General features: G+C 38.5%; 3 protein-coding genes, 1 long non-coding RNA gene and 1 pseudogene across 4 annotated transcripts; 2 read left to right on the top strand and 3 right to left on the bottom strand.

The window, feature by feature from the left end:
• Positions 1 to 4,682: 4,682 nt before the first annotated feature.
• LOC120878496 lies at positions 4,683 to 11,350 on the bottom strand. Its single transcript, XR_005724559.1, has 3 exons — positions 11,145 to 11,350; positions 6,956 to 6,959; positions 4,683 to 4,695 (listed from the first exon to the last, which is right to left on the bottom strand). It is a non-coding gene; the product is annotated as an uncharacterized LOC120878496 (long non-coding RNA).
• Positions 11,351 to 11,381: 31 nt separating this feature from the next.
• LOC120878495 (histone H3.3A-like) lies at positions 11,382 to 11,895 on the bottom strand. Its single transcript, XM_040261084.1, has one exon. It carries the CDS (start codon positions 11,832 to 11,834, stop codon positions 11,424 to 11,426), a length of 411 nt encoding a protein of 136 aa, XP_040117018.1. The 5' UTR covers positions 11,835 to 11,895; the 3' UTR covers positions 11,382 to 11,423.
• Positions 11,896 to 15,154: 3,259 nt separating this feature from the next.
• On the top strand, positions 15,155 to 60,289 carry TMEM67 (transmembrane protein 67). The gene is made up of 28 exons (XM_040261082.1): positions 15,155 to 15,412; positions 17,095 to 17,183; positions 19,037 to 19,130; positions 19,843 to 19,942; positions 20,811 to 20,880; positions 20,978 to 21,052; positions 25,506 to 25,568; positions 27,098 to 27,252; positions 27,382 to 27,490; positions 28,250 to 28,336; positions 28,641 to 28,706; positions 30,531 to 30,687; positions 31,640 to 31,763; positions 33,204 to 33,309; positions 36,012 to 36,068; positions 37,647 to 37,745; positions 39,638 to 39,736; positions 39,969 to 40,055; positions 41,274 to 41,373; positions 41,467 to 41,606; positions 43,188 to 43,328; positions 47,065 to 47,145; positions 47,631 to 47,747; positions 54,069 to 54,185; positions 54,290 to 54,394; positions 54,981 to 55,083; positions 58,020 to 58,162; positions 59,104 to 60,289. Exons 1-28 carry the CDS (start codon positions 15,187 to 15,189, stop codon positions 59,182 to 59,184), a joined length of 2,991 nt encoding a protein of 996 aa, XP_040117016.1. The 5' UTR covers positions 15,155 to 15,186; the 3' UTR covers positions 59,185 to 60,289.
• LOC120878494 lies at positions 45,318 to 45,619 on the bottom strand (annotated as a pseudogene).
• Positions 47,904 to 49,205, top strand: LOC120878493 (COP9 signalosome complex subunit 5-like). The gene has a single exon (XM_040261083.1). The coding sequence runs from the start codon at positions 48,034 to 48,036 to the stop codon at positions 49,036 to 49,038; it is 1,005 nt and encodes a 334-aa protein (XP_040117017.1). The 5' UTR covers positions 47,904 to 48,033; the 3' UTR covers positions 49,039 to 49,205.
• Positions 60,290 to 71,868: the final 11,579 nt, after the last annotated feature.

The following is a 71,868-nucleotide window of genomic DNA, read 5'->3' as shown; positions in this document are numbered from 1 at the left end:
GACCCTCTTGCAAATCCTGACTTCCATGCAATTCAAGCGACATTCATTGAGCATGCACTGTGTGTCAGGAATCTTGCCATGGTTCCTGAAAGACAAAGCTGAATAAATCATAGTCCTCTTTTCTCAGGAAGCTCTTACTGTAGCAGGAGAGGGAAGCCCACACGGGCAGCCTGTCACCACATACAGGAGGACATGGAGAGCATAGGACTATCAAGGCCATGGCTCTTGGATGACGCAGATCCAAGTTAAAATCCCAGCTCTGCCGCTTCAAAACTGTGGACAAATTCCTTATTCTTCAGCTTCTCCATTTGTAGAGGAAGCTAATAGTACTGACCATGCAGGGCCATTATGAAATAATGAATGAAATAATCCCTGTACAGCACTTAGAACAGTCCTGCTGCTGCTGCTGCTAAGTCGCATCAGTCGTGTCCGACTCTGTGCGACTCCATAGACAGCGGCCCACTAGGCTCCCCGTCCCTGGGATTCTCCAGGCAAGAACACTGGAGTGGGTTGCCATTTCCTTCTCCAATGCATGAAAGTGAAAAGTCAAAGTGAAGTCATTCAGTCGTGTCCAACTCTTCGGGACCCCATGGACTGCAGCCCACCAGGCTCCCCCATCCATGGGATTTTCCAGGCAAGAGTACTGGAGTGGGGTGCAGTTGCCTTCTCTGAGAACAGTCTCTAACACACAGTAAACTCTAGTACAGTTGTCCCTCAGTATCCTCAGGGGATTAGTTCCAGGCCCTAACACAGTGATAGTCAAGTCCCTTATATGAAGTGGCATAGTATTTGTGTATAACCTATGCACATCTTTCTGTATACTTTAAATCATCTGTTCAGTTCAGACATTCAGTTGTGTCTCTTTGCGACCCCATGGACTGCAGCATGCCAAGCCTCCCTGTCCATCACCAACTCCCGGAGTTCACTCAAACTCATGTCCATTGAGTCAGTGATGCCATCCAACCATCTCATCCTCTGTTGTCCCCTTCTCCTCCTGCCTTCAATCTTTCCCAGCATCAGGGTCTTTTCCAATGAGTCAGCTCTTCGAGTTAGGTGGCCAAAGTATTGGAGTTTCAGCTTCAGCATCAGTCCTTCCAATGAATATTCAGGATGGATTTCCTTTAGGATTGAGTGGTTGGATCTCTTTGCAGCCCAAGGGACTCTTAAGAGTGTTCTCCAGCTCCACAGTTCAAAAGCATCCATTCTTTGACACTCAGCTTTTTTTATAGTCCAACTCTCACATCCATGTGACTACTGGAAAAACCATAGCTTTGAGTAGACAGACCTTTGTTGGCAAAGTAATGTCTCTGCTTTTTAATATGCTGTCTAGGTTTGTAATAGGTTTTCTTCCAAGGAGCAAGCGTCTTTTAATTTCATGGCTGCAGTCACCATCTGCAGTGATTTTGGAGCCCCCAAAAATAAAGTTTCTCACTGTTTCCATTGTTTGCCCATCTATTTGCCATGAAGTGATGGGACCAAATGCCATGACCTTAGTTTTCTGAATGTTGAGTTTTAAGCCAACTTTTTCACTCTCCTCTTTCACTTTCACCAAGAGGCTATTTAGTTCTTCTTCACTTTCTGCCATAAGGGTGGTATCATCTGCATATCTGAGGTTACTGATATTTCTTCAAAATACTTAATACAGTATAAATGCTATGTAAATAGTTGCCATGCATATGTATTCAGTAGCTCAGTCATGTCCCACTCTTTGCGACTCCATGTAGCCTGCTAGGCTCCTCTGTCCCTGGGATTCTCCAGGCAAGAATATTGGAGTTGCCATTTCCTCCTCCAGGGGATCTTCCCAACTCAGGCATCAAGCCTGAGTCTCCTGTACCTCCTGCCTTGCTGGCAGATTCTTTACCACTGAACCACCAGGGAAGCTAAATAGTTGCCAATATGTGGCAAATTAAAGTTTTGCTTTTGGGAACTTTCTGGAATTTCCCCCCAATTATTTTCAGTCTGCAGTTGGTTGAATCAATGGATGTGAAACCCATGGATACAAACGGCCAACTCTATAACTTACATATCAAGAAGGTAGGCTCAGAAATCAGAATACCACAGTTCAAAGCCTAAATCCAACACTTGCTAACTGTATCATTTAAGTTGCTAAACCTCTCTAGTTTCTTCACCCATCAAAGGAAGACAGCAATAAAAATGGGTAGAGTAGCTGTCTAAATAAAAGCACCAAGAAAAGCATATAACATGAAGACTTACATGTTGCTCTGGTGGCCTGCATGCTCCTTCCCAGTTTGTCCCCTGCTGTGGTTCTCAGAAGCACATCTACACAACCTCCAGGGATAACTGGAGCACTGTTTAAACACTACTAATTCAGGGAAGGAACTGGCTCAGTTGTGTGTGACTGAAGTCAGATCCGAAAGACTTAACAGAATCAATGGATGATGTGTGGTCTATCAGAATTGAGGAGAAGCCCTGCATTCTAACTTGGATAAGATCTTGCCTGATATAAATGAGAGTCTTGTCTCCACTGTAGAAATATGGAGGTGACTGAGTTCTGAATAGTCCATAGATGCTACAGCTTAACTCTAAAAGGAGTCATGCAGAAAGGGTGCTGGATAAAATCTCTGGGTTTTACTGATGAAGCTTCAACCCTGAATCTCACTGTAGAACCTTTTTCTAGTAAATAGGCAAAACCATGTGTGAAATAAGATGTCTCCTTCTCCTTAGGCTTCCTTCCCCTAGATTCCATCCAGACCTAAAAATGTGAAACAAAAGGAAGAAGCAAGAGGAAGATCTAAGAGTCTATACTGAAATTCCAGAAAGAGGACATAAGGAAAAAACCAAAAAATAAAAGAGAGAGAGAATCCAGAAGAACTTTCACTGGAAAAGGCAGTCTCATGGAGCCCCCACTCAGCTGCATAAAATGAATCTTGGGTCTGGAACTCTTCCTTATCAACTGCTAAAGAGCCCATACAGAATATGTCTGGTTTATTACCTGTGTGGGAAAATCTTTCCTTGTTTTAATCTCAATGAGTACTCTCGTCTCTGCTTAAACCACATGTGTCACATGGTATCTGGCCAATCCTAACTGTTACGATGTCCTCTGAAGTGAGGGAACAGGGTTCCTTTCACTGTAGCATGAATGGGTGCAGTGCCTGGCTAACTGCCCTGTGTTGACACCTGGGAAAGACCCGATAGCCATGGGGTACAGATGCCCGCTATTAAAGCCGATCTCATTCTGCCTCTTCTCTGTGTAACTAAAATGCTGTCCCATCTAGGGCTTGACTGCATTGTATCTTTTTTTGGAAACTCCAGTCAATACTGAGATGCAATGGGCTGAAGTGTTTGGAGATTTCCCCTAGGATCCACCACCAGGACACGGTGCTCTGCTTGACACCATGCCATGTGGACACCAAAAATTCTATCCCTAAGGACTGTGACCAGAGGCCTGATGGTCTAGGTCTAACCCACGTAGGTCCTCTGGCCCCTTCCCTGGGATGAAAGGAGAGGAGAGAGCAATGAGCTCCCCTTAGAGTTTGGAAGGTGACAATAAACTAGAGACTGAGGAAAACAAGTGAGTTTTGATCTATTCTTTTTCAGTTCAACAAACGTGCTTTAAATGTTTATAATGTATGACATGCAATTCCATGAGACATGCATGCATGCATGCTAAGTCTCTTCAGTCGTGTCCGACCCTGTGCGACCCTATGGACAGCAGCCCACCAGGCTTCTCTGTCCACAGGATTCTCTAGGCAAGAATACTGGAGTGGGTTGCCATTTCCTTCTCCAATTCCATGAGACGATGGTGAACAAAAATGGACATGGGCATTGCTCTCGTGAAGCCTGTAAGTCCAGGAGAAGAGAGACAAACTAATGAAAGAATTATTCAGCTAAATGTAAATTTACAACAGGGGTAAGAGTTACGAAAGGGAACTACATGTTCTTCTAAGAGCATTTCATAAGAAGGCCTGGCCTGGTGGTGGAAGGCAGGAAGAGAGGCAGTAGATGAGCTGGAAGAAAACGATGAGTTAATATGGTAAAAGGAACTCTCTGGGAAGGGGAGAGGAGGAGGGGTGATGCAGGCAGAGAAGTGCCCAGGCTCAGTGGCCACAGAGAACTGAAAAAGACCAGTGTGCACGGTGCCCAGGACAATGAGAGGCTGCAGGAAGAAGTCAGGCCCTGCTAGGGGTTGTGGTTCACGGTAAAGACTTTGAGCTTCCCACTGGAAAACCAGTGAACTATTTTCAGTAGAGAGGTAACACGTTAGACTTGCATTTCAAAAGACGACTCCAGCTGAGTTCCGGAGAATGGATTAGACGGTGGCAAGAGTATGTACATGTAGAGAGAGGTTAACAGGTTATTTTGACTTCCAGTTTAAGGTGACAGTTTGAACTGTATTTACTTTCACTCCTTTCAGAAGTCCTAATAAAACGTCAAAAAAGGAAGTTTTACAGGATTTCTGACAAGAATGAAGAAGATAGGGTAGGAGACAGCAGCAATAAAACTTTGCAAGCCAGAAGCAGATGGATAGATTATCATTTCTTTTGTGAATCCAAGAGGATTCTGAATTGACAGTGGAGAAAGCTAAGATATGACCTGATATTCAGCAAATAAGTTCTCAGAGGCTTAAGAGGCTTCAATATCTTCTGCTGGGGAAGGAGGTGAAAATAGCTGATTGAACATAGTTTATAATGCACTGAAGACACACTCTTAACGCTCTTTCCTAAAGAAACCTGTCTCTCCCAGACTATAGCCAAAGATTGAAGGTTTCTTCTCTGGAGAGAGTACAACTAGGGGTCAATGAGTATAGATGAGATCAGGGGCTCGATATAGAAAAGAGGATATCATGTAAATGATGAAATTGAATGATGAAACACTCTATTTCCCCACTAAACCTGGCAGCCAGACATAAATCCTTCAGGAAGAAGATTATTTCTGGGGAATTCGATCAGCACACAGTGGGGAAACTACCAAGTGTAGGGGAAGAGTAAAGATGTTTTCAGACATGCAAGTTCTCTAAAATTTACATGTTATGCACCCTCTCAGGAAGATGCTGAAGTATGTACTTTGCCCAAACAAGAAAGTGAACCAAAAAAGAGAAGATATATATAATCCACTAAATTTGAGATCTCTCTTTTCCTCTTCCAGCCTAATAGATTGCATATTCTCTTTAGTCTTGGTTTACTCCCTTGAGGAGGAATGAAATAACACAGTGGTTAAGAACATGGGATGCCTGAGGCACTAAAAGCAAAAATAAACTAGTGAGACTAGATAAAACTAAAAAGTCTTCTGCACAACAAAAGGAACCATCAATAAAATAAAAGGAAAAGGCAATCTCCCAAATGGGAGAAAATATTTGCAAATCATATATCTAATAATCTTGCTCCTCAGAAGAAAAGCTATGACAAACCTAGACAGCATATTAAAAAGCAGAGACATTACTTTGCCAACAAAGGTCTGTCTAGTCAAAGCTATGGTTTTTCCAGTAGTCATGTATGGATGTGAGTTGGACTATAAAGTAGGCTGAGGGCTGAAGAACTGATGCTTTTGAGCTGTGGTGTTGACACCTGGGAGTCTTGAGTCTTAAGAGTCCCTTGGACAGCAAGGAGATCAAACCAGTCAATCCTAAAAGAAATTAGTCCTGACTATTCATTGGAAGGACTGATGCTGAAGTAGAAGCTCCAATACTTTGGCCATCTGAAGCAAAGAACTGACTCATTAGAAAAGACCTTGATGCTGGGAAAGATTGAAGGCAGGAGGAGAAGGGGATGACAGAGGATAAGATGGTTGGATGGCATCACTGACTCAATGGGCATGAGTTTGAGCAAGCTCCAGGAGATGGTCAAGGACAGGGAAGCCTGGCATGCTGCAGTCTGTGGGGTCTCAGAGGTGGACACGACTGAGCAACTAAATCTAATAAGAGTATATAAAATATGTAAACCACTCATACAATTCAATAGGAAAACCCCCCAAATAATCTGATTTAAAAATGAGTATAAGATCTGAATAGACATTTTCCCAAAGAAGACATACAGGTGGCCAACAGGCACATGAAATGGAACTCAGCGTCACTAATTATTCAGGAAATCAAAATCACAATCACAATGGGATAACATCTAGTATCTGTGAGAATGGTTACTATCACAAAGACAAGAAGGAAGCCTTAGCCAGCATATAGAGAAAAGAGAACCCTTGTGCACTGTTGGTGGAAATGTAAATTGGCGAGCCATTATGGAAAACAGCATGGAGGTTCCTAAAAAATTAAAAATAGAAGTGTTATATGATCCAGCAATTCTACTTCTGGGTACTTACCTGAAGAAAATGAAAATACTAGTTCAAAAAAATGTATGCACCTCTGTGTTCATTGTAGAATTTACAATAGCTAAGATACAAAAAATCACCTAAGCATTCATCAATAGATGAATGGATAAAGAAATTGGGAGATAGATATATATTTATTTACTCATAATGGAATATCACTCAGCCATCAAAAAGACTGAAATCTTGCCATCTGCAATAACATGAATGGATCTTGAAGGCATTATACTAAATGATAAGTCTGACAGAGAACACCATATAATTGTATGATTTCACTTATGTGTGGAATCTTAAAAAAAAACAGAGATCATAGATACAAAGAACAAATAGGTGGTTGCCAGAGGCAGGAGGTGAGTAAAAAGGGTGGAAGGCTTCAAAAGGTACAAACTTTCAGTTATAAAATAAGTCATGGGGATATAATATACAGCATTTTGTGTGTGTGTGTTAGTCACTCAGTTGTGTCCAACTCTTTGTGACCCCATGGACTGCAGCCCACCAAGCTCCTCTGTCCATGGGAGTCTCCATGTAAGAACACTGGTTGCCATTCCCTTCTCCAATAGCATTGTGAGTAGAATTAATAATACTGTATTGCATATTTGAAAGTTGCTAAAGAGACTAGATCTGAAAAGTTCTCATCACAAGAGAAAAATTGTACCTTTGTGTGGTGACAGATGTTAACTAAACTTATTATGGTGATCATTTTGTAATATATATAAATATTGAATCTTATGTTGTACACCTGAAACTAATCTAAAGGCTACGTGTCAGTTATATCTCAATAAAAACAAATAAATAAAATATAAATTATTTTCCTAAAAAAAAGAAAAAGAATATAGATGCCTGGATATTGCCTTGCTCTGTTCCTAATTTGTAAATTGGGGATAACAAGACCTACTTCAAAGGGCTACTAATAAAGATCCAAACCACTGGAGGAGAATGTGGCACATAGAAAAGGTACTAAATATACTTAAAGGAGAATCATAGTCCCGAGGAAGAATTGAGGACTTTTTAATGAAGCAAAAGATAATTAAAGAAGCAGAGAAGACACTTATTCAAATAAAAAAATGATAAATATTATGGTATGGTGGCTGAGGTGAAGTCACTCAGTCGTGTCTGACTCTTTGTGACCCCATGGACTGTAGCCCACCAGGCTCCTCCGTCATGGGATTCAACCCACTGGAGTGGGTTGCCATTTCCTTCTCCAGGGGATCTTCCTGACACAGGGATCAAACCTGGGTCTCTTGCATTGCAGGCAGAGGCTTTACGTCTGAGCCACCAGGGAAGCCTGGTATGGTACATGACTCAAATGTGAATAGCAGTTAAGTAGTAACAGTAGTGTAAAAAGTGATTATTACTCCAGCTGAAAATGTAAAATAAATAATATATATTAAAAAGGTGGAGAGGTTCAGAAAACGTGATAAAAAGCAAATCTTCATCTTTCATAGCAGGCAGATAATGGAGAATGCCTACGGCTGAAAAATTAAGTTTAAAATAGGCAGCTGCAGTAATTTAGAAGAGGGGAAGGTTGCACTTAGGGTGACAGTGATGACAGAGACTAAGAAAAGTAAGATTTCAAAGGATATTTGGACAATAAATTCAAGAGATATTTAGAAGATAAAAACCAAGAAGTCTTGCCAGTACACCAATATGGTTAAGTTGAAGGAAAGTAAAGCATCAAAAGCTTCCCCTAGATTTTTGGCCTTTTTTATAGTTTGATGATTGCCGTCAACTGGGATGGAGTACACTTAGAAGAGGGAACATTTGGGGACTGGGAAAAGGGGTGGAGATCACGAGCTGTTTTTGGACATCTGGGTTTAAAAATGCTTCATTCCACCCAAATGGAGTTTTTCAAGAAAACAGTGGAAATACTGATTCAGAGCTCAGAAAAGTTATTTGTCCTGAATTTACAAACATATGTTAGTCATCTGCAAAAAGTAGTCATTGAAATCTTGGACATAACTTTCCCCAGGAGGGGAAAATCAAAGAATGAAAGGAGTCAAAAGTCTACCACTGAGACCCTTAGGGATTCCATATCTAATGGCTTGGTAATGGAGTCAGAGAGCAGGAATAACCAGAAAGTTTGTTCTAGGAATAACATGGAGGAAAACCAGAAGAGTGTTTATCATGGAAGTCAAGTTCTGTTTAGAACATACTGAATGCGAAGCAGCAGTTGTTTATATCTGGTTGTTTATAAGTAAGAGTCTGGAGATTGGGAAAGAGTACAGGACTCGCCACACAAGGTGCCTCAACTGAAGAATCTTGACCTAATTCCTCTTTGGACCACAACCTCCACTTTTGCACTTTGAATTTGGCCTTCACATTCTTTACAATATTTTAAGTCATTAATCCTCTCATGGGCTCACTTGCCTTTTCCTTTTATTTATTAATGCCCAGGAAAGCACATCCAGGGATTCAGGAGCACAAGTAAAGAGTCAGGGTTAAAAGCATGGGCTCTGGTGTCAATTGCCAGGGTTAGAATCATGATGTGAGTGTGACCCTAGAAAATCACAGATGTTTCTATGCCTTGGTTTTCTCACCTGTAAAGTAAAGGTGATGATAATGGTTCCAATTTAGTGTTAAATGAGATATTGCAGTGCCTGGCACATTGAAAGCAAGCGATTAATATCAATTATTTCAATTATTACCCATGGTCCTAACTCCCACCAACATACTAGAAAATTCCTGTAAATTGAATTTCTACTTTAATTTTTTTTTTAATTTGGTGAAAAGCCTTTATCTGTCCCAAGTATTTTCAATGTTCCTTTAATGTCACCATCCACCCAGCCACCTAAATCAGGAAACCTGCGAATGATCCTTGTTCCTGTTTCTTTACTTCCTCCATCCAAGCCTAAAATTCTCACAATAATTCCTCCTAAAACAGCTCTTTCATTTATCTTCTCCTGCTTCTCCCTTCTTCCCCTGCCCTTAGATGCTAGATTTCTGCTTTAACCTTCCAAGGCTTCTCTATCTCTAGAGGTTTCCATATGCTTTTTCTCTAGGATATTTTCTAAAATGCAAATCTGATCATCAGTAGAAGACAAATAACAAGCATTTAAGAACCTTCATTTTTATTTCTTCCTGCCTTTCTAGCTTCTTCTCCTGCCCCTGACCACACCCCCCCACACCTCAGGCACGCTGACATACGTGTCATTTGCCTGTGTGCCTGCTCACTGGGGCCTCTGGTTCTGCTCTCATGGAGCCGTGAACTGTACTGTCCTTTGTATCTTCACTGATCTCCCTCCTTCCCAGTAAGGCAGGGGTAATAACATCTGCCAGTTGCACAGTCTCAAAGACAGCATTTGTCTCAAAGTAATTGTTTCTGTGTCTGCTTCTCAATAAGACTGTGAAGCCACTGAGCAAAAGCACCAGGGATAGCTCTTGTCCCCAACAAGTGTCTACTCTTGTATGTGTACGCTCAGTCACTTAGGTGGGTCCGGACTCTATGTGATCCTGTGGACTGTAGCCCGCCAGGCCCTTCTGTCCATAGAATTTTTCCAGGCAAGTACACTGGAGTTAGTAACTATTTCCTCCTCCAGGAGATCTTCCTGACCCAGGGATCCAAGAAGTGCTCAACACATGTTTGGAAAATTCTCCACCAAAGATGAGCTGTCTTCTGACTTCTCACCTCAGGCTCTCTTCCCTTGCGATTCTGCCTCTCTTAACTCTGTTTAGGGATTCAAATACACAATAGACTTTGGGATACTCAAAATGACTTCCATTCCTGGTTCCAAACTCTTCATCAAGCCTGAGACTATCACATTCATTTTTGTTATATCTCTCTACCTGAGTAGGCAACTTGCTCAACATAATCAAACTACACTCATCTTCTCCATAAACTATTCATTTTGATCCTAGAACCTTCCTAACCCTACCCTCTACCTGCTTCCACTCCGACATGATTCAGCTTTGTAGGTAAGATCTAGAGTTGCTGCCAACTTTCAACTCCAGATGACTTCCCTTCCAATTATCCACTCTATCTTTTCAAAGAATTTCTTACTTTTACCTATGTTCTTTACTTAGAAAACTGATCTTACTCAACTTCTCTAATCCTTAGTCCTAGATTTCTGGATGGCTTCACTCACCTTTCTCTTTTCTTCTAGTCTGAGAAAGAATGACTCTCTTCCGATTAAGCGGTCCTTCTCCCAGTCTTGGTGGCTCAGATGGTAAAGCGTCTGCCCGCAATGCGGGAGGTCCAGGTTCGATCCCTGGGTTGGGAAGATCCCCTGGAGAAGGAAATGGCAACCCACTCCAGTACTCTTGCTTAGAAAATTCCATGGATGGAGGGCTACAGTCCATGGGGTCGCAAAGAGTCGGACACGACTGAATGACTTCACTATCACTTTCTCCCACTCTTACATCCAAGTCTTTGACCCCTTCCCAGAAGCTCAAGAGAGAGTCAATTATTCCTTCTTTATTTTGAATCTCTCTTCTACTACTTTCCTTTCCTCTCCACTTATAGACATATTCTTCTTATCCTAAGCAAAAATTAAAATTGTTTTAGCTCAGTCCCTTCTTTTGCTTTCCTTTCATTGTCAAAATAATCTACATCTCTTTGTTACTCTTTCTTAGTACTGCTCTGTGACTTACTTTTACCCTTATCGCTGTAATAGAGCTGCGCTGTAAAAGATAACTAATGATCCCCTAATTGCCAAATCCAAAGACTTTTTCTCCATTCTCAGCCCCTTGCCTTTCTGTAGCATTTATATTGTTAGGACATAGCATTGTGATTAAGCAGCCCTGAGAGTTATTTTATTTTATTTTAATTGCAGTCAATAAGAAATTTACTTGTTTTAAAAAAATCCAAATGCTGGCACTGTCCAGAAAAATTTAACAGATATATAATTGTTATAAAGTTGAACTACTGAAACTTGTTCACTGAAACATTTTGACTTTCATTAATGCTTTATGTCCCTGCATTTATATTAAAAATTCACACACAAATGAAAATTTAAAAAGTGCCAATACCTGATTTCTGTCCCCTATTTTCCACTTGCAATCATATACTTAGGTACATTTTGACCCCATGGAAAAAAATATCTAACTTTCAGAACTACCAATAACAGGAAGAAGAGAATTTTTTACTACCAATAACAGGAAGAAGATAATTTTTTTTTAAAGAATGAAATGTTTCCCAGCATAGTGGATTCTTAAGCACATTCTCCACGTATGCGGCGTGCTAGCTGGATGTCTTTTGGCATAATTGTTACACGTTTGGCGTGGATAGCACACAGGTTGGTGTCTTCAAAAAGGCCAACCAGATAGGCCTCACTTACCTCCTGCAAAGCACCAATAGCTGCACTCTGGAAGCGCAGATCTGTTTTGAAGTCCTGAGCAATTTCCCGCACCAGACGCTGGAAGGGAAGTTTGCGAATCAGAAGTTCAGTGGACTTCTGATAACGTCTGATTTCACGGAGTGCCACAGTACCAGGCCTGTAACGATGAGGTTTCTTTACCCCTCCAGTAGAGGGCGCACTCTTGCGAGCGGCTTTTGTAGCGAGTTGCTTCCTCGGCGCTTTACCACCGGTCGATTTGCGGGCAGTCTGCTTTGTACGATCCATGGTATAGAGACCTCCTTACTTATCCCCTTCTCCTTCGGCTGGAGCTCGGCGAGCTAGAGGCAGCGCTGGCATTGGAGAGCGATGGTGGCGCGGCGGCAGCTGCGAACACCAGCCCTGAGAGTTAAACTGCCATAATTTAAAGTTACCTCTGTAGATTGAAATATCTGTATTTTGGTAAGTTTGAAAAATCTCCTTGTTGCTCCATTACTCTTCTATAAAAAGAGATGAGAATAACGGTATAGGTTTCATAAGGTTGTTGAGTGGATGATAATTTTGGTAAGGCATGTAGCAGTGCCTGTCTCATTATAGATGTTCAATAAGCATTCACAACTGTGTTAGAACACACCCTTTCACTTTTGGGGGGTAAAGTTCTTCCTAAGATTATTTAAACCATGTTCTTCTTCTCATCCACTTCTATGTATAACTCTTTAACTTCTTAGCTGGGTGATATTGGGCATGTCTTTAAGTCTGATAAATGGAGATTATTACTTATTCATAAAAGATTGAAATGATGCATGTAAGAAGTTTAACTTTAGCATAACATCTGGCATTCAGAAAACACTGGCTTTCCTGACTAAAGAGACAGAAAAAAGTCTCTGATTCAGTAACTTTCCTTCTTGTCTTAAATCTGAATGTTGATTTCTGGTGTAAGGCAATCACATGGCAAGTAGGAGAGAAAAACCAAGAGAACTGCAGAGATGAGCATCTGATATGGTTGAATAAACATCAGCAGCCCCTATGTCAGAATTTTCATGTTTGCTTTTGTTAAGCCATTGTGAACTGGCTTAAACTATGTGGTTTTCTGTTACTTGCAGTGAAAATATTCCTAATGATACAGTCCCAATTTATGCTTCACAGTTTTAGCTAACAGTCTTTCTGTTATCCTTCTAGGCAGTTTATAAAGATGAACCCAGAGTATCCACAGTTATTTCAAATTTAACTGCATCTATTTTGAATACTTATGCTACAAATAAACTCTCTATTTGGCTCTTTGGGAAAGATGTTTTTTAGGTGAAATGCCCAAAGGTCTTAGACATCCATAGTTCCCCTGCCTGTAGTGTAAAATGGCAGTATCATCTTGTTAATTAAAGACAACAGGTTTGCCTACATATACAATATGCCAGATTTTTTCTCTAACTATTCCACAAAGAATCCACTTAGTAGATTGAAAAGATAACATGTTTTGGAGTTGGACAGATGGAGATAAAGTTTGGTTTCACCACTTCCTAAAATGTAACTTTTTTGATCTTCAGTTTCTTTGATTATAAAGTATCCAAAAAAGGGGGGATAATATTCCTGCAAAAGGCTATTATGAAGAGTTAAGGTTAATGCTGCCAAGGGCCTAGCATAGTGCACAGTGTGGAACACAAATAACCTGCTCTTTTACTGCTTCAATTATATAGTAGACAGTGAGTAAATATCACCACCCTGAAGCCTCTCACAGAGCATTAAAAAAGACGAGTTAAAATTCACCCATAAGAAGCTTTTGTAAATTAATCTCAACTATTCTGACCATACCCTTTCTGAGCGCCTATTAACATTTGTACAGTCATATGTTTTTCAACAATTATTTCAGATAAGTAACTTCTACTTCAAATTATAGACTCTAACAACATGGTAATTACTCAAAAACAGTTTTTATAATGCCTATTTAAGAAAGAGTTTTCAGAACATACACCTCTTTCTGTCATAGATATTTGCGACAGAATGAATGTTAGTCTTTTGCAGATGGTCAAATGACAAACACTAAGCCTAAATATGATTAATAAATTTGTCTAAATTTCTTAGACATATTTTCCCACAGGTACTGAGAATATTGTGTGTGTGTGTGTGTTCTCCTTAATAGTAATAAGTCGTCATTTTCATTACATAGTTTGTGGTTTTTTGGAGAAGCTGAAAGTCATTTCAAGGGATATTGATGAATAAGGTGGTTTCAAAATATGCCAGTTTTATTGGGGAGGAAGGACAAAATAAAACAATAAAACAAACAGAATACAACAAAAGCAGAAATGAAATTTAAATATTAAGAAACAGCTTTTCTTTTATGACCCAGAAACTGGCTTTGAAGATAATTCTAAAATGTTTTCGGCCCAACAGCCTCTAAGAGTGCCCATTTTGAAAGACAACAATCACGTATGTGTATATTTGACTTAAAAAATAGATTCCTTCTTTATTTACAACTGGACTAAAGATCTCATTTTATGAACATGATTTCTATGCTCAAAACAAAGAACATAGAAAGACACAAAAAAGGTCTGTCAGGAAAGATCTTTTTTCAGTGAAGTGAAAGTCACTCAGTCGTGTCCCACTCTGCAATCCCATGGAGTGTAGCCCACCAGGCTCCTCCGGGATTTTCCGGGCAAGAGTACTGGAGCGGGTTTCACTTCCTTCTATAGGGGATCTTCCTGATCCAGGGATTGAACCCTGGTCTCCTGCATTGCACGCAGATTCTTTACCATCTAAGCCACCAGGGAAGCCCTCTTTGTCAGTGCTTGAGCCAGTCGTCCAACATTACATATTTCAAATCTGTGTTTTTTTCCCCTACTTTTTGGACAAGTGTATCTTGACAAATACATTATTGGGTGTGTCCTTTAACATGAAAATGACCATAAGTTTTGTTGTAAATATCATTTAACGACTTAATGAAACAATACTTTTAATTTGTGTGATAAAATCAGATATTTTCTTGGCTGCGGTTACCTATTTCGCGACTTCTGAAATTGATTTCACGTCCCGCAAGCGGGTCGCTTCATAGAGTCTGAAGTCTGGTCATGCCTGCCAGGCTACAGGGTTAGCTTGCCTCTAATTGATGCTTTTGAATTGAGGCGTTGGAGAAGACTCTTGAGAGTCCCTTGGACAGCAAGGAGATCCAACCAGTCCATCCTAAAGGAAATCAATCCTGAATATTCAATGGAACGGCTGATGCTGAAGCAGAAGCTCCAATACTTTGGCCACCTGATGTGAAGAACTGACTCATTGGAAAAGACCCTGATGCTAGGAATGATTGAAGGCGGGAGAAGGAGACGACAGAGGATGAGATGGTTGGATGGCATCACTGACTCAATGGACATGAATTTGGGTAAACTCCGGGAGTTGGTGATGGACAGGGAGGCCTGGCGTTGCAGTCCATGGGGTCACAAAGAGTCGGACACGACTGAGCGACAGAACTGAACGGAACCGAACCCATCCTTTCCCAGATCGCCTAATTCCCGCGGCTTTTGGTAACCTAGCAACCAGGCGAAGCAGGCCGACATTTCCGGAACACCGGGGCGCCGCGATCCAATCAGCTCTGCAGAGTCGCCGCTGAGGCTGACGGGCCGCGGGAGACGGCCTGGCCGCCGGCGTCTGCACCATGGCGACGGGAGGCCGCGGGCCTTTGGTGGCGATGGCCTCTGGGTCCACCCTGTCGGCTGCGAGTGTGACTCTGTTCCTCTTGCTGGTCCTCCCTCGCGTCTCACAAGCTCAGACCTTCTTTTTCCCTTTCCGGCAGCCGGAGACGTGCGGCCACAACCAGTACTTCGATATCTCGGCGCTCTCCTGTGTGGCGTGTGGCGCCAATCAGAGGCAGGATGCCCGAGGTGAGACGGCTTGGGACGGGCCCTGGCCAAAGGAGCAGCCCCGCCTTGATGCTGTGCCCAGATCCTGGCCCCACCTTGATGCTGTGCCCAGATCCCGGCGTCGCTGAAACATCTTTTTTTTTTTTCCCCTGCGGAAAGAATGTTTCAGAAAGGTTAACTGCCAGCGCCTGAGAGGAGGGTCTCCTTGAAGGATTGAGGCTTAAACACACAACGAAAGAGGTTGGGGAAACCTTGAGTCAGCTACTCGCTAGGCCTCGTAATGAATTTCTTGGCTCCAGTCCCCTCCTCCTCATCAGCGGGCCTTTAGGGAGGCCCCTGGAAAGCTGACTACATAAGAAAGCGAAAAAGAGAAGTAATCTTTGGGGTCGCAAGAGAGTCGGACACGACTGAGCTACTGAACAACCACCAGGACAGTCTGAGAGGTGCTAAGAGCAGGTGACAGGACCTGTTTGGGAAGGAATGCAAATTAGCGCTCGTAAACTTTGGTAGTTTGTTTTTTTTTAATCTCAAATCTAGAAATGTAGAGCTGGAAGGGACCTTAACCATTTATGGTCCAGCCTTCTCAATTTATGGATTAAAAAATGGAAGTCCAGATGAGGTCGTCAAGTCTTCTTTGTCCTGTAAATTGGAGACAAGAAGAACTGTATCTCTTTGCCCTCTGCCTCGACCTTTCTATTTCCACTATACGAAATGTCCATAATAGTATAGATTTCCTTAGTACTTAGCCCTTTCATTGTTGAATATTACTAATTCCCTCCAAAGTCTCTTTATATTAAACTTTTTTTTTTTCTTGAGATGTTCATCATTGGTCCTAGTTGTCCTTTGAAACTGCTCAGGATAAGACGTTCCCCATATTCTAAAATCTAGGATGTTTTTAATCTCAGTTTGGTCACCCACGGTATTAACTTTCTGCCATCTTGAAATTTTATTTGTCTTTAAGTCATTGTGTAGGACAAGTCAGGCTTCTCAGGTGAGGAAGTAAGAAGAAAGCATTTCCCAGACTCATTCTATAAAATGTAAGGTTCATAGTCATGCACCCTGTTAGCATAAGCATTCTACTACATGGATTCCTATTAAGTATCCACTTAATGCCTTCTTAGAGAATACTGGCCTTACCTAGCCAGGAAGTTGAATAGTGATTATCTTATAAAGTTTACTTTAATCTTTCCAAACAGAGGAAAACAGTGATTTATCTTGATAACTTTCCTAATAAGATTTTGTTTTGACAAAATTTGAATTCAGTGAGTATATGTGTATGGTTGGGTAAAATAGACATGTAAAATCTCCCATATCAGTTAGTCAGTAGTTTGGTTATTAGTTTAGTATTTATAATTTAATAATTTATTTATGCTTGCACTTAAAATTATAGCAAACACAATACCTAGTGTATGCCAGACACATTGTAAGATGTAAATATAACACTTTTTATATGCTAATAATGACTAATTTAGTACTTATATTAACCCCACAAGGTACGTACTGTTCCTAATTGGAAGCCAAGGCACAGAACAGTTCCTTGCTCAGGGTCACAAAACTAAGCAGCAGAATCAAGGTCAGAACCCAGGCAGTACTGGCTCCACTGTCTTGCTCTTAGCTCCTGCTTCTCAAGATCTTAAGAGTTATTAAAATTTTCCTATCTTGGAATTTTATTTATCAAGGTCAAATTTGGCTCTTCTTTTTAGGAACTTCATGTGTGTGTTCACCAGGATTTCAGATGATTTCTAATAACGGAGGACCTGATATTACTTGTAAAAAGTGCCCAGAACACATGGTATGGAGTATTTATTTTTTTAAAAAATCTTACTGTAAAAAATAGCAAATATCATTATTTTTTAAACTGTAATTTAATGCTGTACTCTAATATTTTCCCACAGACTTTAAAATTATTAAGCCAGCTTTGTTTTTACTAGAGTAAATTTTGGGAGATTAGTGAAATTTTACATACTTGGAGAAAAATAAAAAGGTATTTTTACAATCTGAAATTTAAAAAGCCATGATATTTTGTTTATTTCTATTTCATAGAGAAACTACTTTATAAAGGAAAATAGATGAATGAATGATATATAGAGTGAGTTCAGTGTCTTAGACTTACTATGTCAACAGTTTTACATAATGATTCATGTTCATAATACCTGAGTGATAAGTTCATCAAATGCCAATTTCATCACTAAATAGATTAAATAATACCTGATGCTGTTTTATTAATCATTTCATTATATCATAATTTTTGGAAAGTTAATGTATTAATAGTTACTATATATGATGATTCTTGATTAACAGAAATGTATCTTCCAATCATTTTGAATAATAAAGAGTCTTAGTGTGGCAATTCTAACTTTCATAGTAATATTTCTTCTCATTTTTTTTTTTCAAAATACAGTATTACCTCTTCTCATTATTGTATTTAAAAAAAATTTAATCTGGGAATTTAATATTTACCATTTGTCCTGGTTTATGACTAGTACTTACAGGTTTGATGATCATTTTCATACTTGAAGTTTTTGGAAATATTGACCCTAGCTGAATTATGATGAGCAAAAGCTACTAATATGAAATGGTGCCAAAGCAGACTAATTTTTCAGTGATGTTACTAAGCTTGTGGGGCTTCCCTGATGGCTCAAGTGGTAAAGAACTCACCTACAATACAGGAGACACTGGAGATGCAGGTTCTGTCCCTGGGTTGGGAGGATCCCCTGGAGTAAGAAATGGAAACCCTCTCCAATATTCTTGCCTGGAAAATCCCATGGATGGAGGAGCCTGGTGGACTACAGTCCACTGAGTCACAAAGAATCAGATATGACGAAGCATATGACACACACACAACTAAGCTATCATAATTTTTAAATAGTCCTATATGTATAAATGTATTAACAAATACAGGGGCATTTTTTGATAAATCCATTCTTTTCAACCAAAACTTAGCATAATTTGTGTCATTGTTTTGTTATTACCATTGTTTTCTATTTATTTTGTTTATATCCATGTTTGTAATAAAATTACTGTATTTTTTTACCCCAGGTTTTTTTCTAAATCATGTAAGTCCAGTTTTGGATGATGTCATATTTTATCAGAAATCTTTACTAGTACAAACTATTAGTGGATTAAAAAAGATCTCATAATTTAAACAACTTTAAGTATATTTATTTACCATAAGATTCATCCATTTTGGATCATAACTTAATTGCTAAAAGCTAATTATTTGAATTTTTAAAAATTAGAATAATTATTTTAGAACAGGTAAGGCTAAACTATTAATTACCTATTGGTATATTCAATACTGTTGAATTTTGTTGCATTTTATCTTGGTAAATTGAAAAACTGGATGACAATATTAATCATGGTAATAAAAGCTCATTTGAATTGAAAATCACAACGAAGAACTATTGCCTTTAGTTCTTAGTAGTTAATAGTAGTCAGTACATAGTTATAATGTATAGCTTAATGTTTGAATATAAACACAAATTGTCTTTCCAGGAAATTTTTATGTAGCTCATATGTGTATAATTTATTTACATATTGCCTACAAATTATACCCTATTGTGACTTGTTAAACTCACATGATCAGTTAAGAAGGAGAACATTAATTAAGAAAGGGGAAATAATTTTTTTTTTTTTTTAATTTAGAAAGGTGTTACTGAAGATGGCTGGAACTGTATTTCTTGCCCTGGTGGTTTAACTGCAGAAGGAAAATGCCACTGTCCCACTGGCCATATTTTAGGTGAGAAGTAGATTCTAGAATGTGTCCTTCTAGACTCTTTTTTTTTCTGTTTCTAATGTGTACATTGTAACCACAGGAAATATAAGTGGTATTTTTTATGTAGCATTTCATAGGCAAAGAATGCTCTCTAGCATACTCTTTTCAGTTAATGGTATGATTAAGATCTTACCATTTAGATCTACCTCATTCTTTTTAATCCACTCCATGGTATTTTATAACTTTGTGCTATTTTAAATATTTAGATTGTTTTCTAATTAGTAATGTTTTGATGAATATTCTTATGTACATAGTCAAGTGTCTCTGTAGGTTAGGTATCTAAAAATGAAGTTTTAATATTATAGAGTGTGTGAATTTATAATACATACCACCAAAAGCCCTCTTAAGTTGAGAAATTTACCAGAAGTCTGTGAAAATACTTGTTTCCCAAAACCCAGTGTAACAGGAGTATGCAGGTAAGAGGAAAGAAAATTTTTTAAGGAAAATATATTAATTTATGATGATGATGATTTGGAAATTTCTGTATTATAATTTTTTTTAATGTGGGAATGGGGAAGGCTTCACTTTTCAATACTTTATGTAAGGTGTTGACATACGTTTTGTTCTAACAAGTTGTTTTGAGAATTATTGGAATAATTACAAGTGGGTTTTACTAAGTGTATAGAAGCTTATATATTGACTATAAATTACATCTTATTGTTTCTGAATTGTTTAGTGGAAAGAAATGTTAATGGAACATTGTTGTCTCAAGCAACTTGTGAGCTCTGTGATGAAAGTGAAAACTCTTTTACAGTAGCAAATGCTTTAGGAAACAGGTAAGCAGTATGCTGGGTGCTGTCTTCATTAATATCTTATTTACATAGAATTTGTGTCTTTCGTATCATATTCCTTAGGCTAGAAGTAGGCATTAACAGGTAAAGAAGCTGAGGTCTGAGAATGAGACAGAATAGGATTTAAATGGGCTTCCTAGGTGGCTCAGCTGTTTGAGAATCTGCCTGCATTGTGGGAGACCTGGCTTCAGTCCCTGGGTTGGGAAGATCCCCTGGAAAAGGGAAAGACCACCCACTCCAGTATTCTGGCCTGGAGAATTCTGTGGAATATATAGTCCATGGGGTCGCAAAGAAGATTTAAATCTTGTTTCTGTCTCTTGCTGGTTGTTTGACCTTTGTTTGTTAAGCCAATGTTCTTGTCTTCAGAAACGGGACATACCATCCACTTCATAGGCTGTTACCACAGCTCAGAAACATCCTTTACATACCTAAAGTTTTTAGCTAAGTACTATAGAGTAAGTGCTCAGTAAAAGGTAGCTATTTTTAGCTATTTTTGTTTTATTATTGATGTTATGTAATTTGTACATATCTGAAATATATAGTATATAATAATAACTTTTATTTGCAATCTGCTTAGTATTTTCTAGGTAATTTGCAATCTACTTAGTATTTTCTAGGTAATTTGCAATCTACTTAGTATTTTCTAGGTACTGTATTTATATATATTATTGATTTTATTTACACCTTGCCTTATAATACAGAGTAGTGTATACTTTTGATATGTTTACTTTATTGCAAGTAATTGCTTAGTTGAATGAATCTATTCTAATCTATTAAGTTAGAAAGACAAGCCTTCAGTTAAATTAGAGCTAGTTCATTAACGTTTTAAAAATAATTTTTGTTGTATTGACAGGTGTGTCCGATGTGAACCAACATTCATTAATACCAGCAGGTCCTGTGCATGTTCAGAACCTAACATTTTAGTAAGGCTAATTACATTGATAATATATATATTTTAAAATTGAATTGCTGATATTCTTACATAAACTGTTTTTTTTTTTTTCTTATTTATTTATGAAGACAGGGGGATTGTGTTTCAGCAACACAGGGAATTTTCCTCTACGTATGATTTCAACTGCACGTTATGGAGAGCTTGTGAGTATGCTTCAGTTTTTTTGTTCTAGTGTTAAGGATATTTGTGCTTTTCTTCCTTTGGTAATTAATTTGGGGCTAAAATGAGCTTCAGTCCATTGTTGCCCAAATTGTCATAGGTTTGGCCATTAGAAGCCCTTTGAGTTTGTTCCTGTGTCTTTTGGACATAACTGTATTTTTCTTGGAACATTTCATATCTGGCACAACAAGATTTCCAGGCTCATCTTATACTTTTCCTGCTTCGATCCTAGAAACAGCTATTTCTCTAAGAAGCTCTTAAGGGTAATATTTAGAAACAAAGATTACCATGCTTAGTATGCCCTCATTAGCAGACATAGCTAGAAAATATATACACACATTATATATAAACATGTGTGTGAGTGTTTGCTCAGTTGTGTCTGACTCTTTGAGACCCCATGGACTTAAGCCCACCAGGTTCCTCTGTTCATGGAATTTTCCAAGCAAACATACTGGTTTGGGTTGCCATTTCTTACTCCAGGGGATCTTCCTGACCTAGGAATTGAACCCGCTGCTCTTGTATCTGCCACATTGGCAGGTGGATTCTTTACCACTGTACCACCTGGGAAGGCCATGCGTATACATACTCAGATCTATAAATGTTTCTGTGTTTATCTTATTGTTTTATGTATTTTCTAAGAGAAACATCTAGTCCTCTGTAGTAATATATCAGACAGTCAATAAAGAATTTCCAAATATTTGAGTCAGTGTCTTCACATTCCCCTTCCCCAAAGACAGTGAGCTTACATCTTGGCTTGTTTTCCCAACTTTAATTTTGAAAAAACTTTATTGCAGAAAAGTTAAAATGTTTTGCCAAATTTGCTTTCTCTGTGTGTGTGTAAACATGCATACACACACATACATTCATATTTTTTTTCTGAACCACTTGAAAATAGGTTGTAGCTGTGTAACATTTTACTTCTAAATATTTTGTAGCTCCTAAGGAAAACAGCATTTTTCTGGTATCACACCTAAAAAGATTAATATAATTATTTGATATACTATTCATATCCAAATTTGTCTACTTGTTTCAATAGTCTTTTATCCCTGCCCTCTTTTTTGGCAAAGGGACCCAGGATCAGCGAAAGATCCCACATTGAAATTAAATCTCTTCAGTCTCCTTTAATTTAGAACAGAGATCTTTATCCTGTTTTGCTTTTTGGATTTTTTTTTCTTTTTTTTTTCTTTTATGGTCATTGACTCTTGCAGAGTCAAGGCCAGCTTTCTTGTAGAGCATCCCAGAGTCTGCATTTTTCTCATTTTTTTCTTATGATTAGAACCTGTGAAACATCTTTTTGGAAAAATATGACATGGGTGCTGTGTATAGCCCATTGTATTATAACATGGAGCACATAATGTCAGGATATCCAGTTATTGATGATGCTAAATTTGACTGGCTGGGCATGGTGCTGGTTGCCTTTCCTCCCCCTTGTAAAGGTACTGTGACTAATAAGTTAGTCTGAGATTTTACTGTGAGACTATATACATATCCTTTTTAGCAGTCATTGATTAATCTTATCTGAATCAGTTATTAAATTGGTTATATCAAAATGGTTTCACAATTTTATTGTTCCTTTTTATATTTTTAAGTTAGCAATCCTCTATAGAGTGCTTTCTTTTCTCTCTGTGCTTTTTTTTTCTCTTTAGCTTTACTGCAAACCCCTGGTATCACTAGTATGTTATGAACTGTCCCTGTTATTCTTCTTTTCAAAGCTCAGTTCAGTTCAGTTCAGTTGCTCAGTCGTGTCCGACTCTTTGCAACCCCATGGACTGCAGCACACCAGGCTTCCCTGTCCATCACCAACTCCAGGAGCTTGTTCAAACTCATGTCCATTGAGTCAGTGATGCCATCCAACCATCTCATCCTCTGTTGTCCCCTTCTCCTGCCTTCAGTCTTTCTCAGCATCAGGGTCTTTTCCAATGAGTCAGTTCTTTGCATCAGGTGGCCAAAGTATTGGAGCTTGCACTTCAGCATAGGCCCTTCCAATGAATATTTAGGACTGATTTCCTTTAGGATTGATTGGTTTGATGTCCTTGTGGTCCAAGGAACTATCAAGAGTCTTCTCCAATACCACAGCTCAAAAGCATCAATTTTTTGGCACTCAGCTTTCCTTATAGTCCAACTCTCACATCCATACATGATTACTGGAAAAACCATAGCTTTGAGTAGATGGTCCTTTGTTGGCAAAGTAATGTGCTGTATAGGTTGGTCATAACATTTCTTCCAAGGAGCAAGTGTCTTTTAATTTCATGGCTGCAGTCACCATCTGCAGTGATTTTGGAGCCCAAAAATTAAAGTCTGTCACTTTATTTTTATTTCCGTTTATTTCCAACAGTTCCATTGTTTCCCCAACTATTTGCCATGAAGAGATGGGACCAGATACCATGATCTTCGTTTTTTGAATGTTGAGTTTTAAGCCAGCTTCTCCACTGTCTTTGACTTTCATCAAGAGGCTCTTTAGTTCTTCGCTTTATTCCATAAGGGTGGTGTCATCTATGTATTTGAGGTTATTGATATTTCTCCTGGCAATCTTGATTCCAGCTTGTGCTTCATCCAGCCAGCGTTTCTCATGATGTACTATGCATATAAGTTAAATAAGCAGGGTGACAATATACAGCTGTGATGTACTCCTTTTCCTATTTAGAACCAGCCTGTTGTTCCATGTCCAGTTCTAACTGTTGCTTCTTGACCTGCCTATAGGTTTCTCAAGAGGCAGGTCAGGTGGTCTGGTAGTCTCATCTCTTTAAGAATTTTCCACAGTTTGTTGTGATCCACACAGTCAAAGGCTTTGTCGTAGTCAGTAAAGCAGAAATAGATGTTTGTCTGGAACTTTCTTGCTTTTTTGATGATCCAGTGGATGTTGGCAATTTGATGTCTAGTTCGTCTGCCTTTTCTAAATCCAGCTTGAACATCTGGAAGTTCATGGCTCACATACTATTGAAGCCTGGCTTGGAGAATTTTTGAGCATTACTTTGTAGCCTGTGAGATGAGTGCATTTGTGTGGTAGTTTGAACATTGGCATTGCCTTTCTTTGGGATTGGAATGAAAACTGACCTTTTCCAGTCCTGTGGCCACTGCTGAGCTTTCCAGATTTGTTCGGCAGTGGCCAAATTTTCAAAGCTCAAATTGTCCCAAATTTGGACTTCCCTTTGGTATAGCTTCTGTGTTATTTTAACATGTCTCCTTCAGTCTTCAGTCACTACTTTGGTTTCTCTATACCATGTTCCAGGCTCAACCAATAATTATAATTTTAAATTGTCACATAATACTCTAGTTTATGCACTGAAATTCATGTAATTGTATGTCTATTGAATATTTAGGTTTTTTGTTATTAATATTGCTGTCAACCATTTTATGCACATAGATGTGTTTTTCCTTTTGGAGAAATTATTGACTTAAGGCACATGTCCTAAGTGTTTTTAAATTCCTGGGTTAAAAGTATGTGGATATTGTTTTATAAAGGATCATGCAGCTTTATCCTTGGCATTTGTCTGTGGCTTCATTTTGCATGCATTTGCCAGTACTGTTGTCAATACTTTCCATTTTTACTAGGTTTTTTTGTGTGTTAGCCAATGTTCTACACATATGTTTTTTCTTACAAAATGAGAATTTTTGCTTGTTGAGGAGAGAAAATAGTGACTCATAATAATTTTATTTCAGATTTTTTGGACAGTTATGGTGCCATATTTCATATAATTTGGTTTTATCACCTTTGTCCATGTTCAGAGAATTTACTACGGATTATGTTTCTCAGTGTCTCATTTTTTAGCAGGATATGCAGATGAGCTTTACAGCAGTGGTTCTTAACTAGAGGGAGGCCTGTATCTGCAGTTTTCAGAGGATGTGCGTGCCTAGGTCTCATTCTAGAGATTCTGATTCATTTGGTTTAGAATGAAGCCAGGCATTTTCTGTTTTCAGGAAATTCCACAGTTGATTCATCATTGTTTGAGAATCACCACTTTGGAGATTTTAAATGTTAGTTTCTCTGTATATCCCCAATCTCCTGTTGCTTAGAAATCATTCACAAATATTTCTTTTTTATTACTTGCAATTTAATACAATGTAATAATCCTAAATCACCAAATATTAACCAAATCTAAGTCAAGGTCTAATTTTTCTTTTATTCTTTTGCACTTTGATTTTCATTTTAGTGAAATGGGCATAATAGGTTTTTATTATTATTATTATAAACATACTTTATTTCCTTGTATCTCTTCTGAGCGATGTGATTTTTGTAATTCAGTCCTACTTGTAATTACTGACATTGGTTGGAATTAATTCTTTTATTCTTATTAGAGTCTGTTTTTCTGATAACACTGGGAAAGTAATATTAGTTATTTCCCACTCAGCAGTATGCACAGTAATGTCTTCCTAAGTGTGTAGGGTTAAGGAATTTCTATTTAAACGTAAAACTAAAATTCATCTTGTTGTTTACAGGGCATATCTTTCACTTCAGAATGGTTTGCAAAGTATTTGCGGTCATCAGCAGCTGCTTGTTGGGTATGTTTGAATTTCTAGAAAATAGTTTTTATTTCATTTCAAAGAAACTGTGGAACCATTTTTTTTTTCCCCAGTTAATAAAACTTTTCTAAGTAGATATATCTGCTTGGTCATATTCTATTAAAACCCTTTCTAAGTGGACTGAAAGAGACTAATAAAGAATATGTTATTCATTTCACACTTATTATACATAAATTAAATATGTTCAGACTTACTTAGCTGAAATTGAATGTTAGGGGAAACTGATTCGTACTATCATTTAGTAAATGTTTGTTGATGACCTACTGTATGCCAGGCCCTTTTCTAAAATCTTTTGTTACCTATTTTAGGAAAAGACAGAAAAATCCCGTGTGGAATTGTAAGTAATTGTCAGGTGATGCCAAGTGCTATAAAGACAAGCAAATTGGGATAAAGAGCATAGAGAGTAGAAGGTGGTCCTAACTTATGGAGGATGGTCAGGACAGGTGTCTCTGAGAGTATGATATTTTGAGCCAAGACTTGGAAGTGGAAGTGAGCCATGAAGATATCTAGGGGAAGAGAATTCTAAGCAGAGACCACAGTAAGTACAGAGGTCCCAAAGCAGGGGTTCTCTGGCATATTCATGCTAAAGAAACAGGAGGTAGACCTAAGTGGCCAGAGCAGTGAGCAGGGAAAATGGAGAAATGAGTTGAAGGATGAAGGGAGTGACTATAAGACCTAGAGTTTACTGGAAGGGATGTAGAAGATTTTGTGCAAAGGCAAACAGTGGTTGGCATCAGGTTTTGAAAAAGATGATTCTAACATGGAAAGTAGGTTTTGTTAGGGCAAAAACAAGCAGGGGGACCAATTAGGAGGTTATTAGAGTAATCCAAGTGAGAGAAAATGAACCTTTGGACAAGGGTGGTTCCATGGAAATGAAAGAAGTGTTAAGCTTCTGGATATATACATTTAAAATTGAGCCAACAAGGTTTAGTGATGAGTTGGATATGAGAAGGGAAAGAAAGGTTACTGCAATGATTTTTATTTGAATAACTGTAAAAACGAAGTGGTCTTTTCCTGAAAGAGAAAAATGAGAAAGACGTTTGAGAGTCAAACTCAACAGATTTTGTTGTTCATAAAACAGATTACTTAAAATAGATTAGATTTATGTGCAATAGATATAAAATAGATTAAATAAAGTAAAAATAGGTTAGATTTCTATTCTAATATTAGGAACCAGTTATTATTCTTTCAAATATAATTATTTCATGTAACAGTTTTTTTAAATGTCATGTTGTAGGTTTTTAGTTGGTTTTTCTTCGTTCAGTTGCTTGTCTTTATATTTTCACCTAAAATTTCAGGTAAAATTTGTAAATTATTAACCTGCCATATGGAAAGTTCTTTTCTACTTTAATTAGAGGAAAGGTATTAAAAGCAAAAGAATATCCAAAAAAAGAATTTCAGAATTCAAATTCTAAGCATAATTAAATTAAAACTAAGCATAATTTTTGTATCAACTTTTGTTTAGGATATTAAAGTCCATATATTTGTTTGTCATTGTTTTCCTGTAGGTGTATGGCAATCTAACATCTTGCCAAGCTCTCGGAAATATGTGTGTAATGAACATGAATTGTTATGACTCCTCTACTTTTGATGCATGTGGATTGTTTCAGGTTATCTTTGAAAATACTGCTGCACTGGGCACTGTTCATTCTGTTTCCTTTTGGTAAGGTTATTCTAATTAATGAACCAAATTTGCAAATTTGGTCATTGTGACCAAATTCAGTGCAATTACTTTCACAGATATGTGCTAAGACCGTTCCCCCATTATTAAAACAATTGTGATTGTTTATAGGAGACAGAATCTTCCATGGCTGTTCTATGGAGACCAGCTAGGATTAGCACCTCAAATACTTAGTACTACACCTCTTCCTACAAATTTCAGTTTTAAAGGGGAAAACCAGGTACAAATCTCTATATTATTGAAGGTTAACTACATTTTGATATATAATTTTGAAAGGTAACAAGAATATTACTAGACATAATTCTTGATAGATTTAAAAAATTTTAGTGACTAAACTAAATCTAAATATTAGCTACTGAGGAACTAAACAACATAGAGTCTAGTTTTCTTACTTGAGTGTGTGGACACCTCTGGGTTGTGTGTTTTGGCAGCAAGAAGTACCTGTGGATTGGGAGGGGTTTCATCACCAAACACAAAACCTTTTCTGTCCTAGATCTCCACATTTTTCAAAAGGGCTGCCAAAGATTGAGTGGGATTCTATGTGTTTCCTCAGCATGTCACAGGTCCAAATTCTTACCTTCATTTTTTTGACCTTCTAGAATGAAAGAATAGATTATTTCCTCCTCTATTCATCCCCCATTCATGCACACACACACTCATTTAACAGATTTGAAAAGAAGTTATCTGTCACTGCCTCTCAATTCTGAAGGAATAGTTTTTGTGTAAAAACCCAGTCCATTTATATTAAGTGTGTTTAATCAGAGAGATACACTGATTAATTTTTCCTCAAAGTAATGATTGATGAATTCAATATTTGGTCTCTAGAAAAAGAAAAGATCATTTGGCAATGAAAAAATTTGTATAGACTATTATATATACTCTGAAAGTCTGAACTCTGAAAGTTTTTATAGACCATTATATATATTCATAGACTTTCAGAGTATGTGACATTATTTTATTCTTGTTTTTCTGTAAGCAGAATACAAAACTGAAGTTTGTTGCTGCTTCCTATGATGTGAGAGGAAATTTTCTCAAGTGGCAAACTTTAGAAGGAGGGATTTTACAGGTGAGTATGATTCTAGAGAGAATCCCTAACGTGTTATTTTTGACTGAGGCAAAATGAGGGAAAAACTAGATTATTGCTTGAATAGAACATCAGTTTGCTTGCTAGAGTTGATTTTTCTTGTTTTAAATTGGAATTTCTTAAAACTAAGTTATAACAGAGAGGCCCCCTTAATTTTTCACTCCCTTGATAACATTAAATAAGTATTATATAAAGTATATATCCATGTTAAGTCTTGAGAACCCTTAACTATAAGCAAAGAAAAGATTCGTGAGACATATTTATCACTTGTGTTCTTTTGTTTTAGCTTTGTCCAGACACAGAGACGAGACTAAATGCTGCTTATTCCTTTGGAACAACTTATCAACAAAGTGTAAGTTGGAACTATTTTAGGCAGTCTACATTTTGGTTTTATTTTTCACATCAGCAATAATTGGAATAATTATTGAATTTTTGAAATTAGTAATTTTTTGTGAAAAGAAAGTGAAAGTGAAGTCGATCAGTCATTTCCAACTCTTTGCAACCCCATGGACTGTAGCTCCTCCATCCATGGAATTTTCTAGGCAAGAGTACTAGAGTGGGTTGCCATTTCCTTCTCCAGGGGATCTTCCTGACCCAAGGATTGAACCTGGGACTCCTGCATTGCGGGCTAATGAATAATTTATGAATGATTTTTATTAATATAATCAGCATGAAAACAGTACCTTGTCATCCATAGAGTCTTAAACATCATAATTGTGTATTTGCTTCTGGCATATAGGTCTTAAAAATAATCTCTACTTTTGAGCATTTTAGAATGAAGCAGAAGTACTTCATTTTTAATAAACAATAAAATGTTATCACTGCCTCCTCTCTCCACCCTCCAGTAACAAAATGCTTCCTTTTCTCTCCCTCCATGCTCGCCTCCCTCCCTCCCTCCCTGACCTTCCTTCCTTTGGTAATGCATTTTAAAACTACAGTATGGGACAAAGCAATATTATGAGCCTTTAAACATTTGAAAGACCTTCAATAGTCTACAAAAATACTTCTTGATAAAATGCTTATACACACACAGAACAAAACTGTGATTCCAGCTTTGTTAAAACAACAAAAAGCACCACTGGGGAAAACAGATGAGAAAAAGAAACATTTTTAACAGTGGTTATCTCTGGATGGTGGGATTACAGATTATTTTCTTTCTTTTCTACATTTTCCAGATTTTCTATCATGAACTTGAATTTGCTTTTATTGTCAGAAATGACTTGTGTTACTTTAAAAAATTGTTGTGTGTCTACTTTGGGCCAGAATAATCAATACTTTTTAAATGCCACTGCTCTGTCCTCAGCATTTTATCATTTTTATCTCATCTGATCCATGAAATAGCTTTGTTAAATACATACTAGTTGTGTTTTGTGGATGAGGAAATGTTGCTCAGTAATATTACGTAATTTGTTCAAATTCTTTCATCAAGTAAATGTTTTGTTAGGCTTGAATACCGTGGTTTTTCCTTCGAACACAGTTGCCTCTCAGGGAGTTCACAGCCTAGTAGAGAAAACAGCTATATAGACAAAGAATTGAAAAGAATGTGATGTGTTGGTCTATAGATATGAACAAGGAACCGTGTTGGTTCAAAGAAGGGTCCTTAACAGTTCCTAGGGAAGTTTGAAAGGCTTTACGCAGTGAGTGACACTTGAGCCTGCAGAATGAATATCAGTTTACCAGGGAGCACAGTGGGGAAGGGAATACCAGGCAGGAACACCATTTGCAGTGTCAGAGAGATGTAGAATAGCATAGTGTACTCAGAGACTATAAGCAGGTTAGTGTGACTGAACCAGAGACAGAGAGGAAGCAGTGGAAGATAAACCTGGCACTATTAAGGGGAGTCAAATCATAACCAGTGATCAGGAGAAAGAATTGGGACCTCACTCCACAGGATAGGAGTTTTTAAACCTTTTTATTGCTGTACAGCTACAGTTGAGAATGAATGTATAACCTCTCCAGCTGGGTTGTAGGACAAGATTCAGGTGGTTCTTTACTGTTATTTTGGCCCTTATAAAAGAATCATATATAGTATTCATGTTTTAAAAGACATATGAAAATGTGTATAAACAGTATAGTTGGAAGATACTTTCTTTTACAATTACAAATCTTTTAAAGATAATAAATATGATTTCTAACTTTCAATTTGGGTACTTTTATTTTTAATTTTATTTTTCAGTGTGAGATTCCTATCCCTAAGATCTTAACTGACTTTCCCACTCCTACCTTTTATGATGTGTACCTTGAATATACTGATGAGAATCAACACCAATACATTTGGGCTGTGCCTGTGTTAAACTTAAATCTTCAGCACAAGAAAATGTTTGTGAACCAAGGTAAGGCATCCATACACACCACTCTTTCTCTGAGCTGAAATCAATAAATAAGTCAACCAACATAGCTTAATAAACCACAGATTATAAGAAAAGTCATGGATTCTCTATGATGGTAAGCTTGTTTGTTTTTTTAAAATATATATCTATTTGGCTGCACCAGGTCTTAGTTGCAGCATGTGGGATCTCAGTTCCCTGACCACAGATCAAACCTGGGCCCCCTGCCTTGGGAGCACAGTACCTTAGCAACTGGACCACCAGGGAAGTCCCTGATTGTACGGTTTTATGTAGCATGCCCCACAGTAAAACAGTAAGGTTGTTGGTGTATTTACTCAGTATGCTTAGTCACTCGGTTGTATCCGACTGTGCGATGCCATGGACTGTAGCCTGCCAGGCTCCTCTGTCTATGGGATTCTCCAAGCAAGAGTGGGTTGCTCTTCCCTTCTCCAGGGGATCTTCCCGACCCAGGGATCAAATCTGTGTCTCCTGCATTACAGGCAGAGTCTTTACTGTCTAAACCACCAAGGAAGCCTTATTTACTAAATATATCAGGCTTTTTATTAAGAAATTTTATCATTCCTGAAAGTTTATCCTGAGAAAAACAGTAGAACTGTAACATCAGGGCTTCTTCAAACCATCCTTGAGCTGCTTTTTGGACAAATTAGTTTCTTTTGTTGTTTCTCATTTTATAAAATCCTATTTATTCAGGTAATTTGCAGGGAAAATCCTTCCAAACTGATGAAAAGTCCAGACAATCAGAAAACATTCAAGTGCAGGTGGGGAACGCTATTAGTAGGAATTTCTCACAGCAGGAGTTGTTTTTGCAACCATCTTACTAAAACAAAGTGTACTAATTTTATGTTTTAAATTTGTCTAGTAATCTTCACCTTTAGTGCCATCTTGAACAATTGAAAGTATTTTTTTAAACCCATCTTTTTTTTTTTATTGATAAAAGACAGTAGTTCGGGCAAGTGGCTTCTGACTCGGCGCATTTTCTTAGTGGATACACTAAGTGGACGGGAAAATGACTTAGGAAGCCAGCCAAGATTAATTAGAGTTGCGACCCAAATATCACTGAGGTAAACAAATGTCTAATTTACTGAATGAGGCTTGGAGTATATGGAAAAATGTCATAGTGAAAATGTTGACCTGTAATTATCAGATGAAAACAGTAAGAACACCTGAACTGGAATGATACATAATGTGTTCTAACATGTCTATATAGATTGGGATAGACTAATAGAGGGGATAATTACTTCAGAAAGGCTTCAAGAGTTTGCCAAAATCCATATCCTAAGCCCCACTCTAGACTTGCCAAGTTAGAACGAGTTGAGAGGTGGGGAGCAGTGAAGATCCACGGGCTGATGGGGCTGAGTTAGAGCCCGCCAGATGATTGCAGCAGGCGGGCTTCCTGGGGCTCCATCTCCTTCAGCACCTGCTGCTCCAGGTTGGCTCTCATTAGTTACCAGCACCTCGCTGTTCCTCGGATACTTGGATGATGGCCCTGCCTTAGGGTAGTGCCATGCAGCCCTCACCGTCTCTTCTCTGCTGTGAGATTCCCATCTCTAACCTTATCTGGCTTTCCCACTCCAGTATCTTATGATGTGCACCTTGAATACACTGATGAAAGCCACACCATCATCTTTATGGTGTTTCAACATACACTGCTTTTCCATTGTTTTTTCATTTTGATTTTCATGACAATCTTCATGAGGTAGGCAGTACAGAAGCTTTGTCCTCTACCCTTCTGAAATCTACCTGTGCTGTTTTTAGCATTCCCTCAATCTGCCAGCATAGATTCCCCAGTGAAAATGAAGTTGAAACTAGTCAGGTCTGACTTTATACTGATGAAACCATGTTGGCCACTGGTACTTGGCATTTTCCTTTCTGAGTTTACAGATGGTATGTTACTAATGCGTTGAATTCAGCAAAATGTACCCTATTATATGCCACAAATAGTACTGGATATGACACGTTATCTTTAAGAATTCATCTTTCCTTAATATTTATTTTTATTTTATGTATTTATTTGGCTGTGCCGGATCTTAGTTGTAGCACGTGGAATCATTAATTGCGGCATGTGGGATCTAGTTCCGTGATCAGGGACTGAACCTGGCCCCTGCGTTGGGTGTGTGGAATCTTAGCCACTGGATCACTAGGGAAGTCACCAAGAATTCATCTTTTTTTCAAAATCAGGATAATATTATCTGCCTTTCTCTAGGCATTACTTTAAGTTCTCAAAAGTGGTACACAGTACTTCATTGATTTTGTTTGTAAACTTTGTAGGACCTAGATCAGGAAGCGTTTATTGAGGGTGTATTTTAATATAAAGTTTTGACCACTTCAGATAGCCTGTGTTAGTACCATTAGTTTACGTTTAACCTTTTCTAGTTTTTAATAACTGCTGGTTCTGAGATCATCAAGACTATTCATATCACATTCAGAAGAAACGGTAAGTTAAATGTATGTTTAAGGGCCTCAGTATATTTTTAACTAAAAATGAATTTTCTTTTAAACAGCATCCACCTTGTACCCAACACAAAAAATGGAAACATTTACCCTCCCTTAATTACCATTGCCTACAGTGACATCGATATCAAAGATCCCAACAGCCAGTCTGTGAAGGTGAGTTCCTTCTTGGTCATTGCCTGTCTATGGGTTAGTGTAAAACTGAGAGTTTGCATTATGATCAAAAGACTATTAGTCCTTTTCAGAGTTTTAAATAAACATAGCACTTTATATAGTCAAGACAGTTATTTTTTACTAATGGTGAGTTCTTATGGATTCTGCATGTAAAAAGGCAAGAGTTAAGTTTGTCAGCGGGTAGTGTCACCAGCCGTTGGGCCTCCCTGTTCTGGATGCCAGGACGTGCTGAGCCATATGGCATCTCCTCTCGTTCTCTTTGGCCACCTTGCTTCTGTTAAGATTTTGCCTCTTTGCCTAACTAAACCAGGAACTCAAACCTTAAATGGGCATGTGTGTTTCTCTTCTCAGCAGTCTTGCCCACTTGACAGAGACATACTTAAACAGGCAGAAAGAGAATCTAATTTTTAGCTTTGTAACTAGTAGCACTAAAGTGAAATAGAGAATGCAGTTTGGACCTACAACCAGTCTTCTGACTGTTTCCCAACTCAGTTAAACTTAACCCCAGAACCCGAGTCCCCCCCTGCCTGGAAGGGTCTGTGTGTGGAAGTGAGACCACACACACACTGAAAGCAGGCTGTACCAAAGAAGGAGCCTGGCAAAGGCCGAGCTCTGCCTCACCCTGCGATTGAAGCGCCCCTGCCTGAGGAGGGGTAGATAAGAGAGGACGGAGGTCGGGACCAGAGCTAATCCTTCTAGACTTCTTCCTCATTCCCTGTCTCCTCCAGAAGCATGACAGTTGGAAGGTGAACATTCCTTACCTCCCAGACTCACTCATAGCTTTTAATTTCCACTTTTTTACTTTTCTGAATTTTAATATTCTAGTTCCTTAGTCAGATTTTTTGGCCTCTCTGTTGAGCTTGTACTTCTACTCTGCTACTGCTGGGTTCAGGCTTTCATAAAGCGAAAAGTAGGCACACAGTATGGCTTCGAGGTTTCACATCCTCATTTTTATTACCTGATTTGATGTTAAAATTCATTTCTGTTGCCTGAATTTATATACACTGTAATGAGAGGAGAAAATCCAGGAACATGCTTAGTAACAACAAAAGACTGCCTTGTTTAAATTTTCCTGGAATGTCATTTTTGGGTAGTTAAGAGTATATTTATCTTAATATAAAACACTTCTGGGTGTTTTCTTTAAATATTTTTCTTGTCAAAAATATATCTAAACTGTTTTGACAAATTGGAAAATAAGCGATAGGAAAAAAGTTGAGAGAATCATAAAACTATACTGAGGAAGCCCACCTCAATCATTCTAATTATACAATGCACAGTTTTCATCACTTAATTTCTCATGACAACTGTTGTAAAAGTTCTACATTCATTTTGAGCATCCAGCTGTATTTCTGCTCTCTTACCATCTCTGCAAATAACCTATCTTCCTGTTTTTCTGAGCAGATCAAAACCATCCAATATGAATTCCCTCAGATTTCCTCTTTAATACTTCAGTATCTCTGTTTCATTATCTTTCTTGACTCCAGTTCCTATTTCTAAGAATAAAGGACCCTTCCCACTTTCTTAAGTGAATTTTCAACCCTTACTTGTTTAGGATATCTTCTTCTATTCACCAGGGAAGTCTATTTAATTTTATATATTTTATTATAATATATTAATGTGTAGTTTCTCCTGTTTCACCCCTGACCTTTTATTCGGCCAGCTTCTCTGCTGGTTCCTTTCCTTTGCTTTTCAGGTTGCCCCATCTTAAAAACAAATTAGCACAACCAAACCATAAAATCTGTCAACTCTGCCAACAATTCAGCTTGCTATCATGTGTCTTTCCCTGATTTCCCAACCATTTATTCCTTTGTCATTTGCAGTTTGGGTCCTGCCATTTTGCTTCTTTGAAAACCTCTTTCATGAAGTCAGCAAGGTATTCCACATACACTGGCTTTATTTCTTTGACTTTACACTTATACAGTTGACCCTTGAACAACACAGATTTGAACTGCATGGTTCTGCTTATATGTGGACTTTTTCTTTTTTTATAACTAAATATGTACTGCAGCACTTCTCAAAGTTGGTCCAATTCATGGATGTGGAGGACCAACTCTAAAGTTCTATCTGAATTTTTGACTGCATCAGAATTGGTGCCCCTAACCCCTATATTGTTCAAGGGTCAGTCATATAACAGTTGACTCTTCTCATGACCTCCTCCTCCTTGACCCTGTTCTGTGAACCTGGTAAGACTTAGGTGTCTTCCCTCTCCTATTTCTCATGCTACTGTTTCTCTTAATCCTTTATAATTCTTCTCTCTCCTGTCTCTGTATAATTGTGTCCCTAAGATTCTTGTTTACATCTTTGATTAATCGGCCTTCTTCCTATGTGATTTGTTTAGCCAGTTGCTGAACTCTTGATACACAAGATAGGTCACATGCCTCAGTTACAGAAACCTATCAGAAAATGAAATATGATTAATTTGACTTGACTGCTATTAATGAACCTAATCTACCTTCTAATGAAACCCTCTTTCTTTAATATATGCTCTAAATGGATATTTAAGTAGTGTGGGTAATTCCCCAAAGTGTATTTATTTATGTATAAGTAAAGGTCAACTCTAGTAATATTGAGTTTAAAAGTATGATATTTTTGGTAAAATGCAGCTGTGAATGTATTTTTGTAGTAAAAATAGGTTTGTATCATATAACTTCAGTATGGCTAATTTGCTTTCTTTTAAACATCAGGTTTCTTTCTCAGTCACATACGAAATGGATCAAGGAGAAGCACATGTCCAGACAGATGTGAGTTTCTTTTAACCTGTCAAAATACTTAGAGTATATTTTTTAATTAAAACAAAAATTTTTTACATGTTCAGGAAAGTTGTCAAAATAAAGAGATTACCGCATATCCCTCACCAAGTCTCCCTTACCGTTAACATCTTACGTAACTGTAGTTATTGTTGTTCGGTCAGTAGTCGTATCCAACTCTTTGCGACCCCGTGGACTGCAGCACGCCAGGCTGCATACTGTAGTACAGTGGTCATAATCAGGAAATTAATATTGATGTAGTCCTAACTAATCCAGGCTTTCCTGGTGGCTCAGTGGTAAAGAACCCACCTGCCAATGCAGAGATGCAGGTTCGATTCCTGGGTTGGGAAGATCCTTTGGAGAAGGTAATGACAACCCACTCTAGTATTCTTACCTGGGAAATTCCATGGACAGAGGAGCCTGGCGGGCTTCAGTCCATGGGGTCACGAAGAGATGGACACTATTTAGTGACTAAACAACAACAAATTAAGTAATATAAATACTCTTTGGATTTTACAGATTTTTTTCACTATCCTTTTTCTGTTTCAGGACCCAACCATTGAGTGTGTCTTTAGTTTCCTTAGGTCTGTGATGGGTCGTCAGTCATTCTTTGTCTCAGGACTGACCCTAACACTGGTATTTTGTCCTTCAGTTGGTTTTATCTGGTATTTTCCCATGATTAAATGTAGTTTCAGCATACATACCATGAAAGTGATGTTATACTCTTCTCACTGAGCCGTATCAGAAGATAACTTAGTGTCAGTATATCTTATTAATGGACTTCCCAGGTGGTGCTAGTGGTAAAGACGCTCCTGCCAGTGCAGGAGAGATGAGAGACCTGGGTCCCATCCCTAGGTCAGGAAGATCCCCTGGAAGAGGACAGGGCAACTCACTCCAGTATTCTTGCCTAGAGAATCCCATGGACAGAGAAGTCTGGCAGGCTACAGTCCATAGGATTGCAAAGAGTCAGACATGACCGAAGCTACTTAGCACACACCTATCTTACTAATAGTGGTGTCAACTTTGATCGTATGGCTAAGATGGTATCTGTAGAGTTCTCCATTGTATTTTTCCACTTACAATTAATAAGTGTCTTGTGGGGAGATACTTGAGATTATACAAATCTCCTGCTCCTTATTATTCTTTTGCCCTCTAATTTTAGCATCCATTGATAATTCTTGGCCAGTAAAAAATATTACTGTGATATTTGTCTGGTGGTGGTTGTGTTTTTCCATCATTTCTTCTATATGGATTAGAATTCTGTAAAAAGGAATTCTCCCTTTGTCCATGTGGAATTATTTATTCATTTATTATTAAATCAGTATGGGCTCATGAATATTTATTTATTCTAGTAATTTTTAATTCGTTACCTTCTATTTTCTTGCTCAAATTGTCCCAGATTTGTCCATTGGGAGTTTCTTTAGTTTGGCTCCTATGTCCTTTTAGTGTACCTTCTAATTTTTGAGCCTGTTTTTGAGTACTTTGTTACTTTCTATTTACAGTATCTTTTAACACTGATGAAATTGCATTATGAAATTACATAAATCCCAATTTTTTTCTTTTTTACTTTAGATTGCTTTAGGTGTGTTGGGTGGACTAGCTGTTTTATCATCTCTTTTGAAGACAGCAGGTTGGAAGAGACGCATTGGGAGTCCCATGATTGATTTACAGGTATAATCACAGGGCTTTTTAAAGTATATTTTTATCTTTTGACTATTTTATATCCTTCTAATAAGACACAGCTAGCGAATGAGTAAAAAGTTGCCCCGAGTTTCTCTGGGGTATATGACTAGGAGATGTACATGACTAGGAAATATAGCCTTGTTTTCCTTCCAGTGTGCCCCATGGCTGGTGGCCAGTCTGCACCCACCAGCAGTGGTCTCCTTGTTTCCTCGCATCCTCACCAACACTTGCTGTTTTCCCACCCTTTCCCATTTTTTTCCAATCTGGTGGGATTTAATTTCCATTTCTTTGATTACTCTTCATATACTTTGTTAATCATTTGGGCTTCCCCTTCTGTGAACTTCTTATTTATACCACTTGCTCATTTTTCTACTGTTTCCAATTTTTCTTATTTATTTAAACAGGTTTTTTATATTTTATTTTATTTAGTTTTTTTGTATTTTCTAAATGTAAATCTTCTTTTGGTTTTTGACATTGAAGTTTCTTCTCCAAGAGTAAATCCATCTGTTATTTTATCTGTCTGTTACTTTGTTTAGTAGAAACTCTTGATTTTAATACTGTCAAATCTGAGTAGGTTTTCATATTATGGTGTGTGCTTTTAGGATCTTGTTTGAGATATCCTCCCCTATGTCAAGATCAAAAAGATTCTCCCATATTTTATCCTATTAACTTTATGGTTTCACTTCTCATTTAATTGTTTTTACATTTGTTCTTATTTTTATTTTCATCTGTCATTTATTGAGTATTACTATAAGCCAGGTACTTTTTTAACCTTGACATGTGTAATTCATTTAGTCCTCACAATAGCTCTATGAAGTTAGGTATCATGGTCATTCCCATTTTATACGTGTTGAAATTGTAGAGATTAAATAAATTTCCTATTCATTTAATTTTTACCATATCAAAGTAATAGGTGGTATTTCCATTGAGAAAGGCTCATAGTAAACTAGTTTGTGCTGGGTTATCTTCCTGTCTCCAGAGCTAATGTGCCTGGAAATCAGAGGAGGGGGCTTGATTTACTGTTTGGGGAGTCAAGAAAGGCGTCCAAAAGAAGTGAATTTTAAGCTGGGTTATCAATGCACTATCTGAGTTTGAACAAACTCTTGGAGATAGTGAAGGACAGGGAAGCCTGGCATGCTGCAGTTCACGGGGTTGCAAAAAGTCAGACACAACTTAGCAGCTGAACAGCAGCAGCAGTCTTTGCATTCCACAAATAGTCACTGATGGCCTGCTGTCTGAGTGCCAGATGCTCTATGAGGTGCTGGGGGTTGTGATAATGGGCAAAGGGAGACATGGTCTCTGCCCTCAGAGCTCCAGAGAGTTTGCCAGAGAGAAGAAGAGAAGAATATTTGTTGAAATAATGCTCATTTCATTCCCCAAAACATTTGGGATTAATGTGTGGAGTGGTTAATTATTGAGCAAGTTGTTGGAACTGACAGATGAGGCTAAAATTTAATTTTGGCCTAGGTTGTAAAGGACCTTGTGGATCAGGAATTTACATTTTAATGAGGCATCACTGTACATTTTTAAGAAAGACAGTGACACAGTCCAGTCTACATTTTAGAAAGCCAATTCTGATGGTAGTATGGAGGGTACGTTGGGGAGAAGGATTCCAAACGTGAAAATTAGAAAGCGGTTCTAAAGTTCTTAGATGGTGAAAGATGAGAAGGGTTGAATAAGATAGAAGTTATTGGAAATGGATCAAAAAGTATCTAGGAAGTGGCTGCAGTCAGTCCTTCTGACTGATCCATGGATACATGAAATAAGACTTCAAGCTTGAGAAACTGGGTTGATAATAATGTTATTAATAATAATATATTATTAAAGTAGTATAAATAGATTGAATCTATAACAGCTGTGATTCTCTTTTTAAATTGCAGACAGTTACGAAATTCTTGGTTTACTATGCTGGTGATCTGGCCAATGTTTTCTTTATCATCACTGTAGGAACAGGTCTTTACTGGCTTATTTTCTTTAAAGTAAGTGATTTTCTGAATTTAACCTTGGTGCCACAACCTGAATAACTTGTAAGCTCTCTTTATAAAGCAACTGTTTTTACTTAAGGGTGTTTCTAATCAAGAGCACTGGGGCAAGGGCTAAACTCACTGTTCCCTGAGTGTGTTGTGTTTATTTTATGCTTTCTTTGGGTTATAAATTGTGCCTAGTAAAAACCTTGTGTGGTCATACTTAGCAGTGTAATTTTCATCACAGGCACAGAAGTCTGTCTCTGTTTTGCTACCAGTGCCAGCTCAAGAAGAACGCTTTGTTACTTACGTGGGATGTGGTTTTGCTCTGAAGGTAAGTTTCAAAGCACAGGTTACTGAATTTTAAAAGTCTGCTTTAAAAAAAAAGTCTGCTAATAAGCACAAAAGTCTTCAGAGTTAAAATGCTTTCAAAATCTTTGGTGTAAAATTTAGTGAATTTTAGAAGAAGGTATGAATTGTTCTTTTTTACTATAAGTCTTCATTTATTTATTATAGGTATCTCATTCTGAAGATCTGCCGTAAATAATTTTTTATTAGTTAATGTAGACTGTTAATCAAGAGTGAATGGTACCACTCTGGATAAAGTGCTGAACTCTTAGCATTGGTTCTCTCTGCCTCCACATTCCTTTCCTCCTCTTCCCATGGGAGCCCCCCCTCCTTGCTTCACTGTTCTTTCAGTGGATGTGATGCTCCTCACCTGTCTCTGGCGTACATCTCATCCAGTTATGTTGTGATTATTAAGTGACTGCTGTTCCCACTGATCTGTGAGCCCCAGGAAGAGAGGAATCATCCCATACTTAGATTTTTAACCTTTGTTTGATCAATAATGCACCTTCTCGGAAGAAGCCTCACTTTAAACATATTCTGTAAATGAAAAGGATTTGTTTTTTTTCATCAGAAATCTTAATAGTAGAAATAGAGAAAAAGGCAGTAAGAGCATCCTAAAACTTTCATTAGGACAAACCAATTACAGTTGGAGATACCTTTCCTTATAAAGAAGTTAAAGGCTTTTGGAACCCTTGGGAAAGAGAGTCCTTCAGGCAAGATCCCTGTGTGAGGAGGGAGGCAGTATGTCTACCTTCATATTCCTATTTCTAAGAAAGACAGAAGGAGGAAAGGTGAAATTAATATGTGTGTAAAGTCTGTGAATTTGGTGACTGTTATATGATGAGTTTCTGGTGAGCCCCTGATGGTATGACAACTTTGTCACTTGTGAAACTTACAGTGAAAATATTAGTCGCTCTGACTCTTTGTGACCCCGTGGACTGTAGCCCACCAGGCTACTCTGTCCATGGGATTCTCTGCAAGAATACTGGAGTGGGTTGCCATTCCCTTCTCCAGGAGATCTTCCTGACCCAGGGGTTGACCCTCGGTCTCCCCCACTGCAGGCAGATTGTTTACCCTTTGAGCCACCAGGGAAACCCCATATATCTTCTTGTGATTGCAGATATTTGTTTCTTAAAGAATCAGTGTTGGTTTCATAAGCAGACTTAATGCCAATACTTTAAGGTGTTTTGTTTGTCATTCTCAGGCTCTGCAATTTTTGCATAAGCTCATCTTCCAGATTACCATAGACATATTCTTTATTGATTGGGAGCGGCCTAAAGGGAAGGTTCTTAAAGCTGTTGAAGGTAATGAAAGTAACCATTTGTACCAAGTTTCTTTTGCCACCACTGTAAAGCGAAGAAGGTGAAATGTTTTACTCATTTTACCTCCCCAACCAGGTGAGGGTGGTGTCCGGAGTGCTACTGTTCCTGTAAGCATATGGAGAACTTATTTTGTGGCAAATGAATGGAATGAAATTCAGACTGTGAGAAAAATTAACCCACTCTTTCAAGTACTTACTGTCCTCTTCCTTTTGGAGGTATAAACTATTTGATATAATTGTATGCAATTTATGGGTACCTCATAAATGTTAATTTAATGTAATTCCAGCTAAGTTTTCCTGTCAGTGAGAGAGTTTTCTGAAGTTTAAAATATTATTATCGAGCCTTTAAAAAATACGCATAACATGAAATTTATCATTTTAAGTGTACAGTTCAGTAACTGTTAAGTACACTCGTATTGTCGTATAGTCCATCTCTAGAACCCTTCATCTTGCAAAACTAAAACTCTGTGCTCATCTTTTTCCCTCTCCTCAGACCTGGAACCACCATTCTACTTTCTGTCCTTGAACACCTACTAAGGACCATGTCCTGTGTTAGGATTTGGGGCTACAGCCTAACAACACACACTGAATGGGTACATGCTTATGGCCCCTTTACAGTTATTTGATGGACCTGGGTAGAATTATCAAAGGAAGTATTCAGAACTGAATATGAGACTGAAATATGGAAACTGCATAAGTAACAGATTTTCTCTAGAACTAGCTGGTTAAGTAAGCTTTGATATAAATTTTGTTGGACTCCTTTGTTTGTCTGCATTCCTTTTTCCTTCTTTCTTGCTTTTCTCCTTCCTTCCCTTTTTTGAACCTAGAAGAACGTGTGTGTCTCTGGAACATAAGAACACCATCTCAAAAACTTACTTATAGTCCTGTTTTTTAAAGCTTAAAAGGGATTGTGTGAGAAAGTCATTTTATAATCAAGTAAGTTTGGAAAATACTGGATTCCATAAAGTCATGTAACTTCCTTTACCATAAAAGTTTCCAGAGCCTTTAATCTATGAGAGTAGAAAGCATAGAGGTGAGTATAACATGATATCTTCCTCAAAAGGCATTTTGGAAAATAGTGTTTTAAAGTATAAAAAGTATTTTGCGTAGTGCCTGTCATGGATTGCTGGTTGTTCATTGGTAGTTTACTGAAAGTGAAAGTTTTTCAGTTTTGTGCGACTCTTTGCGACCCTATGGACTACAGTTTATGGAATTCTCTAGGCCAGAATCCTGGAGTGGGTAGCCTTTCCCTTCTCCAGGGGATCTTCCCAACCCAGGGATCGAACCCAGATCTGCCACACTGCAGGCGGATTCTTTACCAGCTGAGCCACAGCTTTATTTTTTTGACAGAAATTTTTAAGCTTTTTCAGTGTATATGATAATAAGGTTATATTTGGCCTTGAGTCGAAAGGGATGACAGAGGATGAGATGGTTGGATGGCATCACCAACTTGATGGACATGAGTTTGAGCAAGCTCTAGGAGTTGGTGAGGAACAGGGAGGCCTGGTGTGATGCAGTCCATGGGGTCTCAAAGAGTTGGACATGACTGAGCAACTGAACTGAACTGGCCTTAAGTCATATCAAAGAGACTACCTAATGGACTAGCTAAAATTTTGTATTAAATACTTTGTAATTAAAATACTTGATAATTATTTTTATCTAGATTTTCTACTGTTTGTGCAAACTTGAATACTTTAGTTTTTCAAAGGAAGGAGTAGAGAGAGGTGTCTAATTTTCAGACTACAGGGGTTTTCTTTTTCCATATATTTTAAAATTATTTTGTTCTTTTTCTTTAAGGTTGTGGGATTCAAGAACTTAGCATTAATGGACTCATCCTCTAGTCTTTCCAGAAGCCCACCTAGCTACATAGCTCCTTACAGCCGCATTTTGAGATATGCGGTGTCTTCTGCTCTTTGGCTGGTCATTGGAATTATACAGGTAACAGGAGATTATACCTTTAAGCAACATAACCTCTCTATATTTTTAACTCTGTTTATATACTGATCGTCAGCTGTTGACCACAACAGGATTTCTACAGTATAAAGAAGGTGACAAGAACAATAATAAAGATTCCCTGGTGGCTCAGATGGCAGAGTCTTCCTGCAATGCAGGAGACCCAGGTTCAATCCCTGGGTTGGGAAGATGCCCTGGAGAAGGAAATGGCAACCCACTCCAGTATTCTTGCCTGGAAAATCTCATGGACGGAGGAAGCTGGCAGGCTACAGTCCATTGGGTCGATGTATTAATAATAAAGATAGCAAATAGCTAATTCTTACATAGTATGCTAATCCAGGCACTGTGTTAATTGCATTACACAAATGAACTTACTTAATCTTTATAGTAGCCCTCAAAGATAGATTCTTTTAAATATCCTCATTTTATAGATGAGGATGTGGTGGCACAGAAAGGTTAAATATTTGCCCAAATATTATATTAGAAATCGATTAGAAATGAGCAGAACCGGAATTTGAACCCAGAACAATTAGAAATCAGCAGAACAAAAAAAAGAAAAAGAAACCAGCAGAACAGAAATTTGAACTCAGGCAATCTGATTTCAGATTTCATTTCTTATCAGTAGTGGGGCTCTGAAGGGTCTTTCAGAGTCTGCAGGATTTAATTTATGTATAATGATAGGAACTGCTAAGGTACCCTCAATCTTTGCTTTTGAAAACTAACATTTTGTCTACATTCATTTATATATCATTAAATCTCACTCAAATTACCAGTACCCCTGCTGAAATTTTCTTTGAAATATTAATTGAAATAGCTGAAACTAAAAATAAATCTGAGGACCCACAGCTCTAGCAGAGGATCTTTGCTATGCTTACTTCCTTTATCTTCTTATAGCTAAAAAGAAATAAAAAGAATGAAGGGAAAAGGGAGAAGCAGGAGCTACAGCACTTAGCTAACTCTGGTCTCTGCATTCTTGCTCTTGCTCACAGACACGCCAGTGAGTGGGGAAAGCCTTTCAGTTTAAGATTTCTTTAACTTTTAAATAAGCAAAGGAAGGTGGGATTTCCTATAAACTGGAGAGCTTATATTTGCCCTAAAAACTAAATTTTAAAAAGATTTTGGAATTGAAGTCCCCAAATCCCTACAGAATTAGATCTAGGTGTCATTGTTAAGAGTTGTTCAAACTTAAAGCTGCAGAATAGAGCTAGTGAGGGATAGTTTAACAATCACAGAAGAAAGACAAACAGAAATTAGGATTTGAAATAAAATTAGATTAAAATAATATGGGGTTTGGTTTTTTTACCCTTTCAGTTTTATTGAGATATAACTTACGTGAAAGTTGCTTAGTAGTGTCTGGCTTTTTGTGACTCCAGGGACTCTACAGTCCAAGGAATTCTCTAGGCCAGAACACTGGAGTGGGTAGCTATTCCCCTCTCCAGGGGATCTTCCCAACCCAGGGATGGAACCCGGGTCTCCCACATTGACCTGGAGGCCTGTTGTTCTGCTTTGCCCCTCAGGACTTCACCTCTCAGGTCACCTCATGGTCCATAATGTCTGATGGTGTTGCAGGTGTGAACCAGGGGAGAAGACCTCACCCTTTGCTCTTTTTTTTTTTTCCACTATGAATTTTAATTGAAAACATTACAACAGCTTAACTACCCATAATGAATTATGAAACTTTAGTAGTTAAATTATTATTATCATTTATGAGGCATTTATTCTTCCTTATTTTATAGACCTGCAGAAACTTTGCATACTTGTTGTTTTCTCCATTTCAGAGGAAGATTGTGAAAAGAAATTCTAAAAGTTTTATAAATCAAAACCTAATTGAGAAGTAAAACACAGGCAGAACAGAATCTGTATATAGCTGAGCGTAGGTGGTTTTTAGCTCGGATTTTAGGCATGAAAACTGTTGAGCTCGTTTCACATGAAACAAGCAGGTGAAGTAGTGAAGCTGAGCTGTGAAAACCCCTATCAATTATTTTTAGCATGCCTCTTAATTGTTTTTTTCCCCTGGTTTCTTCTCTTGTGTGCTGGAGTCTCGAACAGGTAACCCCTCGAGGAGGTGTCAGTGATAAATGGGCTGTGAAGTAAACATCAGCAAACGCAGTAAGGCAAATCCTGCCATAACTATGTAGCCCACCCAGACTGTTTAGCCACATACCCATAGATAAATCCAAGTGCTGTAGAAAAGAGTCAGATCCTGAAATGTGTTCAGCTAGTGTCCGGCCCTTGTAATCCTTGAGTGTGAGCAGTGAGTCCAGATGCTCCGGCATGACGGGGTGAGCAGGCGGGAATGGGGCAAGGGCCCCAGTTTGGGGGCTGTACGGGCCGGGGGCTGGTCCTCCCTGCAGACTGGAGGGCCGGCTGACCCGGGGAGTGTGATGACTGCTCACCCCCTCCTCCTTGAGAGCCTTTTCAAAAGTGTGTTTGACCTCTCCTTGGCCAGAACTTGGTCACATGGCCACTCCTCCCCACACTGTCCGCTGGGCAGCAGCGTGCCCACACGGGGAGTCTGTCCCGAGGAGAGAGGGGAAAGGCTCGTTGGAGCAGCAGCTGGCCGTCCTGGGCACTACCGTCTAACCTCGCTTTTTGTCTTTCACTCTGCTGCCATTTGATAGAGACGTATGTCTCTCCATGGTCACATCCTCAGATTATCAGTGTTTATGCATCCTTAAGAGTTCCTTTAATCTTAAAGGTTAAAGGAGTTAACTTTTAGCAGTTCCATAAATTTGTCTGTACAAACGCTTCTTGATTCTCATAAGATTACGTTTTATTATTCACTCCGCAGCCCAGCTTCTTCAATTTTTAAGTAGTATCTCTTAGTTTTTAAACTTTGTTACTGTTTTTCATGTCATTTAAAGGAGCTTTAAAATATGTATGTAGTGTATTTAGGAAAGAGTTTTTAGTATTCAGCTGCTGTAGATTCATTTATGTATTAATTCCCATATCTGAGTATATTTTCTGTGAGAGGCAATGGCCAGCCCAAAGATACACTGTAACAGGAACAAGTTACAAGTGTGACAAGTGCTGTGAAGAGCGTCAGCAGGCAGATGAGATAGCACGCAGAGGGAGGTAAGGGGGAGGAAAATTAGGAGTGGGGACAGCTTTGAATAGGGTGGTTAGGAAGTGTTGTCTTTCTCTGAAGAATATCTAAGCTCTACAGTGTAAACTCTTCTCTTTTGATTTATATAACTTCCCTTTGCAGCCTTATTAAATCTAAGAAAACATTGAAACCATTCCATCTGAATGTTTAACACATTATCTGTAGTTGAAACACAATACTTGACATATGCTTTTTATATGCTACTCTATCAGAGATTAATTTGAAAAACAAGCAATTTCTCTAGTAGACTTTGGAATTTAGGAGATGAGCAGAATTGCAGAACGAGACCTAAATTGGCCATAATGCATTGGTTTATCCTAAGGTTTTCAAAGCCCCTTACTTCCTCTCCCTGTGTTTGTCCTATCTTATTTTAATGTCACAGAAAAGTTTTTAAATTCAAAATAAGCCCCCTCAGTGAATCTTAACAGAATTCCAAAACACTCTTCCTTTGACAGAAGAATAGGAAATGCTAAGTAGGATTTTATCCCACAGGAATCATTATTGGCCCCTATGTTCTTGTTTGGAACTTAGTTTTTCTTAATATACTATACTATGGCTATAAAAGAAAATTAAATCCTAAAATCTAATAAGCATGAACTTGGCTTAATGTTTCAGATTGTGTTCTTTGGTGTCTTCTATGAGAGATTTATAGAAGATAAAATTCGACAGTTTGTTGATTTGTGCTGTATGAGTAATGTAAGTACTTTCTGACTTTATCTTGCAACTATTATTTTCCCTTTTTAAAGGTCATGAGTACATTAAAAGAGGCTTTAAAGTGATTTGCTATGATTGGATTTTTAGTCTGATTTCCACTGGTGGTTAATTCCAGAGATGGTTATAATGAGCTACAAATTTAATATTTGCTGCCGTAAATTTTCCTTCTCTATTTGCAACTTCTTAATTATAAATCCCTTATGCTACCAAATAGTTGACTCAGCCTGAAATCCCTGAAAGGTTTTCATGTATCAATCCTGTTTGTTCTTTTCTTGGAAGTGTCTTCAGTCTCTTTTTCATCTACTTTTTAAAATAACCTCATTATCCTTTATTACCTTATTATTCCCTTTATATGTTGTCTAAGAATTCAACTCTCATTATTTTGAGAGAAAAGAAGCAATTTCAAGAAGAACTTAATTTTTATTGTTTTGCAGATGAATTGCTAACTGGTCCTTCTCTTTTTATAGATATCAGTGTTTCTGTTATCCCACAGATGTTTTGGCTACTACATCCATGGTAGATCAGTACATGGGCATGCTGATACTAATATGGAAGAAATGAATATGAATCTTAAAAGAGAAGCGGTATATTTTACATCTTTTTGTTTTTTTAAGCTGAGAGGTTCTTGTAATCTGGGATTTGTAGTAGTATTTTTTAAAAAATCTTCATTGATTACTTTTAAAAGTTGCTAGAATATCAACTCATTACCCTGAACATTAAAAGAGAATAAATCGGGTGTCATGGCTGCCCCGAGAACCTAGTGTGAGTTTGCACCTGCGGTGCGGTGGGTTCGGAGCCCATGCCCGAAAACCTAGCGAGATAAAGTTGCGTCTCGATTGCGGACGCGACAGCTTATCCGATTCCTCGGTGATGGCGGCTTCCGGGAGTGGCATGGCCCAGAAAACGTGGGAGCTAGCCAACAACATGCAGGAAGCCCAGAGTGTCGATGAAATCTACAAATACGACAAGAAACAACAGCAAGAAATCCTGGCGGCGAAGCCCTGGACTAAGGATCATCATTACTTTAAGTACTGCAAAATCTCAGCATTGGCTCTACTGAAAATGGTGATGCATGCCAGATCAGGAGGCAACTTGGAAGTGATGGGCTTGATGCTGGGCAAGGTGGATGGTGAGACCATGATCATTATGGACAGCTTTGCTTGGCCAGTAGAGGGCACTGAAACGCGAGTGAATGCTCAGGCTGCTGCGTATGAGTACATGGCTGCATACATAGAAAATGCTAAACAGGTTGGCCGCCTTGAAAATGCAATTGGCTGGTATCATAGCCACCCCGGCTATGGCTGCTGGCTTTCTGGAATTGATGTTAGTACTCAGATGCTCAATCAGCAGTTCCAGGAACCATTTGTAGCAGTGGTAATTGACCCAACAAGAACAATATCTGTAGGGAAAGTGAATCTTGGAGCCTTCAGGACATATCCAAAGGGCTACAAGCCTCCAGATGAAAGACCTTCTGAGTACCAGACCATCCCACTTAATAAAATAGAAGACTTTGGTGTACACTGCAAACAATACTATGCCTTAGAAGTCTCATATTTCAAATCCTCTTTGGATCGGAAATTGCTTGAGCTTTTGTGGAATAAATACTGGGTGAATACGCTGAGTTCCTCTAGCTTGCTTACGAATGCAGACTATACCACCGGTCAGGTCTTTGATTTGTCTGAAAAATTAGAACAGTCAGAAGCCCAGCTGGGACGAGGAAGTTTCATGTTGGGTTTAGAAACACATGACCGAAAGTCAGAAGACAAACTTGCCAAAGCTACACGAGACAGCTGTAAAACTACCATAGAAGCTATCCATGGATTGATGTCTCAGGTTATTAAGGATAAACTGTTTAATCAAATTAACATCTCTTAAACAAGCACCAAGTAGTACTTTTGCCTGAAAGCCAGTATGAGGAAAAATACTCAAGTAACACTTTAAAACCAGTTACCAAAAATCTGATTAGAAGAATAAGGTGCTCTGAAGGTGTCCTGAATATTAACATCCTATAATAAAATTCTTTAAAATGAAAAAAAAAAAAATAAAAGAGAATAAATCACATATTATCCTGCAGTTCCTTTATGGAGTGTATTTCAAGGTAAACTGAATAATTCACGAGGGAAAGATCTTCCTAAAGGAAGCAAGTAAAAGAATTCTAAATTAGAAAATTATCGTTTTGTATTGACTAATGAATTAATACATATAGGCTACAATCATCAATGGATGGTAAAACAATTAAGTGAAGGATAACAGGGAACTTTATAATCAGGTTGACATTATTTGAACACACTGGCTCAATCTTACAACATGTAAAAATTAGGAAAGTGAAGTCGCCCAGTCGTGTCCGACTCTTTGCGACCCCATGGACTAGTAGCCTACCAGGCTCCTCCCTCCATGGGATTCTCCAGGCAAGAGTACTGGAGTGGGTTGCCATTTCCTTCTCCAGGGGATCTTCCCAACCCAGGGATCGAACCCAGGTCTCCCGCATTCCAGGCAGACGCTTTAACCTCTGAGCCACTGGGACTGACATTATGTACTTCCTGTTATGATGCAGTGAGGAAGTACATAATATCACCCATGAAATACTCTTGCCTAAGAAAATTGAGCCTGAATGTAATCAAGCCTCTAGCTCTAACTGGAAATCAGGTCTCTAGTTTACAGTAAATAGAGGGGATAGAGAGACAAAATAAGTAATACCACAGAACTGTTTAGCCAGATGCAGAATGTTAGGATGTCTCATAAGACAAATGACCCAGTGTCCCCAACAAATTAGAGGCATGAAAAGAAAAGGAGAAGTGATAGTGGTGGTAGAAGAAAGTTGTTAGATGTTAATTTTAAGGAAAAAAAAAATCAAATACAACGTGTAGACTTTGAATCCTGATTCAAAGAACCAACTATCAAATTAAAAAAAAAAAAAAAACCTTTGGAAAAAGTCTTGGTGATTTAATGGGCTAAATATTAAATTATATTAAGGGAAGATCAATTTTATTAGAAAAATTGGCATTTTTTTCAAGGTCTTATTGGTTAGAGATACTAATTTGCAAATGAAATGACATGGTATCTGGAGTTTGCTTTAAAAGAAAAAAGTTGGGAAGATAGATGAAACAAAATTGGTAAAACAGTAATTGTTGAAGTTGAGTGATGGATGGTTCACTGTTCTCTCTACTGTATATTTTAGAAAACGTCCATAAGAAAATTTAAAAAAGAAAAATATGTACCTAAGAGGAAAAACCAAGAGGATTTATTGATTAAGGGACTATACCTGTGACTTGCAAGAATTTAAAACATGGTCATAACATCTCAGTTCAGTTCAGTTGCTCAGTCATGACCAACTGTTTGCAACCCCATGAACCGCAGCACGCCAGGCCTCCCTGTCCATCACCAACTGCCAGAGTCTACCCAAACCCATGTCCATTGTGTCGGGGATGCCATCCAACCATCTTATCCTCTGTCGTCCCCTTCTCCTGCCCTCAATCTTTCCCAGCATCAGGGTCTTTTCAAATGAGTCAGTTCTTTGCATCAGGTGGGCAAAGCATTGGAGTTTCAGCTTCAGCATCAGTCCTTCCAATGAACACCCAGGACTGATCTCCTTTAGGATGGACTGGTTGGATCTCCTTGCAGTCCAAGGGACTCTCAAGAGTCTTCTCCAACACCACAGTTTAAAAGCATCAATTCTTTGGCGCTCAGCTTTCTTTATAGTCCAACTCTCACATCCATACATGACTACTGGAAAAACCATAGCCTTGACTAGACGGACCTTTGTTGGCAAAGTAATGTCTCTGCTTTTTAATATGCTGTTTAGGTTGGTTATAAATTTCCTTCCAAGGAGTAAGTGTCTTTTAGAGGAACAATTTATTTAATACATTGAACTGAATCAGTTGATTAACTGTGAGAAATTATACCTGGATTGAAGAGTTAAATTTTAAAAATGAAACTATGAAAACCTAGAAAAGAATATTTCAGTTTGGGAGATGACAAAGCATAAAATAGAGAAAGTATCAAAGTATTATTTATGGTATAGAATATTTATTAATGTATAGAACATTTATATAGCCACAATTATATAGATAAAAGATGTAGGGTAAAATTTCCATAGTAAATATGACAAAGATATTGATCACAATACTGAAAACATATAAATCAATAAGCAGACTAAGTTAAAAGCTTAATGGAGGGAATTCCCTGGCAATCCAGTAGTTAAGACTCTATGCTTCCTTTGCAGGGGGACTGGTTTGACCCTGGTTGGGAAACTAAGATTCTGCTTGTCGCACAAGCACAGCCAAGAAAAAGAAAAAACAAGCAAGCAAAAAAAAAAAAAAACACCTCTTCAATGACAAAAAGATTTTTTAAAATAAGTAACAGAATAGACTAAAAACCTCTAAAAATGTTAAACTCACAAACCATGGAGGAAATGAATGTAAAAATGACATATTTATTTTCTTCAAATTACCAAACTTTTATTTTAAAAAGCTAATACTTAGTAGCATCAAGGACAAGGTGTAATGGGCACTGATCTTAGGATACATTTTCATAAACCTGCTGGAAAGCATTTGTTACCAAGAGCTTTCTGAGAGTTCATTATCTTCAGCTTACTGATTCTATGAATCTAACTAAAGGAAATAATTAACAATGTGAATAAGTGATTATGTTCAGGATCTTTATCATGGGTTATTTATAAGGACAAAGAATACATAAAAATGAAAGAACATTAAGTAAATTGGTTTATCTATACAGTGAAACCTTAGGTAAACATTAAAACTCATGTTTTATAGAACATTTAGTGATCCCAAGAGTTGTTCAGAATATAATGTTACATGAAAAAGAAATCAGTATGATGATCCAGATTTTATACCATCTCTATGTATATGCCTAGACAACAGCTAATGGAATACCTTAAAACACTGGTATCTCCTGGTGTTGCAGTTATAGATGAATTTTTTTTCTTTTTGTATTTCTCTGTATTTTATAAATTCTCTATAATCAGAATCTTTTTTATAAAGAAATTCACTACACATAGACTGCCTTGAAGTCAGTAGAAAACCAAGTGTCATGTTTGCAGCTTAGGTTTAGACAAAGGAGGAGAATGTTAAGCTCCAGAGTAGGCAAATAAAGTTAAGAACAGAGGCAAGAGTACTTAAGCTGAACAGTGAAGCATCTATGAGAACTGGCCAGGTCAAGGGTAGGGTGAAATGTTACATATGAGAGACATATCTCAGGAATCAAATTGTGTCAAAGAGACTTGCAGTAGAAATCTGATCTGTAACATTAACCATTGGGTCATATATCACTACCTTTTTAGTGAAATTAATTGAGGAAGTGTATTCAAAGTGTTTGACACTATTTCCACTGTTTCCCATGAAGTGATGGGACCGGATGCCATGATCTTCGTTTTCTGAATGTTGACCTTTAAGCCAACATTTTTACTCTCCTCTTTCACTTTCATCAAGAGGCTTTTTAGCTCCTCTTCACTTTCTGCCATAAGGGTGGTGTCATCTGCATATCTGAAGTTATTGATATTTCTCCCGGCAATCTTGATTCCAGCTTGTGTTTCTTCCAGTCCAGCGTTTCTCATGATGTACTCTGCATATAAGTTAAATAAGCAGGGTGACAATATATAGCCTTGACATACTCCTTTTCCTATTTGGAACCATGTCCAGTTCTAACCGTTGCTTCCTGACCTGCATATAGGTTTCTCAAGAGGCAGTTCAGGTGGTCTGGTATGCCCATCTCTTTCAGAATTTTCCACAGTTTGCTGTGATCCACACAGTCAAAGGCTTTGGCATAGTCACTAAAGCAGAAATAGATGTTTTTCTGGAACTCTCTTGCTTTTTCCATGATCCAGCGGATGTTGGCAATTTGATCTCTGGTTCCTCTGCCTTTTCTAAAACCAGCTCGAACATCTGGAAGTTCACAGTTCACGTATTGCTGAAGCCTGGCTTGGTGATTGCAACCATGAAATTAAAAGACGCTTACTCCTTGGAAAAAAAGTTATGAGCAACCTAGATAGCATATTCAAAAGCAGAGACATTACTTTGCCAACAAAGGTCCGTCTAGTCACGGGTATGGTTTTTCCAGTAGTCATTTTTGGATGTGAGAGTTGGACTGTGAAGAAAGCTGAGTGCCAAAGAATTGATGCTTTTGAACTGTGATGTTGGAGAAGACTCTTGAGAGTCCCCTGGACTGCAGTGAGATCCAACCAGTCCATTCTGAAGGAGATCAGCCCTGGGATTTCTTTGGAGGGAATGATGCTGAAACTGAAATTCCAGTACTTTGGCCACCTCATGTGAAGAGTTGACTCATTGGAAAAGACTCTGATGCTGGGAGGGATTGGGGGCAGGAGGAGAAGGGGACAACAGAGGATAGAATGGCTGGATGGCATCACTGACTCGATGGATGTGAGTCTGAGTGAACTCCAGGAGTTGGTGATGGACAGGGAGGCCTGGCGTGCTGCGATTCATGGGGTTGCAAAGAGTCGGACACGACTGAACGACTGAACTGAACTGAACTGATGCAAAGTGTTTTAGAGAACAAAAAAAGACCATTTATAAAACTTGGTAATTCTAGACTAGACTTTTTATCATTTATTAAAGAGCAATAAATTGATTATAAAGAAAGCTAAGACTATCAATATATGGTAAACTTAGTATTTGAGTTTTTATTTATTTATTTATTTTTTAAGTAGGGAGGAGTAAAGCCACCTGGACAGAGGTATGATGTAGAAATTAGTAAGACCTGGAGGGTAGTGGCAACCTTGGATACTATTAAAATTGCTTTGTCTCAAATAGAGTTTCAGTACAACTTCAGTTGGCTTCCAAGTCTTATAATATTAAATACTGCATCTTCTTTTTAAGATAGGCAGAATTGTCATTATCTTGATGTTAACATAATTTTTTTTAACTTTTCAGGAGAATTTATGTAGCCAAAGAGGTTTGGTACCTAATACAGATGGTCAGACTTTTCAGATTGCAATTTCTAGCCAGATGAGGCAACACTATGACAGAATTCATGAGACACTAACAAGGGTTTGTATAACTACAATGTAGATATATTTTCTCAATATTTCGTGTTATTTAGATACTGAGAACGTAAGGCATGTTTCATTTACCCTTGTCTCTTTTCACATTAGAAAAATGGCCCTGCTAGACTCTTGAGTTCTTCAGGAAGTACTTTTGAGCAGAGTGTAAAAGCATATCATACTATGAATAAATTTCTTGGCTCTTTCATCGATCATGTATGTATCATCATTTATTTTTAAGCTAGAGTCAAAATGCAGTATTTAAAAGGGTAACCAGGAATGTCAGTTATTTCTTCTGTCAACCAAGTCAATGAACTTAGAACCCTTGTGGGGTTGGTTGGTTGGTTGGTTTGTTGGTTGTTTTTGCTGTAAAAACTAATACTGTTTTGGCTGAAAAAATTAATACTTTGTGGATGGAGTTAGGTTATGTAAAAGTAAAACGAGATTTTTACATGTCTGTTAGCATGATGATTACCTTAAAATATGTCTATACTGGAATTTTGTTAGTTACCAAATATTATCAATTATTTATTGTAGAAATATGCTATGGTTGTATTCATGAAAAGCTCGTTATAAACTGATTTTCAGTACAGGTAGCCCTAAGTACTGCTATCAGAGTTTAAAATTTAAAACATTCTTAAAGAGAATTTTGTTATAAAGTCCAGTGTAATAAATTGTCTTTGAAGAACCAAACCCAAAGGTTTTCTTTGGGTACTTTCATTTTTCTTTCCTTCTGATTTTATAAAAATTGGAAGCATTTGTTTCACTGCTATTTTCAAATGACTCTTATTTTTTGTATTAGGTTCATAAGGAAATGGACTACTTTATAAAAGATAAATTGCTTCTTGAAAGAATTCTTGGAATGGAATTCATGGAACCAATGGAAAAAAGCATCTTTTACAATGGTATCCTTCAAATGCCTTTGATGAACTTTATTTTTATTTCCCAAGCTTGAAGGAACATAATTGTAGTTATTGTCTTTTGATTTTATACCTTTATCTAGAAAACTTAGTAAACTTCAAGGAATTATAGTAGTTTTCTATGTCCCATTTTATTATAGGTCATGTAGGAAGAAACATATATACAAGATAATTATTCTACAAAAAAGTAAAAAATGAAGCTGAATTTTAAAATCAGTTGTACACATGGAAGAGATAGTAAAACAAATAAATAAAAATCTATGTATTGAAATATTCATTCAGTGCCACACTTATGAAACTTTTAAAGAATAATGTTCATGATTTATCTTAAGTTTTTGTTTTATCCAACTTCTTAAAAATGGCACATATGTATGACAGGAATAGTGACTAAAATGGTTTTTTTATCATTAAAAAGAAAGTATATATGTCACTTTTAATATAATGTTAATAACCTCTTATGTGGCTTGGTAAGAATGGAAATGGTATGCTATACCCAGTATCCTGGGCTGGATATCACTCACCCTCGTGTTATTGAGAAGCACATGTTGTGCCAGTCCTGGGATACACAGGCCAGTGGTCCCTCCCTTGGGCATCTTGATTGCAGACTGTGGAAGGTAGGCCTGTGATGGATGAGTGGAGTGATGCTGGGATAGAAGTGTGTGCAGACACGAATTATACTGGCTGTGGAAAGGAAACTTAGTTAGACACAGTGAAGCCAGATGACAACATGGTGAAGTCTGAACTGGGTCTTAAAAATAAGTTAGTTGTCAAACAGGAGGGTCCAGGGAAGAGAGGTGAAGACATTTGTGCAGAAGGGGGAAGGGGCATTATGTACTTACGAACTTTATGATTGAAGTCTGGAATGGAGTGAGAGAGTGCGTGAATGATAAAGAGGGCAGAGACCGAATCCCAAAGGCCTTGTCTGACACCTTAAGGAGTTTTGCTTTATTTTATCCATAGAGCACTTGTTTTCAGAAACATTTTTTAAAAATGTTTTGTCCTACAGGACATGCACTGGTTGTTCCATGAAGGTATGAAAAGAAAATATTAAAAAGTCTATTTGTATATTTGCAATTCTATCATTCTTAATTTATATATTTTTAAAATTATATGTAGTAGTAATTCGTAAACTATGCCTATTATGAGATGCATGCTCAACATTTTATTCTGATAGGGATACATGATCAGAATAATTTGGAAACCACTTCTAATGAACATGGATGTCATCAGAAAGCCTTCATATCTGATTCATAAATTGGAAGAATTATTTTGGCAGGAGTTAAACAGATGCAAGACTGTAATAATATGACTTAGTCATTAAGAATATAGCTTTCAGAGTCTTCTGGTCTTGGGTTTGAAATCTGCTACTAGTTTTGTGAACTTGAGAAAGTTGTTTTCCTTTCTGAACTTTAATTATTAAACTCCTGTAAAATATAACCTTCTAAAGGTTGTTGCGTTTACACGTGTAATCATTGTGTAAAGAACCTGGTGTGGGTAGGCACTCAGTAAAATGATGTTGTTACCATTTCTAATAATAATAATACAATCATCATCACCATCTTCATCTCTGTAGGGAAATGAGAATATGAGCAAAGGCAGTAGTGATGGGGATAAAGAGGAAGAGATTGCCAGAAATGTTAAGGGAAAGAAGGGGTAGGAGAGAAGCAGCAGTCAAAAATGATGTGGACTTCCAGCTTGACGAGGTGGCTGGTGGTGGTGCCGCCCTTCCCCGAGAGACGGGGTGGAGTGCAGGTGGAGGATCAGGTTGTGAGGGAAGAGGATGAGTTTGGTTTTGAGTATGTGGTGTCTTGTGGCACCTTTGAGACATCTCGGAAGAGATGTCCCGTCGGCCATTAAATGTAAGGGGCTGGGGGCCTGGATCTGAGGGGAGCGTGAGAGTGCACAGTAAGTGGGGAGGTCTCATCAGAGCAGGTCATTGCTGGAGCAGCAGCAGTGAAAGGTCGCCTGGGAAGAGCCTACAGAGCTGGCTTGTTTGTTAGAATATGTAGACAAGTATATGCACAGAAGTGCACATCTCGTAAGGATAGGGCTTCATGCTCAGTGAATTTTCACAAACTGAATATATTCCTGTAACTAGCATCCTGATCAAAAAAAGTGTTATAAGCAAGCCAGATGCCCTCTAGTATAAAAACAAGGGTCCTAACTGGGTGTTCCTGGGCCACTGCATCGCTGAAGAGGCTCTGGCCCTCCCTGAAATTGTGTGCGAGAATCATATGTGTGTGCTTTCCCCACTGCCTCCTGTGAAAGGGTCTGTACCTTTCATTAGAATTTTAAAAGGGTGTTCACATCCCCAAAAGGATGAACCCACCCCTGCTTGGAGAGTGAAAAGAGGTCTCAGAGCAGAACCTTGGGGAACTGTTTGAGGCATAAATTGTAACACAGTCTTCTAGTCCTTGCTGGTTTTGTTTTGCCTTTAAAAAAAAAATTGAAGTATAGTTGATTTACAATGCTGTGTTTTTATTTACAATGCTCTGCTATACAAGAGAGTGTGTTTTGCTTTTTAAATTTAATCTTATCTTCGAGAATTTTTCTAAGATTCTTTAACCTTTAGTTATATAAACAAATAGAGAAAGGACATTCATTATCTGGTCATTGAAAAATACAGACTGTATACTTAAATTAGTAGCAGTTACCAAGCTTTTGCTGCAAATGTTAAAACTACTTTCCTTGGTTAACCTTTTAGATTAGCAAATTTAATACCCCTTGTTTATTTTTTATAAGTCATGAAATATTTTTTCTTTTTTTAAAATTCAAGTATAATTGACATAGAATAGCCATGGAGTATTATAGTAACTAGTTATTTTAAATATTCAAGTTGTATCACCAGAAATTTATCACATTTATTATTCTATTTTTAAATTTCTAATTTATATCTTCTAAATTGCCTTTTTTTTTAATAGATGAAGGATATTCTTTCAGCAGTGTTCTGTATTATGGAAATGAAGCTACTCTTCTTATTTATGATCTGATGTTCTTCTGTGTTGTGGATTTGGCTTGCCAAAATTTTGTTTTAGCAGCCTTCCTTACATATCTACAACAAGAGGTAAATTTAAGAATTTTTTGTGGATTTCTTTGAAGAGAAATATATGGGAAGTGGATATTTATTTTTATTGCAGAGAGTATCAATGTCTACTTACACTCAGAATTTATAAAGATTTAGAATTTGATTAGCCCTGCCAAAGAAAGGAAAAACAGTTCAACCAAGTTCATTTTACACTCTCCTTCAGAGTCAGTGAAATACCAAGGACTTGTGGAGGGCATAAATTGCTTGACCAAATGTGAAAGAAATCCAGTAGGAAGACACTTAAGTTACCTTTCTCTCTTAGATGCCAGCATTGAGCAGAATTAGAATCCCATTTACCATCTGCACCAATGTTACCATTATAAAAGGCAAACTCTGAGATCTAGCTCAGGGCTCAGCCAGTATAACTTTAAATTCCCATATCACCTACCTGCTTGGATGAAAAAACAGCTGCGTGGATCAGTGTGGAACCTGAAATGGAGACTTCAAGAAAAGCCAAGTTTGTTCTAGAAATGTTAGCATTCGTATCACTGACATATTCCCCACTTAGATCAAAGTAGTGTATGAATTAGTGGTATGATGAGTTAGTTCTTGATAGAGATCTAGAATTAGGAACACATTTTGTTCCTAACAGTTCTTTTGATATTTCCATAGATTTTAGAGCTAGGGGAAACTTGTCTTGCCAAATATTTCAAAGTATATTCCTATGAACATAAGGGAATTTATATTAATTTATTAAAACATATTCTGAATAGGGACATACACTGCTTCAGTATTACAAAAGATGATAGTCTTGAAATAGTTTTGTATATCACCATGGAATTCAGGTGTCTGCTACATGAAAATAAATAGCTGCAAGAATTGGCTAGTTTAATTTAGATATTTTAACTGACATGCACATTTAATTTCCTTTATATGTATTTTCCCTCTGAAGTGTTTTTACTTTTTTTTTTTTTTTTCAGATTTTTAGATTTATTCGTAATGCAGTAGGACAGAAGAATTTGGCATCCAAAACACTGGTGGATCAAAGATTCCTGATTTAATTTATTGAATAGATAAAGACAATTATAATCATGGCCAAAAAAAAGGTCATGATTATCAAGTTAGTTTGCTATATTTTTTAAAACTTGTAATACAAATTATTCTATTTTTATTTGTTTTTTAATCTACAGGAAGATTTATTTTTATAACTCATAGAAACATAAACTTGCTTTGTGAATATGTAATATGATACAATGAAAAATATTGTTTTCCTGTTATGCATGGTATTTAATTCACTAGCTCATAAACTAGATAGCTCTGACAATGGGACCAAAAAAAAAAGTCTAAATTGCTTTCAGCATAACATTTTTTAAATGATAATCGAAACAGTCCCCATCATTTGTGTCTGTAAGATTATTTTATAACTAGATTTGTGTATATTTTCTCACATTGAAAAAAAAATTGATTCTAGTTCAAGCCTAGTTTTCAGTTCATTTTGTTTTATATACTTTATGGTTAAATAAATGTTGAAAATATTTTCAAGTTTACTTAGATATTTGAAATTGTATGTGGGCTGACTCAGTTGCTCACTCTGGCAGTGGACTGATTCACTGTTGGATTAATAGGCAGTTGGTGAAGTGGTACACTCTCACTCCTTTGTTTCCCTGCATTATTAGGTCAATATGCTCTTTCCATGAAGTATATTTATATCTATAATATATAAATATCACTTATATTAGTGAGCTGTAATATGTGACATTTTCCCCGATAGTTTTTTATACATTTTAATTACTCAGCATTTTAAAAGCACTTCCAAACATTTGCTCTTCAATTGTGTTTAAAGATTATAAATAACAAATGAACTGTAAGTTATCATGTTATGTGAAAGTGGTTTATTGAAAGCAAACTTAGGCCTGAGCCACATAGCCAATAATTCTCCATGATATCATTTTTTTTCAAAGTACTCTTTAATAATCCTTTTCATTGTATACTGTGAACTTGAAAGTCACCTTTTATTCAAGTATAATGGTCATTAATGCCCAAAGCAACATTTTTTTCTGCCTTCTGGTTAATGCTATGTAAATACTTAAATGTATTGCTATGTAAATATTGTTTCTATTACCAAAATGAAAATATAGAATAAAGCATATTATTAGTGTCTCTCTTTCCTCTCTGATTCAGTATGTATTTTGTGAAGTAGCATTTAGGAATGCACTACTGGATCTGGTGTCCCCAGCCATTGCTGAAGCCGAATCCTTTAAAAGCATTACCGGAACCTTGAGGATGACTGAGGAGAAAGGGGGAGGCTAATAAGTTGAGGATCTGAAACTCTGCTTTCTTAAGGGTCGGCGTACAGAGATGCCTTTCTGAAAGGCTCAGAGATAAGTAAACATACCAGCCTGGATTTGTAAAGCCACCTACTCAGAAGCTTATGAAAAAAATAACAACTCTCATTCCACATATGAGAAGTTAATATTCATGTGAATGTTTGTAAGTGGAAGTTTCAAAAAACAGGTCAGTTGGCTCATCTGCTGATAAATTAAGGCAGAGAAAAGACATTTGAAGTAGTTTTGTACAGTATTATTTTTACTTTGGTGAGGTATGCGCTCGGGTTTTCCTGTATTGTTGACCCCTGTGTTCATGTTGCATGATTTAAACTTTGGGATCACGTGCTTAATTCTCTCCTAGACCTGTAGTCTTTTGTCCGTTTCTGTAACACCAACCCACTGTGTGTGCGTGCTCAGTCGCTCAGTCGTGTCCAGCTCTTTTGCGGCCCCATGAACTGTACCCTGCCAGGCTCATCTGTCCACGGGATTATCCAGGCAAGAATACTGGAGTGGGCTGCCATTACCTCCTCAAGGGAATCTTCTCCACCCAGGGATCGAGCCTGCGTCTCCTGTGTCTCTTGTGTTGGCAGGCAGATTCTTGGGAAGCTCCCCACCCACTGTACTTTGTATCTTATATCCGTAATTTTTCTGATAACATGGAAACGTTTGGTAAATCTCTTGGTCATTTCAACATGAAGCAACCCTAGGTTCACCTAGAGGTCCTTTACAAGCTGCCGTGTGCTTCGTACCCTCCTTAGAAATGCACAGGCCCCGAAACCAAGTCTGTGCATCCGTCTCTATCATGTGATGTTTATGTTTGCTTACTTCTTGTGCTGCTTCCCTGCCAAACTGCCTTTTGAGAAGGTCTGCTGTTTACCTAGACTGAGAAGCATTCAAAGTGCCCGTTAATTCAGTGCTTGCAGGCATGAAACAGGTAAACAGGTACTTTTTTGTTGTCTGTAAACATTGACAATAAAAGCTGAGAGGAAATAAATGTAAATGGAAGAGCAGTATGGCTTAATGGAAAATGCTTCAAATTTAATAGCAGAAGCTATGTATTGGAATTAAAATTTTGCCCTTTGTCACTCACGAGCTTTGTGACTTTACACCAAGTCATTTGGCATCTTTGAGTTTCATTCCACATCTTTACAATGGAAATGATATCCTTTGCTTACCACTTGTTGTGACAATTCATTAGGATAGACTTATAATAACCATAAACACTGGAATTTTGTATACTTTAGTTTGAAATTTGTGCCTTCTTGCTAATAAATTCTATGATATTAAAACTGTGGCTGCTGATTTCAGTAGTTAACCAATGAAGATGCTGGGCCTTCTGCTTCAGTCACCCCAGCCTCAATGAGGAAGAGGCCTCGGTTGATGTCACAGCTTTTAATGAAAGGAGGCAAGAAGGAGCTTTTACACCATGTTGTAAGTGTGCTTTGTGGTACACATTAGTAAAAAGGAGTAGAGAGTGGAATATCGTCTCTGGAAGGGAGGGTTTCTCTTACATGTTCATTCAAGCAACATTGCTTCCCATTCCCACTCCAGAGGTGCTCAGAAGGGTAAGACAATTAGTAGAGGAAACAGGCGTGTTAAGCAATAATTACAGCAATCTGAAAAGTGCTACAGCCACCAGGGTGTGATGTGGGGAAAGCTCTTAGGTATCTGGTCATCAGGGCTTTGACCTGACAAAGTGGTACTTGATCTAAGATTTAGACGAGTACAGTCAAAGGAAAAGTATAAGCTCCGAGATGAAGCGCATGGCCATTGAGTACTATAGGTGGTTTGAATAGGTATATTTATGCTTTTTACAAATACTCTGTATATTACATTTTAACATCTTAATTTTTTTTTTTTTTTCCTGGCTAGGGAGAGACTGCCCTATTGGGACTAGCCAATTCTTAGAGGTAGCAAAGGGCTCAGCCAGAAGCAGGCCTCTGATAGCAAAACTCACCAATCCAGAGCCATACCTGCACCATCTGGCCCTAATCCCCCAGAAAGCAGCATCCCTCCGCCTTCATCATCCAGGCAACCAGGGAACTCCTTTAGCCTCGGGCCTGCTGGAATGATTCGAGCTAGCCAGTCCCAAGTCGTTACCCTGCCCTGCCTTGCCTTTCCTGCAGAATGCAGAAACTGATAAAGGCCAGGACCCAGGCTCACCCCTCGCTCCTGTCTCTGCCTCCTGACTGACGCTGGTGCTTCCCCACGTGGCTCTGCATGGCATGGGTCCTGTTCCTAGGACCTGCGAGTATAATAAACTCTGTTTTCCTGAGCCTCTCCTGTGTCTCCTCTTGGTGCTGAACCTGACTGATTCCCGTAAGAGAACCCAGGACAGCGCATTTGGGGATTTTGGAGGGAGACGGTTGGAAAGGAAAACAGGAGCCGTATCTCTAAAGGTCTTTATATAAAGCCCCAGTGTGTGGAGAGTTAGCCAAGCTAAGTTTCCCAGTCTGCCTTCAAATGAATACTTAGCTCCCCAGTGAATGAGTAAATGGACGGGGCGAGAGAGGGCCTTCTACAGTCAGATTGCTCTGGTATTATTGATGCTCTGGGGCTGGGATGTTGGTGCTCCTGCCCCTGTGTTGCCTGGCTGCATGTTAACAAGAAAATATATTGCCTAAGAGAGACAGTAAGGTAGTAAAGGGTATTTAGTGGTTGAGAATACAGACTCTGGGGCCTACCGCCTGTTCAAGTCCTGGCTCCACCGCTTACTAGTTGGGTAATTTGGGATGGCTTCCTCAGCTGTTGTTCAGTCGCTCAGTCGTGTCTGACTCTTTGTGACTCAACGAACTGCAGCATGTCAGGCCTCCCTGTCCTTCACTTATCTCCCAAAGACTGCTCAAACTCATATCCATCGAGTCCATGATGCCATCCAACCATCTCCTCATCTATATCTTTTTCATAGAGCTGTTGGGAAGATTAAATGAGTTTACAGTGATAAATGAGATTAAATGTGTGTACAGTGCCTAGAAGAGTACCTGGCACACAGTAAATACTGTGTAGTTAGTACTCAGTCAGTTCAGTCACTCAGTTGTGTCTGACTCTTTGAGACCCCATGGACTACAGCATGCCAGGCTTCCCTGTTCATCACCAACTCCCGGAGTTTGCTCAAATTCATGTCCATCGAGTCGGTGATGCCATCCAACCATCTCATCCTCTGTCTTCCCCTTCTCCTGCTTTCAATCTATCCCAGCATCAGGGTCTTTACAAATGCATCAGTTCTTTGCATCAGGTGGCCAAAGTATTGGAGTTTCAGCTGCAGCATCAGTCCTTCCAATGAATATTCAGGACTTTTTTCCTTTATGATTAACTGGTTTGATCTCCTTGCAGTCCCAGGGACTCTCAAGAGTCTTCTCCAACACCACAATTCAAAAGCATCAGTTCTTCAGCACTCAGCCTTCTTTACAGTCCAACTCTCACATCCATATGTGGCTAATGGAAAAACCATAGCTTTGACTATGAGGACCTTTGTTGGCAAAGTGATGTCTCTTTTTAATACATTGCCCAGGTTTGTCATAGCTTTTCTTCCAAGGAGCAAGTGTCTTAATTTCATGGCTGCAGTCACCATCAGCAGTGATTTTGGAGCCCCCCAAGATAAAGTCTCTCACTGTTTCCATTGTTTCCCCATCTATTTGCCATGAAGTGATGGGGCTGGATGCCATGATCTTAGTTTTCTGAATGTTGAGTTTTAAGCCAACCTTTTCACTCTCCTCTTCCACTTTCATCAAGAGGCTCTTTAGCTCTTTAGTAGTAGTAAATCCCATTAATATTTAATTCTGAAAGAAAGACCTAGATTAGTTCCTTAGGAATCTCCATTAAGACACTGTCACAATGCTGGGAATGCTAGAAGTAACAGCAGACAAACTGTGGATCTTAAAAAATAACTTTGCTTCTATTATAGTTACATTACAAAAGAAATACATGTCTGTGGCCCACGGATAAACAAATGACAGTGGGACGGAGACTAGAAACAGAGCCACAGGCATACATATACAGTCACTTGATTTATGACAAGGGCAGTACCGTGAGGAAAGGGTGGTTTCTCAATGGTCAACTGACTAGTGCAGCAGAAAAAAAATGAATGAATCTTCACCCCAGTGTCACCCTTACACACAAATCAGTTTCAGGTAGATGGTAGATCTAAATGTGAAAGGTTAAACGATAAAGCTTCTAGAAAATAGCACTGGAAAATATGTTCATAACATTGGTGTAGGCCAAGATTTCTTAAACAAGACCCAGAAAAGACTAACCGTGAAGAAAGACACTATTGAGTTGGACTTCACAATTTACAGTAAGTTTACAATTGTGCGTATTTACAATAAATGTAAAATTTCCATTTCCATTGAAATTAGGAACTCTGTTCATCAAAAGATACTGTTATAAGAATGAAAAGAGAAACTTCAAGTATGAGGAAAAAAAGTTTTTAACTTGTATCTGACAAAGTGCTCCCATTCAGAATTAAAGAACTCAAACCGGTAAGGAAAAGGCAGACAACCCAATGGAAAAATGGGTAAAAAAAACTGAAGGATGCATCTCCCAAAAGAGGGATTTCAGTGAACAACAGGCACATATGAACAGGGCTCAACTTTAGTCAGCATGAGAAGGCAAAATAAAATCAAGGAGGTACATGGCACCCCACTCCAGTATTCCTGCCCGGAGAATCCCAGGGAGGGAGGGGCCTGGTAGGCTACAGTCCATGGGGTCGCAGAGAGTCGGACGCGACTGAGCAACTTCACGTCACCACCAACTACCAAACCACCAAAATGGTTAAGCCTTAAATAACAAGCACGGTAAGGAAGTGGAGCGAATGACCGTTGACACTACGTTTGTTATGTAAAGTGAGAGGGTTTGTCTTACTGGGTTGGGCTGTTTTCCGTCTCTCAAGGCTGTGGAGACGCCGTCTGTCCCGCAGGCGGCGGCAGAGCGCACGCTGGGCCTGCCGGCCGCCCTCTGTGCCAAGCGGGGCTGCGCGCTGCGCGCTGCGCTCCCCGCGGCCGGCTGCGCGGCCTCGACCTTGTGACCGCTCCTCACTTCTACTGTCCCTCCTGTACACGTAATGCTGAGGTTTTCCCCAACCCAGGTTTAGGAACTGGATGCTAAAAATGGAAATACAAGGGAGAGACTCACAAAACAGCTTATGTTCCAGGGTAGAAAAAAGAGCTCCTTAAAAATCTAATGATTATGGAACCCTCCCCCCACCATTTTTAATAGGCTACACCTTCACATTAAAATCTTAAAATCAAACCATTTTCCAGAGTATGTAAGGTCTCTTTTATACATACAGTCTCATCAAATGGGATTCTATATGGTATTTTCCTTGTATGCTATGATATATGATATATCACAACATAAAATATGACTTGTTAATATATGTTATATACTTTAATTGTGGCAACTTCAAACCTTCAGCAAAAGGCAATATAGTTTCCAAAACTGTGCAGCCGACTCTCTTTATGTGAGGCCCCTATATTAAGCAAGATAACAAGCTGCTGCTGCTGCTGCTGCTACTAAGTCACTTCAATTGTGTCCAACTCTGTGCGACCGCATGCGACCGCATAGACAGCAGCCCACCAGGCTCCTCTGTCCCTGGGATTCTCCAGGCATGAACACTGGAGTGGGTTGCCATCTCCTTCTCCAATGCATGCATGCATGCTAAGTCGCTTCAGTCGTGTCCGACTCTGTGCGACCCTATGGACAGCAGCCCACCAGGCTCCTCTGTCCACAGGATTCTCTAGGCAAGAATACTGGAGTGGGTGGCCATTTCCTTCTCCAAGAGAGGTTTTTCAGTAAGTATGCGGCATGTTGACATGTGTGTGCTTCCCCCCTATTTTTTGCTTATGCAATATTTGTACTTTCTAATACTATTATCCCGTCACTTCTGGGGAAATAGATGGGGAAACAGTGGAAACAGTGTCAAAGACTATTTTGGGGGGCTCCAAAATCACTGCAGATGGTGACTGCAGCCATGAAATTAAAAGACGCTTACTTACTCCTTGGAAGGAAAGTTATGACCAACCTAGATAGCATATTCAAAAGCAGAGACATTACTTTGCCAACAAAGGTCCGTTTAGTCAAGGCTATGGTTTTTCCAGTGGTCATGTATGGATGTGAGAGTTGGACTGTGAAGAAAGCTGAGTGCTGAAGAATTGATGCTTTTGAACTGTGGTGTTGGAGAAGACTCCTGAGAGTCCCTTGGACTGCAAGGAGATCCAACCAGTCCATTCTGTAGGAGATCAACCCTGGGATTTCTTTGGAAGGACTCATGTTGAAGCTGAAACTCCAGTACTTTGGCCACCTCATGTGAAGAGTTGACTCATTGGAAAAGACCCTGATGCTGGGAGGGATTGGGGGCAGGAGGAGAAGGGGACGACCGAGGATGAGATGGCTGGATGGCATCACGGACTCGATGGACGTGAGTCTGAGTGAACTCCGGGAGATGGTGATGGACAGGGAGGCCTGGCGTGCTGCGATTCATGGGGTCGCAAAGAGTCGGACACGACTGAGTGACTGAACTGAACTGAATACTATTATACTGTTACTTTTCTACTTTATATCTCATGTTCTTTTACCTGATGGAATCAGAAAAAAATAATCACACAAAGTCTTGGCCCAACTGAGAGAGCCATGGTCAGTGCTATTGCTGGGCCTGGTCTCTACCAATTTGATCACCTTTAACTTGTACCTGTTTCTCTTCCATGGGGAGAGAATAGTGGGGTTTACCTCAATATATAATCGATATAAGTTTACTGCATTCACTAAAACTATATCCTATAACTGTATGAACTTACAAACAACTTTCCTATATACACCTTCCAATTACAAATCCATGTTTAAATGATGTAGCAAATATAAACAAGCTTTTTCACCAAAGATTTGGACTACCCCACCCGCCCCGCCCCAACAATCAGTTATTTTGGCTATTTGGGCACAACCGTGAGATATAGAAGGAAGCCCTTGGGTAGCAAGAGGCACCACTTAAATTCATCTTAAGTGAAAGATCAGGTCGGTTTTGATCACTTTCTTATCCTAATTGTCTGACACTGCACCTGGAAAATAAAAGCAAATGTGTGAAGGGATGAAATGGATGGAAAAATGAATGAAGGAAGGAATGAATGAATGAATGGGTATTCTGGTCAAGGCTATTGTCTATAGTCACAAAGTCCGGGGAAGATGTCATGCTGCCATTACTGCTTGCCACTGTGGAGCAAAATCAATTTTCAAGTATTTATCTAGTGCTTATATATGTCAGATACTGGGCTCTACTTTTATAGAACTTAAAGGTGAACAAAAAAGGCAGAATAACAACAAAAAAATACAACTGTAATAAGTATTCTATTAGTCTCCTATAGCAGCTATAACAAATTACCACAATTTAGTGGCTTAAAACAACATAAATTTAAGATGTCACAGTTCTAGACAGCAGAAGTCTGAAATGGCTAAAACAAAGTTGTCAGCAGGGCTGTGTACCTTGTGGAGACTCAAGCGCACACTCTGCTTCCTTGCCTTTTCCAGCTTCTGGAATTCCACCTGTATTCTTTGCCTCTTGGCTCCTTCCTCTTTTTTCAAAGCCACCAGCATCAGTTCAGTTCAGTTCAGTCGCTCAGTCATGTCCGACTCTTTGCGACCCCATGAATCACAGCACGCCAGGCCTCCCTGTCCATCACCAACTCCTGGAGTTCACTCAGAGTCGCGTCCATCGAGTCCGTGATGCCATCCAGCCATCTCATCCTCTGTCGTCGCCTTCTCGTCCTGCCCCCAATCCCTCCCAGCATCAGAGTCTTTTCCAATGAGTCAACTCTTCGCATGAGGTGGCCAAAGTACTGGAGCTTCAGCTTCAACATCATTCCTTCCAAAGAAATCCCAGGGCTGATCTTCAGAATGGACTGGTTGGATCTCCTTGCAGCATAGCATCTTCAAATCCCTCTAGGACTCTGAATCTCCTGCCTCCTTTTCACTTATAAGGACTCCTGTGATTATTGGGCCCACCAGACAATTCCTATCTTAAGGTCCTTAACCTCATCACATCTTCAGAGTCCCTTTTACCATGTAAGGTCATGTATTCAGAGATTCTGGGGATTAAAATGTGACTATCTTTGGGGGCAGGGGGTGTTATTCTGCCTACCACAAACAAATCTATAGGGTACAAGAACATAGAACTTGTTTTGTAGCCTAGTAAGGCCTTGTGTAGGAGGAATATTTTAACTTTGACATAAACAATGAGCAGGAATCAGCCAGAATGATGGGGTGGGAATGAGCGTGAAGATTTGCAGAGAGAAGGAACATGAGCAAAGGACCTGTTCTTCAGTAGCTCAGTTGAGTCTAACTCATTGTAACCCCATGGACTGCAGCACACTAGGCTTCCCTGTCCTTCGCTATCTCCCAGAGTTTGCTCAAACTCATGTCCATTGAGTTGGTGATGCCATTCAACCATCTCATCCTCTGTCACTCTCTTCTTCTCATGCCCTCAATCTTTCCCAATATCAGAGTCTTTTCCAATGAGTCTGTTCTTCACATCAGGTGGCCAAAAGTATTGAAACTTCAGCATCAGTCTTTCCAGTGAATAATCAGGACTGATATCCTTTAGGACTGACTTGTTAGACCTCCTTGCTGTCCAAGGGACTCTCAAGACTCTTCAATACCACAGTTCAAATGCATCTGTTCTTTGACACTCAGCCTTCTTTAAGGTCAATTCTCACATGCATACATGACTATTGGAAAAACCATAGCTTTGACCATATGGACCTTTGACAGCAAAGTGATGTCTCTCCTTTTAAATACACTGTCTAGTTTTGTCATAGCATTTCTTCCAAGGAGGAAGTATCTTTTAATTTCATGGCTTCAATCACTGTCCACAGTGATTTTAGAGCCCAAGAAAATAAAGTCTGTCATTGTTTCCATTTTTTTCTCCATTTGTCATGAAGTGGCGGAACCAGATGCCATGATCTTAGTTTACTGAATGTTGAGTTTTAAGACAGCTTTTTCACTCTCATCACTTTCACTCTTATCAAGAGGCTCTTTTAGTTCCTCTTCACTTTCTGCCATTAGGGTGGTATCATCTGCATATCTGAGATTGTTTGATATTTCTCCCGGCAATCTTGATTCCAACTTGTGATTCCTCCAGCCCGGCATTTCACATGATGTACTCTGCATATAAGTTAAATAAGCAGCGTGAAAATATACAGCCTTGATGTACTCCTTTCCCAATTTTGAGCCAGTGTGTTGTTTGATGTCCGGTTCTAACTGTTGCTTCTGTCCTGTATACAGGTTTCTCAGGAGGCAGGTAATGTGGTCAGGTACTCCCATCTCTTAAGAATTTTCCACAGTTTGTTGTGATCCACACAGTCAAAGGTTCTAACATAGTCAATGAAGCAGAAGTAGATGTTTTTCTGGAATTCTCTTGCTTTTTCTATGATCTAATGGATGTTGGCAATTTGATCTCTGGTTCCTCTGCCTTTTCTAAACCCAACTTGAACATCTGAAAGTTCTTGTTCCACAACCTGTTGAAGCCTAGTTTGAAGGATCTGAGCATTACCTTGCTAGGGTGTGAAATAAGTGCAATTGCATGGCAGTTTGAACATCCTTTGGCATTGCCCTTCTTTGGGATTGGAATGAAAACTGACCTTTTCCATTCCTGTGGCCACTGCTGGGTTTTCCAAATTTGCTGGCATATTGAGTGCAGCACTTTAACAGCATCATCTTTTTGGATTTGAAATAGCTCAGTTGGAATTGCATCACTTCCACTAGCTCTGTTCCTAGTAATGATTCCTAAGGCCCACTTGACCTCACACTCCAGGATGTCTGACTCTCAGTGAGTGACCACACAATTGTGGTTATCCAGGTTATTGAGAACTTTTCTGTACAGCTCTTTTGTGTATTCTTGCCACCTCTTCTCAATCTCTTCTGCTTTGTTAGGTCCTTACCTTTTCTGTTCTTTATTGTACCCAACTTTGCATGAAATGTTCCCTTGGTATCTCCAATTTTCTTGAAGACATCTCTAGTCTTTCATATTCTATTGTTTTCCTCTGTTTCTTTGCATTGCTCACTTAAGAAGGCTTTCATATCTCTCCTTGCCATTCTCAGAAACTGCATTTAGATGGGTGTATCTTTCCTTTGCTCCTTTGCCTTCTGCTTCTCTTCTTTTCTCAGCTATTTGTAGGGCCTCCTCAGACAGCCATTTTGCTTTGTTGTATTTTTTTTTTTTTCTTGGAGATGGCTTTCATTGCCGCCTCCTGTACAATGTTACAAACCTTTGTCCATAGTTCTTCAGGCACTCTATCAGATCAAATCCCTTGAATCTATTTGTCACTTCTACTGTATAATCATAAGGGATTTGATTTAGGTCATACCTAAATGGCCTAGTGGTTTTCCCTACTTTCTTCAATTTAAGTCTGAATTTTGCAATAAGAAGCTCATGATCTGAGCCACAGTCAGCTCCCAGTCTTGTGTTTGCCGACTGTATAAGAGCTTCAGCAAAGGCCCTGAGGTAGGAATAACTCTGTTTACAGAAGCTCAGGGTTGGCCATTTGACAGAACTGACCAACAGTAGAGAGAGGATTTGCTTAGAGTCCAAGAAGAAAAAACTAAGTTCTAGATTCCATTTACTTTCCCATTGCAGAAGCCAGCACAAGATTTCAGGGTTTTTGTTTTAGCTAGCTAAATGCGGTTCCATCCATGGGACAGTTCTTGTTTTCTGGAGGCTTTTTTGAAGCCATCATTTCACAGTTTCAAAGTTTATTTTTATTTAAAAGTGAGACAGACCAAGGTCACAAAGCCACAGCGAAGGCCCCACTACTCCTTGGGGATGGTCTGCTCCTTGCTGGGGCTCTATTATTCTGATCATGTTTTCGTGTGGGCTGTTTTCTTTTTGCAGCCATTCTCTATCTCTGAAGGACAGAACTGACACAGCAGGAAAAACCAGCTATTAGTAGACCAGGGCATTTAAAAAATAGTTTTAAAATAAATCATAGAGCTTTTTCCCCTTACATCACTATTGAACTTTTCTCAAGCCAGCTCTCATTGGGAATAATTATAACCAGTGTTTGCATGACATTTTGATTCCCAATATTTTAATTAATATTTGGGTGTCATTCCATGTATCCTTTTTAGCTGCCTTGTATCATATGAACACAGCACTGCCAGCTGCCAGGGAAACTCATTAAATTGACGTTTTTAAAACTTCTGTAACTTACTGTGACCACTAGAGCTCTAACCCCTAGTGTGTAGAGGATTAGGAGATACTAGGACCAGAGTATCTATTTATCCTGGATACTAACAAAACCAGAACTTCAAATTTATTTCTCTTATCATATCCTCTCCCTTTGGTTCTCATAAAGCAATAGAAACAGCCCTCATTTAATCCTTTTTTTTTAAGTTTTTTTTTTTGTGTGCTTAGCATAAAGAGGCAGAATAGAATTG

Source organism: Oryx dammah, unplaced genomic scaffold (assembly GCF_014754425.2).
Source record: "Oryx dammah isolate SB20612 unplaced genomic scaffold, SCBI_Odam_1.1 HiC_scaffold_19, whole genome shotgun sequence".
Taxonomy (NCBI): domain Eukaryota; kingdom Metazoa; phylum Chordata; class Mammalia; order Artiodactyla; family Bovidae; genus Oryx; species Oryx dammah.
The sequence above is the reverse complement of the archived record's forward strand: the minus strand, read 5'-3'. Positions and strand labels throughout refer to the sequence as shown.

What these genes read in the sequence shown, in the direction of transcription:
- LOC120878495 (XM_040261084.1), bottom strand. Translation starts at nt 11,834, where the DNA reads ATGGATCGTACAAAGCAGACTGCCCGCAAATCGACCGGTGGTAAAGCG.
- TMEM67 (XM_040261082.1), top strand. Translation starts at nt 15,187, where the DNA reads ATGGCGACGGGAGGCCGCGGGCCTTTGGTGGCGATGGCCTCTGGGTCC. An exon ending in GTTCATTCTGTTTCCTTTTG is followed by an intron (nt 27,253 to 27,381) that starts GTAAGGTTATTC and finishes GATTGTTTATAG; the next exon opens with GAGACAGAATCTTCCATGGC. An exon ending in AAGCACATGTCCAGACAGAT is followed by an intron (nt 36,069 to 37,646) that starts GTGAGTTTCTTT and finishes TTTTTACTTTAG; the next exon opens with ATTGCTTTAGGTGTGTTGGG.
- LOC120878493 (XM_040261083.1), top strand. Translation starts at nt 48,034, where the DNA reads ATGGCGGCTTCCGGGAGTGGCATGGCCCAGAAAACGTGGGAGCTAGCC.